Source organism: Oryctolagus cuniculus, chromosome 4, assembly GCF_051225735.1.
Source record: "Oryctolagus cuniculus isolate XC-2025 breed Fujian yellow rabbit chromosome 4, ASM5122573v1, whole genome shotgun sequence".
NCBI lineage: Eukaryota > Metazoa > Chordata > Mammalia > Lagomorpha > Leporidae > Oryctolagus > Oryctolagus cuniculus.
Genome location: NC_142870.1, coordinates 57,835,683 through 57,907,771, shown reverse-complemented (window position 1 = coordinate 57,907,771; position 72,089 = coordinate 57,835,683). Strand labels below are relative to the sequence as shown.

The following is a 72,089-nucleotide window of genomic DNA, read 5'->3' as shown; positions in this document are numbered from 1 at the left end:
TTTCAAATAAATACATACATCTTAAAAAAAAGAACAATGAAATTTCAAATCCATTGCTCAAAGTGTATTGATTCAGGTGCTATCTATAGGATCATGTCCTAGAACTTTACAGATAGGATCTGTTTTCACAAACATGCAAATTTACTATGTGATTTGAGGCACACTGGAAGAATTCCTCCCCCAAACAGAGAAGTATTATGCATCCACTGCCAAATTGTCTAAGTCTATATCCACTAATAGTATAAAAATAATTTAACCCTTTTGCTACAATAATTTATTTCAAATTCCTCTCATAAGTATTTGAGAGCAAGGTGTCAAAATAGTGAATGTTTTGATGGTAAGAAAATGCAGTCACATATTTCTATCCAAACTGTACTTATATTTTGTTTTTTATTATAATTAGCTCTGTGTACATATCTGATTTTACCTAGTGGCTCATAAATATCTGAAGACACAGACTGTTTCCTTCATCTTTCTATCCTCAGGATTCTAAGGCCTGCCTTTGTAATTGACACATAATTAAGTATTATCAGAACAATGGTAACATTATAACTGAAAGAAAGAAAAGTTTCTTATTCAGCTATTTTCTAAGTTTTTCTTCTGGGCAGTCATTTTAGGTATAATTCATCTTAATTACAAAAAAGCTTTCAGATTTGTGTGTGGGACACATCATCAGTCAGCTATTTTCATTTGGTTTTGTTGTAATCTGTTACTAAATGTCAAAAATTACTGATTTTCTCTTTGGATTAAGCTCAAATCATCTGATTTATGAGTTGGAAGAAGAGAGTAGTATTTGAATGTTATAGAAATCAAAGTTTTATAAGGCCTAGACATTCACATTCTGTTGGTAGAAACATAACTTTTGGCTGCTTTTGTTGATGTTGGAAGACCATAGTGTTACTAAAAATTTTACTCACAAGTAAGATCATTGTGGTAGGTTGAAAAATGGTATCCTCAAAAGACTTTAGTATACCCATGCCCTGATTCCTAGAACTTTTTGCATGCATTATATCTCATTGAAAAAAATACTTTGCAGATAAAATTAATTTAAAATTTTGAAATTGAGAGATCATGTTGGGCTAGTCACGTAGTATAATGCAATCACAAGAGTTCTTATAGGAGGGCAGTAAGAAAATCATGATTACAGCAGGAGACTGGATGACAGAAACAGACTTCATAATGAATCAATAGCTCACCTTGGCCCTCAAGCCACAGAATTAAAGCTGTCTCAGATGTTAAGGAAACAGATTCTTTCCTATAGAATTCAATGGGAATGTAGCATGACTGCCACTTTGATGTTAAGGCTTCTAGAACTGTAAGATCATAAATTTGTTATTTTAAACTGGTCATTTTTGGGAGCAAAAATAGTCAAAGAATACAATTATCTGACATGACCCACAATCAAAATTTCCATTGAAGATCAAAGAAGTAAATGAAGAAAGTTGGTTGTTGAGGAGCTTAGTCTATGCAGCCAGAATGCCTCCATTTCCATCTCCTTTCCCACACTTACTAGGAATGTGACTTTTACAAAGGTTTCCCTGTACAGACAGTAGGGATAGTAATACCATCTACACTAGGGGGTCTTTAAGGTAGCTAAATGAGTTGATAAACTGAAACTCTTAGAACAGTGAGTGACAAATTGTTGGTTCTCATAAAATGCAATCCTTAATCAGTCATTGTATTTTTGACACTATTTAAATACTTATCATTTGCTTATTCTTTAAATAAAATTGTCTGATTTTTTATTCTATCATTGCTGATAAACAGGTTATCAAAATGTATTTTATTGAATCTCTGACCTTCAGAAGTTTCCAATCATTAGAGAGAGATAGAGTGCATACCTCAATAACTACAGAGCATGAAAGGAAATTGTGGTTGTCATAGATGTTTTTCTCTCATCTCACCATCTGGCTGATGAGTCTGGCATGTTTGATGGATAGCATATTGTGTATCTGCCCTTGACTATGGAAATGTTCCTATTGTATACACTTTTTATTCAGTAATATAGGTAAAATTCATCTTAATTAGAAAAATAAATAAATTATCTCAGTGAAAAGAGAAGTTATTTGGCTCTGCTATGTATCAGATGTCTATCAATAAATTCTTGCCACTGGATAATAAGTTATAATCTCTAATTATCACATAGCTCATCCACTGTCAGGCAAATTATCTGATATGGAAGCCATCTCAGTTTTATTGCTTAGTAAAAAACAAAGACAAAACAAAGAACAACAGTAACAAGCAACGTTTTATATCTTGTGGTAAACCAGTTCTTCTGATAATAGCTTTCATATTGTTTAAAAAATATAAAATGACAGCTCAGGACTGGAGCTGAAGCCTCAGACATGAAACAATAAAATGGTAACAATTTCTGATTCCATGTAGCAATTATTCTCTAAAATCAAACTTCAAAATCCTATGATCGATTAAATAGATACCATTTTAAGATACCATCTATAAGTGGAGAAACCTTCACAGTTTAATGATCTGTTAGCAAAAAAATGAAATAACAAGTGTTATCACCATTGCAAAAATCATATTGGAAAGTCCTTTTCCTTTCTTATTTGATATGTTTTCTATGTAGTTACACTTTTTATGGAGGAAAAAAAACTGGTTTCAGAATTAGACACAACTTGTATACATGTGATTGAAATACTAAGCAAGATATCTTTACCTTGATAAGGTGCTGGAATTTTAGTGTCAGCCACTGTCACTCTGTCCCCTCATTGGCTATGGCTGTACCCTTTAGAAAGGCCATGTTTACAGGATACATACATAGAGTACCTGGGTGTTTGATTCTTTTGTCTGGAGGTGTTATCTGAAAAATATATAAAGTACTGCATTTCTTAAAATGTTTTATTTATTTATTTTTCACTTTATTTGAAAAAAAAAAAACAGAGAGGGACAGAGAGAGATAAATCATCCATCCACTAGTTCACTCTCTTAATGCCCACAAAACAAGGGTTAGGCCAAGCTGCAGTTAGGAGCCTGGAACTTAACATGGTTCTGTCACATGGGTAGCAGGATTCTGAGCATTTGAGTCATTTTATTCTTTTTCCTTGGGTGCACATTAGCAGGAAGCTGGGTCAGAAGTAGAGGAACTGGCAATTTAACCAGGCACTCTGATGTGAGAGGAAAGAAAGCATCCCAATTGCCATAATACCTACTCTGAAATCTGTTTTGAAGTTACAATTTTGTGTAAAATTAACAGAAGAGAATGAATGAGACTTAATGGTTAGGATACCATTTGGGGCAGTTGACATGTTTTTGAGGTGCTTGGGTTTGATACCATTTTCTTGCTGCTGACTCTGGTTTCCTGCTAGTGCAGACCCAAGAAAAGAGTGGTGATGGCTCAAGTTGTTTGGTTCCTGCCACCCAGTACGAAATCTGTGTGTAAAACCTCCACCTAAGATACCAACATCCCACATGTGCATCAGTTCAGGAACTGGCTGTTCCACTTCCAATCCAGCTCCCTACTAATGGCCTGAGAAAAGCAACAGAAGATGAAACAAGTGCTTGGGTCCCTGCACCCCCATAGGAGACCTGGTAGAAGCTCCTAGATTTGGCCTGTGTTGAAACCATCTGGATAATGAACCAGCTGATGGAAGATCTCGCCCCCATATAACTCCTAAAAAATAAATAAAACAGAAAGAGAGAGAGAGAGAGAGAGAGAGAGAAGAAGAAGAAGAAGAAGAAGAAGAAGAAGAAGAAGAAGAAGAAGAAGAAAGGGGTAGGGGGAGGAGGAGGAAGGAGGGAGGGAGGGAGGGAGGGAGGGAGGGAGGGAGGAGGAAGGAAGGAAGGAAGGAAGGAAGGAAGGAAGGAAGGAAGGGAGGAAGGGAGGAAGAGAGAAAGAAGACCTAAATTTAGTTTTTGGCTCCTAGTTGGCCCCAGCCTAGCTTCAGCCATTGCAGACATTTAGTAAATAAACCAGCAACTGGGTCCTCCACATGTATGCATATGTATGTGGTGTATGTGTGTGTGTGTATGTGAATCTGTACCTCAATTCAATTATATAATTTTAGAAAAAGAAAATAACAAAATGAGCTAAATGTTTTGATAATCATATTAATGGAAAGATCCAAGGGAAATTCAGCTTGTACCTTTGACTGTGTAATTAAGTAAAGTTGAGAGAACCATGTTCACGTACATTTTATACTACAGTTCCTAAATTTGCTTTTAATTTTTTCATGTTTTATTTCAAAATAGGTTTACATTTACAAAGCAAAGATTCTGAAGTACTATTACAAAGAGTTCCCATATACCCCTTCGGCCATTTCCCCTATTAACAACTCATAATGGTACTGGCATAGTGGTGCACAGTATATAGCCAATGCCTGCAATGCCATCATCCCATACCAGAGCACCAGTTTGAATCCTGACTGCAGTAATTCTGATACAATCCCCTGGTAATGTGTCTGCAATAACAGTAAAGATTACCCATGTACTTATGCCCTTGCTACCCACAAGGGAGACCCAGGTGGAGTTCCAGGTTCCATTCTTGGCCATTGTAGCTATTTGAGGAGTGAAACAGTGAATGGAGGATCTCTCTCTCTCTCTCTCGCTCTCGCTCTCTCTCTATCTCACTCTCTCGCTCTCTCCCACTGCCACTCTGCCTTTTAAGTAAATGAGAATTGTTGCTGAGGATTCGTTCTGAGAGGAAGAGTGCAGCAGGGGAAGAGGCACAGAGTCATGACACAGACACAGGGAGTTAGGTGAAAGCGGGCTAGAGGTGAGCAGCTCAGACTTGTTTATTTCAGTTGCTACAGTAGCTTATATAGCAGAGGCAACCAATCTGGTCAAGGGGCAGTTTATGCTCTAACCAGTCACTGCCTATTGCCAAGCAGGCTCCTTTGCCAGCTGGGATCCGAAGCCATTCCTGAGTAACTGACACTTGCTTGCCAGCAGCCATCTTAGCACAGCCTTTTCATTCTACCACAAACAATAAATTAAAAAAAAATCTCAAATTAGAGACCTTCTAGGACCAGCATTGTGGCATAGCAGGTAAAGCTGCTGCCTACAGTGCCAGCATCCCATATGGGCGGTGGTTCAATTCCTGGCTGCTCCACTTCTTATCCAGCTCTCTTCTATGGCCCAAGTTTTGGGCCCCTGCACCTGGAAGAAGCTCCTGGCTCCTGGCTTCAGATTGGTGCAGCTCTGGCCATTGCAGCCATCTGGGGAGTGAAACAACGTATGGAAAACCTCTCTCTTTCTCTCTCTCTCTCGTCCTCTGCTTTTGCTTCTCTGTAAATCTACATTTTAAATAAATAAATAAATAAATATTTTTAAAAAGAAACCTAATAATTAATTAACCATACCCTTAATTTGTTAAAGTACCTATTTCTATATTTCATTAAAATATAAAATTATGTTTCTATAATGTAATTTTCATGTGACTATTTTATCTGCATCATAGTCACTGCACACACCAAAGAAAATAAGTCAATATTACAACACAAGGCTACATTCTCAAGAGGACCTTAGTTTGTGTCTAGTTTACTTGTTTTTTTAAAGATTTATTTTCTATTTATTTGAAAGACAGTTACAAAGAGAGGAGGAGAGAAGAGAGAGAGAGAGAGACAGAGAAATCTCCCAACCACTTGTCCACTCCCCAAATGGCTGTAACAGCTGGGACTGGGCCAGATCAGACCCAGGAGTCCAAAGTTTCTTTCAGGTCTCACACATGGTTGCAGGGCCCCAAACACTTGGTCCATCCTCGGTTGCTTTCCCAGGTGCATCAGCAGGTGTGGGAACAGAAGTGGGGCATCCAGGACTCAAAGGAGCACACATATGGAATGCCAGAATCACAGGTCAGGCTAAACCTGATGTACCACAATGCCAGTCCCTCAATTTACTTATTTTAAATGATTTATTTCACTAGCACATTCACTGGGCTTTTCCATCTTGGTAATATTGTGTCAGCCTATGTTAAATTCATCCTGAAAATATATATCATGCTTCTGTTTTTTATTCAAGCAAATGCTAAAAAATAAACATGTCTGCCAAAATAATAAAATATTATTCCTGGAGAACCTATATGCGAGATCCAGGCTGAACATGGTATGGGTATGACCCAGAAAGAATAATTTTAAATATAACTGAGGCTACTTCCAGAAGTTCATGAAAAAATGTTATTAAAAAATTATTTTATGAAGCTGGCGTTGTGGCGTAGTAGGTTAAGCCTCTGCCTGTGATGCCACCGTCTCATATGGATTCCAGCTGGAGTTCTAGTATTCCACTTATGATCTAGCTCCCTACTATCCACCTGGGAAAGCAGTGGAAGATGACCAGGTGCTCCTGGCTCCTGGCCTTGGACCAGCCAAGTACTGGCTGTAGTGTCCATCTGGGGAGTGAAGCAGCAGATGGAAGATCTCTCTTTCTTTCTCTCTCTTTCTCTCCAATCTCTCTCTCTCTCTCTCTCTCTCTCCCTTTCTGCCTTGTAAATTGATAAAGCTTAAAAAAATAAAGAAACAATGGATGTAAAACTGGCTTCATTACTACAACACACTCAAAACAAAACAAGGAAGAATTTTGCAATATTAGTGTTTTTCAGGAGAAAATCACAGAAACTATGGGTTATACAGAGCAGAACCATTTAAAGATGATTTGGGAAGCATGAATATATGGGTGAAATGAAAGATCTAGAGTTGAAATTAAACAAGAAATTCTGATGGTGATGGTATTACTTTTATAGCAACAGCCTGGTACTCTGAGAGCCTCGTCCAGAGCGTGATAGAATTGTGTGAGTTTAGCTCTTCTTTGTGCATGGCATGCTCAGGTTCAGACTGAAGAACTTGTACCTTGCTTAGAACAGAAGAGGCACATTGTCAGTGGTCCAGCTATGCTGTGTGGGATCAGAAGCAGAAATGTGGAAGCAGTTAGGAAAAATGAGTAACTACTGAACAAATAAAATATGACAAATCGAACTATACATTTACTCTCAAACTTTTATAATTTTTGAAATTTTAGGGTAAATATTGGGAAACTCAAAAGTTTCAGTGTTTGGAAAAGTTTCATTTGATGTCTAATACTCTATTTTCGGGAAGTGAGCTATTTGAGGGAGACAGGGTTCAAGGAGTACTCAAACATTTTTTTTGAAAACATACAATTTTAAATACTCCTTCTCAGGATGGACTGATAATTAATTCTAAATCTTCATCAAGCTAGAAGCTCGAAATAAATCATCCTCTTATAGTATAACCCAGACACTTGCCATCTTCAGTTGTGATTGATACACAGATTAAATTGTCTGAGTTTTTATTTAAATGGAGTTTAATATAGAATTTAAACCATAAAAATAGTAAAATGATTTTAATTGCATAATGCATGATCTTAGCAAATAAATAATATATGATCACTGGACCTACAAATGCCACCGACAGAATTTTAACAAATTTATTTGTGCTACTCTTTCTCATCAGTGCTTTTTTAAACAGCTGATGTCTAACTCTTCATGAAGTAAATTGTTTTAAACTTTTCTTCTGCTGACAAACATTTTTATTCTCCATTTTCAAAATGAAATGAAATCTACTCTATTCCCAATTTTTTTCTTTTTCAAATGGATTTACTTTATTATTTTATTTTGTGTTTTGTCAAATAGCTTTGCCAAAGATGGTGAAAAAGCAGTCCCTGAAGACCAAGAACTACAGAATGTGAACACTTTACATACGGTAGCTATGTGCTTGACATTTTACATTAAGGTACTTTATATATACTTCTCTCTCTCTGTCTCCATATACATACATACATACCCACTCACACACACACACACATATATATGATTTTATATATATATATATATATATATATATATATGATTTGAAAGGCAGAGCTACATAGAAAGAGGGAGAGAGAGATCTTCCATCCCCTGGTTCACTCCCAAATGAGTGCAATGTCCAAGGCTGGGTCAGATCAAAGCCAGGAGTCAGGATTTTCTTCCAGGTCTTCCACGTGTGTACATGGGCCCAAGGACTTGGGCCATAATGCTGTGCTTTCCCAGGCACATTAATGGGGAGCTAGATCAGAAGTGAGCAGCACCCATATGGGCTGCTGACATCACAGATGCCAGCTTTACCTGTTATGGCACAATGCTGGCCCCCTCTATATAATTTTTAATTACCAAATGTAGAAAAATTTTAATCAATAAAAATTATGCCATTTTGCAGATAGGATATTGAAGAATATTTTAAATGATGGCAATAATATAGTGCTAAAAACGTAAATCATTATTCTTATTTAGTTATCAAAATATAATTTGCTAGGCCGGCACTGTGGCTCACTTAGCTAATCCTCCGCCTGCGGCGCCGGTACCCCGTATTCTAGTCCCGGTTGGGGCACCGGATTCTGTCCCGGTTGCTGTTCTTCCAGTCCAGCTCTCTGCTGTGGCTCAGAAGGCAGTGGAGAATGGCCCAAGTGCTGTGGCCCTGCACCCGCATGGGAGACCAGGAAGAAGCACCTGGCTCCTGGCTTCGGATCGGCACAGTGTGCCAGCCATAGCGGCCATTTGGGTGATGAACCAATGGAAGGAAGACCTTTCTCTCTGTCTCTCTCTCTCTGTGTGTCTAATTCTACCTTTCAAGAAAAATACAATATGCTCATCTTTGTAGTTAATATCAACAAGAAAAGCAAAAGCAGGCCGGCATTGTGCCATAGAGTGGTAAGCTGACCATTGCAATGCCCAGCATCCCAACTGAGCACTAGCTGGAGACTTAGCAGCTCCACTTCTGATGCAGCTCCCTGTTAATGCTCTTCAGAAAGCAGGGGAAGATGGCCCAAGTTCTAAGGCCCCTTCCACGCACATGAGAGATCTAAATAAAGCTGTTTGTTCTGACCGAGCCCAGAAGGAAAAGCAAAACTTTGCTGACAGATATGTTCCCATTGTGACTTAATCATCTCATTGTCCTCTCCATCCCATTATCTCCCCTGTTATCTCCCAACCAACATGTACTGTGTATACACATACCCAAAAGAAGACACAATGCATGTACACGCACACACACATACAAATGAAGTGGGGGGTTGACAAATTCACATGTCAAACTTATCTGAGTTCAGAGCCAGTTCAATCATTCATCAGTTGTGCAACTTCAAAAAAACGACATAACCTCCCTAAGCCTTTGGATCTTCATGTGAATATACGTTGGCCTCACACATATTTTCAATTTGTGCAAAGTACTCATGTTGTGATTATTGTTTATGTTGGCATAGTCCTTATGCGAGAAATAGCAGCTATGATATTAATAAGCATTTATGTATATTTGAAAACTTTATTTCAAATATTCTATATATTTGAAAATGTTTTTTTCTACTTGTACTCATATAGAAACACTTTATTAAGAGATCATTTCTGTAACAGTCACACATAATAAAGGTAATGATTAAGACTTGGATGATTATAACTGATAACTCCTCAGACAATCCTGCCATAATAGGTACAAATTTCATCCACTGATTTTTTAAAAATATTTATTTATTTACTTGAGAGTCAGAGTTACACAGAGAAGGAAGGAGAGGCATAGAGAGAGGTCTTCCATCTGTTGGTTCACTCCCCAATCAGTCACAACGGCTGAAGCTGCACTTATCTGAAGCCAAGAGTTTCTTCCGGGTCTCCCACACAGGTTCAGGGGCCCACGGACTTGGGCCATCTTCTACTGCTTTCCCAGGCCACAGCAGAGAGCGGGATCAGAAGTAGAGAAGCTGGGACTCAAACCAGTGCCCATATGGGATGCTGGCCCTGCAGGTAGCAACCCTCAGGTCATAGCACCGGCCCCCTATCCACTAATTTTTAAAAAGATTTTATTTATTTATTATCTGAAAAGTAGAGTTACATATAGTGAGAGGGTGAGACAGAAAGAAGTCTTCTATCTGTTGGTTCACTCCCAGATTGCTTCAACAGCTAGAGCTGCCCTGATACAAAGCCAGGAGCCAAGAGCTTCCTCCAGGTCTCCCACACAGGTGCAGGGGCCCAAGCACTTGGGCCATCTTCCACTGCTTTCGAAGGCCATAGCATAAAACTGGATCAGAACTAGGACTAGTTCTGATCTCACCAAAAATCTGAATACAATTGAGACACGGTAGTATCGACTTCTGATGAATGTTAATAGGCAGTGTGGTATGAATAAGAGTCCAAAACACATCCTTATATTTGCTAATACAGTATATTATTTTCATTTATTTGCATGTTATTTACCACTATAATATGGGGGTCAGGGTAGAACTTTATTAGTGTTTAAAGAAAGAAGATCTCAGAAAGATATGATGTTGTACGAATAAATCATTTAACCCTTGGAAGAGGAATTGTGACACTTTGGGTTGAGCCACCACTTGGGATACACACATCCCAAATCAGAGTGCCAATTTGATTTCCAGCTAGTCCACTTTTGATAGATCTCCCCACCCTGGAGGGAAAAGAAGATGACTTAAGTGCTTAAGATCATGCTACCCATGTGGAAGACTCTGACAGAATTCAGTATACCTGGCCTAATGGCTGTTGCAGGCATTTTGATATTGAACTATGAACTAGCAGATGAAAGATTCATTCTCTCTCTCTCACTCTTTCTCTCTCTTTCCCAAACAGATGAAAATAAACACTTAACAAAATAATTTATATAACTTTAAAATTTTTCACTCAACTTCTGTCTCTTTACAAAATGCTTCATATCTGAGATCACAAGATTCAACCTTTGAAGAACAAAAGCCAGTCCCCTCTACATCGAGATTGGAGAATATATGTGTAAAAGATGAGACATCTCAAAGTGTATTTGAACTAAAGATTTCACACTTTTTCTCTATTTCAGTCTCATTCTTCAGACCTGGGTTTCAGTCTATCTTTTTGACAAAAATGAAAAATGATCTTCAGCTACAGTAGTATACAGGAACAAACACTAAAGTGTAAATAACAAAATTTATCCTGATCCTATATCATCTTCATGTACTTGGTGACTTTGAGCAAATAAAGCTTAGCCTTTCTGTAAAACAAAAATGTTTAATTAAACTAGCACTAAGCATCATTCCAGGACTAATATTCCTTGGGATAAAAAATCCAGCATAATGTTTATTTTCATAAAATAATTAATCATACCAAATCCATAACACACTGACACCATGCACACTTCACACCTTAACATGGACACACACAGGCACTTCCTTATCCAGATGTGGAAACCCAATACTCTTATCTTTATTAAGTAAAATGATATCTGAAATCATTTGCCATTAGATAAGAATTCTATAGAAGACTTATTTCTCTTGAGAAAATACATATGCCAGTGATAAAATATGGGACGGCCTTTAAAAAATCAAACATCATAAGTATCTTGGCAGTTAAAGAAATTGGAAGGGAGAGTAATTTATGCACAGAGTGCAAAGAGCACAGTAATTCTGAAGTGAAATTTTCCTCTCTCCCCATTCAAGATATAAGTTTTCCAAATTCCACACCTACGTTTCTTACTGATTTCAATCTTTTTTGCCCTCAAGAAATTTAAAAGTGTTCAATTAAATCCTGGGGGGAAATAAAAGAATAAAAGTGCATCATCAATCTAACCTACTGTGGTGAAATATTTGACTTGATGACCTAATATGCTCTTCCTGAGTCTAATTTGTATGTATGACAGGAAAAACACCTTGTGCAAGGGTGAAAACCAAATTGAGTCCTAGAGTACAGACAGAAGCAACAGCCAAATCGAAAGGTAAATTAGACGCACTCCTGAATTTTTCAGGTTGCTTTGTTTTAACTCAATGTACAATTCCTTCCTCAAGCAAGTAAATTTCATGGTATTTCTCAAGAATCTAGATTGTACAAGTGACCTGAAATTGGCCTTTGATTGTTCTTAGTTATGGCAGTTGAGTTCATTTAACCACTGAAGTGGTTCGGAAAACAGACTGCTGATATCCTCTTTTACAGATGAGAATTTCAAAGGCAGAGAATTTCAAAAATGTTTTTGAGAGTGCTCAACTTATAAGTAGTAGAGACAATAATCAAGCCCTAGTATTCCAACACCAGAATCTGTCATTTTTAAGTATTCTGCCATTTGGCACTCACAGGTAGCACAGAATTGTCATTTCAGGATAGTTCAGCCATTCCATGTCTATTTAAATTGGAGTAGATTTTAGTATCTTCACTGAAAGTCTATTAATTATAATTTTTCAATGTTTATTATTAATGTATTTGGAAGGCATAGAAACAGAGAATGGGGGAGAGATTTAGAGATCTTCCATTCACAGATTCATTCCCCAAATGACTTCAATGGTTGTGGCTGGGCCAGGCTGAAGCCAGGAGCCTAGAACTCCATTAGGGTCTCCCTCATGGGTGGTGGTGAATCAAGCACTTCGATCATCATCCTCTACCTTAATAGGTACAACAGCAGAGAGCTGGATTCAAAGAGGAACAGTTGGAACTCAAATCCATACTTCTATAAGAGATGCATGCCTCATAAGATGAAGCTTAATTGCATGTGCCACAACGTGGGCCCAAATGATATATATTTTTTTCTTCAGATTACCAACACTATTATAACATATACTTTCCAGTTGCTATTGATATTGAAAGTGTCATCAGATTAATTAATATTTGTTGACAATAAAACCTTTGCCTTAAATTACCATCAGCTGATGCTATTAAATCAAAAAAAAAATGAATAAAAATTCTCCCAGAAAATAAGGAAAAAAATCTACTTTCCTGTAGTAGGTGAAAGTCAAGAGACATAAAGAATGAAGAAAAAACATACATGTCTCTCTATGAGATACTATTAGTTCTCAGCAATGAGTGAGATGTAAAATGAAGCTGAAGAAACACAAAAAGTTGAAGCTAGACCTGTTTTTATTTTGTCCAGAGTAAACCCTTTCTAGCATTATTATATTTGCCAGTTCAAAAAATCAATGATATCAAATTATCTTTAGTGGCTTCTGCTGTTGATACGATAATGAAGAGGTCACTCCATTAAAATATTATCCTCTAAAAAATATAAATCTTTACAAATGCTAATTTTTGACTTATTATTATCAAATTCATCATGTACAAGTTAGAGGAATATTCTTTTAATAGATCATATTGAGCTTCAGACATTATATTGTTTCACAAAATAGAAGAATCAGATATGCCCCTCAAATAATATAACAAAAAGTTGTCAAAAAGGACTATGGCAAATTACTTAGCTCCTTGTCATTCACACTGTCAGATGCACTGCTTTTCTATTGCAGCAATGCTGGCTGGAGAATTGCAAATTTGTAGAACAATTCTGGGTTGAACTAGAAAGTAAATGAATTTGAGAATATTTATTCACCTTCTACCCATTAGAAATTCAGAATTGGTATAATGTTCAATGACTACAACTCAAAAATATATAATGAAATGAAGAAAATATTATCACAATTAATATCAGCAATCAACCTTATGAATCACCTAATAATATCAGCATATGATGAACAACACTCATATTTGTTTAGTGATGATACTCACACTCAAGGTCTAATAAATTTGGAACTTTTATTGAACACAGTTTGTGTGCAGAATATGTATGCCTTAAGATTGGAAAATAATTAAATTAATATGATCTCCTTTAGAATTTGTAATAAAGCATGTCTTCATATTAAAATATTGATGGAAATATAATCAGTTTTCTAAAAACCTATTGCTTGTCAAATTTTTGAATTTAGGAGGAGTTTATTAAATATGCTACCTCTTCTGTCTAATTTAAACTAATAATCTATAATGTGTTCTTTAATTCTGAAGGTTTTCCAAGTTGAAAGAGCTTGCTTTTTCATTTGGGTGAAAAAATCTGTCTTGAAAAGGGCATGTTCTATCTCAGAATCCATTTCCTCTTTTCTCTCTTTCTTTCTCTTTCTTTGACAGGGAGATTTACCTAGGTTGAGGCTTTCTCAAGGAAAGAAGGAACTTTTAACTAAATTAGTCAGAGGCACAGTTAGAGAGTTACCAGTTACATCTGGTAGTACCAGGATGATTTACTTTCTCTTGAACTTCGTCTCTAAAGACAGTGACTCTCCATTAAGACAGAGTTTCCTTTAAGTTTAGATGCACAATGACAAGCATTTTATAAAGATTGAATAAATATCCCGAGAAATTTTCTGCCTCTTCAGCAAATGCCTAGAGAGCAGGGATCTATTTAGGTCCAAGTTCATTTTCCTCTCCAAGACCTTAAGCAGATTAAGGGAGATCTGGGTACCTTCATAGATGACACAGATCATTACATAGAGGTCTTCTACAATTTAAAACATGTGTATGATCAAACTTGGAAGGATGTAATATGGCTCCTTGACCAAATTTTGACAAATTCATAAAAGAGTGCAGCTGTAGAGGCAGCAGAGGAATTTGAGAAAGGTGTTGTATGTATTCCATGAACACGACCCTAAAATTATAGTCTATGAAGAAGAGATACCATTCCCCATTGGTCAAATGTAGTTCCTTAGAATGACCCTAACAATCCTCCAGAACATTGCGGGAGAAGGCATTGTGTTGTCTGTGTTATTGAGGGTTGAAAGATAATTAGAACCAAACTCTTTAACTACTCAATTATTTCAGATTGATCAAGGACCACAGGAAAATCACTCCACCTTCATGGAACACCAGAGAGATACTGTTAATTAATGTACTCCATTAGACCCTGGATCTATAGGACAGACAATTTTAAAACAGAGATTTCTGATCTATTCTGCCTCAGATATCAGGGGAAACTCCAAAAATTAATTATGGGCTCCAAAATCACTCTGAATATGCTCTTAAATGTGGTCACCATAGTCCTTTACAATAGAGATGAGGAGAGTATTCAACAGTAGAAGCAAAAGGAAAGGAGAAGTATGCATCCGGTGGTGGCTACTTAGCCACATTCCCATTGCTATCACTGTTGAGGTAATGGACACTTTGTTAAAGACTTTCAGAGTGGATTTCCCAGGGCTTTCTCACATTTGTAGAGGAGAGCACTGGAAATCTAACTGCCCCTAAAGGCTGAACACTCTGGTGAGAGGTATTTCCAATAGACCTCCAACATGGGAATGAAGGGGTCCAGGTTTCTTTATACTTTCCATTGATGCAAGGTATTAGCACACAGGAGCCCTAGATGGATTGTAGAAGTAAAACCTAGAGATTTCTTTGTAGACACCAGAATAACTTTTCTGCTCTCCATTCTGGCTTTGGCACCTTCTCCTCTCATACTGTAACTGTAAAAGTTATTTCAGTACCTCCAACCTAGATATTTCAACCAACCTCTGACTTGTGTATGGAATGATCTAATATTTACTAATTCCTTGTTGGCTTTACCATACATCTCAGGACCTTATGACTCAGATGGCCCAGTACCCAATCTCCCTGACTCAGATGAAGGCTATAGATCTTACAAGACTACTGAAGATATTATTCCTCACTCTGACAGTGATAGATATTATCCCTGAATTTTTTAGTGTCCAAGGAAATGTTGATCAGGCTCTAAATGATCAGTCTCTCCAAGTTCATCATAAAAGCGCATCCTCTTTTTTATTAAAGCTGAGACTTGAAAAGGGCTAAAATACATAGTAGACAATCTCAAGGCTCTGGAACATTTGAAGCCAGGCAATATTGTTTGCAATACTCCAATTCTAGTGGTTCAAAATCCAAATGTAGAATGCAGACTAATAAAAGATCTTCACCTCATTAACGAGGCTGTGGTTTCCATGCATTCTGTGATTCGTAATTGCTTTTCCTTGCTATTGCAGATCTCAGAAAAGATCACCTGGTTCATTATTTTATATTTAAAGGACACTTTGTTTTAAATTTCTCTGTAACCTGAATGCCAATTTGCAATTGGCTTTGAGGATCCCTCAATTCAATTCTAACAAATGACTTGAACTGTATTGGCTTGGGGATTTAGACATAGTCCACACTTGTTATGGAAGGTCTTGTCTAAAGACCTGTCAGAGTTTTTTCTTAGCCCAAGATAACTGTTCTATAATATATACATTACATCCAACTATGTGCTCAAACTGAGGAGAATTCCCAAGAGGGCATTAGAATTCTTATAAATTTTTTAACTGAAAGGGACTATAAATTTTCAAAGTCCAAGCCCCAACTCTGCCTATCTTCAATAAAATATCTAAGCTTGAATTTATGTGAAGGAAAATTAGTGCTATGAGAGGATATGATTAAGCCTATAACCAACTTACTACCTCCTAATATTCTTAAACAGCTCAGAGTTTTTCTGGGCATAAAAGGGTTTGTCAGTTTTGGATCCTAAAATATGGAAAAAAATCATCTCTTATATGAACTAGTTAAGTCACCAGTCAGCTAGAACTCATATTCTGGTCAGGAACACAATGGCTCAATTAATTAATCATTCAGATTAAATGAGGCCTACTTGAGGCCCTGCCCTAAGCCTCCCCACAGGTAAAATGATTGTTCTCTATGTAACTGAGAGAAAAGGGATGCCATTATGAATATTAACAGAGATGACCAACTCAGTAACATGTAGGGTATCTTTAGTAAAAGATGAAATATTTATAGGATCTGAAGAGAATCCAGAGTTGTAAGGTATCTGAGTAAGGAACTTGACTTAGTGCCCACAAGATGAGCAGCCTGCCTCTGAGCAGTGGCTGCAATCACCCTTTTTATTCCCAAAGCCACCAAATAAACATTGGGACAGAACCTAATAGTGTATATATCATGTATGTAACTGGATTGCTGGCCTCAAAAGGAAGCCTCTAGTTAACAGACAACCATCTGTTCTTAGCATTGTTACTGGAGGGTCTTCAATTTCAGATCAAGACATATTCTTGTCTTTTTCCTGCTACTTTTCTCCAAGAGCTAATGGAAAGTCTTGGACACGATTATGAACAGGAAGTCTTGCAGACATATGCAACCAGAGAAGATCTTAGGGAAATACCCTAGAAATTCCAGACTGGAACCTTTTCATAGATGGGAGTTTCTTCATGGAACATGGAACCCACTAGCTGGGTATGCTATTATTATTTGACAGGAACTATTTGAAACTCTTCTTTGTCTTCTGGTGTAAGTACTCAGCCTGCTGAATTGGTAGACTTAATCAGAATCACTGAACTAAGCACGGATAAGAGAGTCAATGTATTTATACTAATTCTAGGTATGCTTATTTGATCTTCCATGCCCATACAGCTTATTGAAAGAGACACACTTCCACTGCTAATGAGATTCCTATTAAGCACCATCAGGAGACAAATCATTTGTTGTCCTCTGTCTCTTCCTCATCCAATGGTAGTCATATACTGCAACGGACACCAGAAAGAAACAGATAAAACAGTAGAGCGAAACTGACTGGCAGACTTGACTGCCTAATCAGCAGCATGGTAAATTTCTTCCTTTGATTCCTTATGGGACCTTTTAGTCTGGGAATGGCTGCCATCAGATATTAAACCACAATATACACTTGAGGACCTAGTGACATTCTCTTGGGATTACAATCTCAAGGCAAATGGATACTCCAATCCAAGGAAGGAAAAATTCATCTTCCTGCCTCATACCTATGGAAAGCTCTTAAGTCTCTACACCAAACTTTCCAGCAAGGATGAGATAAGTCCTTACAAACGCCCCAGCAAATATTACTGCAAAAAGTCTACATATGACAGTTCAGCAAGTTGAAGATATTTTGAACTATACATCACAAACATCCCCATAAATAACTAGATCTCACTTCTCAGAATGCAAAGAAAGAGAAGCTATCCCAGGGGTAACTTATCAGTTGTCTAAGATGAGAAATACCCACTATCTTCTAGTCTAGGTATAAACCTTTACCACGTGGATAGAAGCATTTAAACACAGGACTTCAGTCTACAGGATCAAACAAAGTTCTTAACAAAAATTATCCCAACATTTGGACTCCCAAATAGCCTACAAAGTGACAACGGGCCTTCATCGAAAGCACTGGTCATACAAGAAGTCTGTAAGACTCTAAGCATTTGAAACCATATCCACTGAGCATAGAAACCCCAATCCTCAGGAAAGATAAAAAAAGACTAATTATATCCTAAAATGACATCTAAGAAAGCTTTCCCAGGATATTCATTTCTCCTGGATAAACTGCTACCATAGCATTAATATGTATTAGAAACATCCTCATTGACCAGTGCTGCAGCTCAGTAGGCTATTCCTCGGCTTGTGACACTGGGACACTGGGTTCTAGTACCCGTCGGGGTGCTGGATTCTGTCCCAGTTGCTCCTCTTCCTGCCCAGCTCTCTGTTGTGACCTGGGAGTGCAGTGAAGGATGGTCCAAGTCCTTGGGCCCTGCACCCACATGGAGACCAGGAGAAGCACCTGGCTCCTGGCTTGGATCAGTGTGGTACGCTGATTGGGGGAGTGAACCAACAGAAAAGGAAGACCTTTCTCTCTCTCTCTCTCTCTCTCTCTCACTGTCCACTCTGCCTGTCAAAGAAAGAAAGAAAGAAAGAAAGAAAGAAAGATCCTCAGAGGGGGCCCAGATGGTGATATAGCAGTGGGAAGCTCTGAGTCTTGCAGGGAAAAATGGCTAGTTAGTGAACAGAGGGGATACAAGCCTGTGGTAGAATCACCAGAGTTTGCTCAGAGGGGCCCAGGAGTCCACCAGAGACTGCTCAGGTCTGCGCTGGAGGAGCAGAGAGGAAGGAGAGGTGACAGACATGCAGCGAAGGAGCCATGGAGGGACTGAGCAAGGAAATAGGTACCACTTCCTCCAGTGACCCAGATGAGAGGCTGTGAGCCCATGGAGCTGCAGATGGTGATGGGTGGAGAAAGTTGGTGAACTGCACTTAAAGCAACAAGCAGGAAGAAAGAGAAATTTTAGGGGAATGGGCAGAGAGGTTCGGCAAGCCACGGTCCATCTGTGTCTTCCCCAACCCTAACCAGACCTACAGCTGGTGGAGAGAAGCCATATTGATTATTTACATTTTCAAGTGTAAGCAGGGGGCTGCCCCATTCTACTCCCATGCACATATCCATCAATTGTGGGGGCCACCTCACAACAAGTGCCACTGAGAAACAAGCATCACAACATTTCAGAGTTATTTTCTCACCACTACTCAAGCTGTACACCAAGGAGTAATCCTAAACAGTGAAAAAGGAAGCTCAATTCATGCACCAGTGAGAAAACAGCAGAGATCCAGTAGGCAGGGCTTATTGCACCAAAACCCTGGTACCTGCCTCCATCATGATCCAGAAGAAAACAGAGCTCCAGGAGGTATGACTGCATGCTTCCATTTGTAATGCACAGACACATAGCAACTCATAGCAGAGGGAAATCGATTTAAAAATAAAATTAACCAGAAACCAACCAGAAATGCTAAAGAACAAAGGAAAAATTATAAATAAGTGTAAGAAGGAATTTATGAACTCACCAAAGGAACAATGCTGTAGGCTGAAGAAGATGAGATCAAGGATATGCCAGAAAAGGAATTCAGAAAACTAATAGCCAGATTACTTAGAAGCAATCAGAAACAAATTTACAATCTAAATGAAAAGCACTCCCAATTAACTGAGATTTTAAAGAGAAGCCAGAATGAAATACTGGAAATGAAGTATTCAATAGGCCAAATAAAAATGCAGTAAAAAGTCTTAGCAATAAAATTGATGAAACAGAAGAAAGAATATCAGAACTAGAAGACAAACTTCTGGAAATAATGTAGTCAGACCGAATACAAGAAGAAGAAATTAGAAAATTAAAAATCATATTTGGAGATTTACAAGATTATATCAAATGATGTAATTATGGATCCTAGGAATTCTGGAAGGTGTGGAAAGGGAGAACAGATTAGAAGTTCTTCTTAGTGAAATAATAACAGAAAAATTCTAGAATCTGGAGAAAGAAAGATACATCCAAGTACAATAAATACACAAAACTCCGAATAGACACAACCAGAAAAGAACTTCAGCATGACACATTGTGGCAAACCTCACCTCAGTGAAACACAAAGAACAGACCTTAAAATGTGCACAGAAGAAACAGCAAATCACATTCAGAGAAAACCTGATTAGACTCACACTGGACTTCTTATCACAAATCCTACAGGCAAGGATGCAAGAAAAAAATTGTCAATCCAAAATATTGTATCCTGCAAAACTCTCATTTATGATTAGAGGAGAAATAAGGGTCTTCCATAACAAGAAGAAATTGGAAGAATTTGTAACTACTAGCCCAGCCCTACAAAAATGTTCAAGGTTGTGCTACACACAGATACACAAAAACAGGAACATCACTATAAAGAAGATGAATGCAGAAAATGGTACAGCAAAAGTACAAACAATATCCAAAATATATAAACAGGACTATTTAAGGAAACATATCAGGGCAAAGACAGTATTTAACAATAGTCACGATGAATGTAAATTGTCTCAACTACCCAGTTAAATGATACAGATTGGCTGAATGGATTAAAAATAAAACCCATCTTTTTTCTGCCTATAAGAAACACACCATACCAACAAAGATGCACACAGGCTATTGAAAATAATTGTTAAGGCTTTTAAAATGAGATAGAGACTCAAATATAATAGTAATTGGGGACTTCAATACCCAGCTTTCAGCAATGGACAGATTAACCAAACAGAAAATCAACAAGAAAACAAGAGATTTAATCAGAACAATAACCAAATAGACCTAGCAGGTATCTACAGAGCCTGTCACCCTCAGCCACAGAGTACACATTTTGCTTTCCAGTGCATGGAACTTGCTCTAGAATTGAGCATATGCTAGGCCATTAAGTGAGTCTCAAAAATTCAAAAAAAACTGAAATCATATAATGAATTTTCTCAGACCACAATGCAATAAAGTGTTGAATCAACAACTCAAGAATCTCTACATCATATGCAAACACATGAAAAATAAACAACATGTTTCTGAATGAAGTGGGTCATAGAAGAAATCAAAAAAGAAATCAAACAATTTCGGAAAACAAATGAAGACAACAATACAAAATACCAAAATTTGTGAGATACAGCAAAAGCAGTGTTAATAGGAAAGTTTATAGCAATTGGTGCCTAAATCAATAAACTGGAAAGGCACCAAATAAATGAACTATCTATGCACCTCAAGGATCTAGAAAAGCAACAGCAAACCAAATCCAAAACTAGTAGAAGAATGGAAATAATTAAAAATAGAGAAGAAATCAACAAAATTGAAACAATAAAATACAAAAGATCAGCAAAACGAAAAGCTGTTTTTTTGAAAAAATAAACAAAGTTGACACACCATTGGCCCAAATAACCAAAAAAAAAAGGAGAAAAAAATACCCAAATCAATAAAATTAGAAATGGAAAAAGTAAATGTAACAACAGACACCACAGAAATAAAAGAATCATCAGAAACCACTACAAAGAGCTGTATTCCAACAAACTGGGAAATCTAGAAAAGATGGAGAGATTCCTGGACACATACAGCTTCCTTAATTGAGCCATGAAGACACAGAAAATCTAAACAGACCCATAAGTAAAATTGAAATTGAATCAGTCATAAAGGCCCTGTCAACAAAGAAAAGCCCAGGTCTGGATGGATTCACTGCTGAATTCTACCAGACATTTAAAAAGAAACTAATTCCAATTCTTTTCAAATTATTCAAAACAGTTGAAAGGGAGGGAACCCTCCCAACTTCTTTCTATGAAGCCTGAATCATTGTATTTCCTAAACCTTGAAAAGATACAATAGAAAAAGAGAACTACACCAATTTCCCTGACGAACATAGATGCAAAAATCCTCAATAAAATTCTCACCAATTGAATCCAACAACTCATCAGAAGATCATCCACCCAAACCAATTGAGATTTATACTTGGTATGCAGGGATGGTTAAACATTTGTAAATGAATCAATGTGATGCATCACGTTAACAAACTGAAGAACAAAAACATAAGATTATTTCTATAGTTGCAGAGAAAACATTTGACAAAATATAAAACCCTTTCCTGATGAAAAGTCTAAGCAAATTATATTTAAAAGGAATATTTCTCAACACAATCAAGGCAATTTATGACAAATCCATGGCCAGCATCATATTGAATGGCAAAAATTAGGAAGCATTCTCAATGAAATCTGCAACCAGGCAGGGATGCCAACTCTCACCATTGCTATTCAATATAGTCCTAGATGTTTTAGGCAGAGCCATTAGGCAAGAAAAAGAAATGAAAGGACTACAAATTGGGAAGGAGGAAGCCAAACTATCTCTGTTTGCAGATGACATGATACCATATATAGGGGATCCAAAAGACTCCACTAAGAGACTACTGGAACTCATGAAAGAGTTTGGTAAAGTAGCAGGATATAAATCAATACAGAAAAACCAAAGAAACTTTGTATACACAGACAATGCCACTGCTGAGAAAGAACTTCTGAGATCAATCCTACTCACAATAGCTACAAAAATAATAAAATATCTTAGATACAATTTAATCAAGGATGTCAAAGGTCTCTATTAGGAGAATTACAGAACATTAAAGAAAGAAATAGAAAAAGATACAAAAAATGGAAAAATCTTCCATGTTCATTGATTGAAAGAATCAATATTTCAAAATTTTCATTCTTCCAAAAACAATTTACAAATTCAATGTGATACCAATAAAAATACCAAAGTCATTCTTCTCAGTTCTAGAAAAAATGATGCTGAAATTCATATGGAGGCAAAAGAGACCTCAAATAGCTAATTAAATCTTATACAACAAAAACAAAGCTAGAGGCATCACAATAACAGATTTCAAGACATACTACAAGGCAGTTATAATCTAAACAACCTATTAATGGTACTAAAATAGATGGATAGACCAATGGAACATAAAAGAAACCCCAGAAATCAATCCAAAAATCTAAAACCAGCTTATATTTTACCAAGTAGCTAAAACCAATCCCTGGAGCAAGGACAGTCTCTTCCACAAATGGTGCTGGAAAACTGGATTTTCACATGCAGGAGTGTGAAGCAAGACCTCCACTTTACACCTTACAGAAATATCCACTCAACATGGATTAAATATCCAAATCTATGACCCAAAATTATAAAATTAATTTAAAACATTGGAGAAACCCTGGAAGACATGGGCACAAGCAAAGAATTCGTGAAAAAGACCCCAGAGGCACAGGTAGTCAAAACCAAAATCAACAAATGGGATTACATCAAATTGAAAAGCTTCTCTACAGCAAAAGAAAATGTCAGGAAAGTAAAGAAGCAACCAATATAATGGAAGAAATTATTTGCAAACTATGCAACTGATAAAGGATTAATAATCTGAATTTACAAAGAGATCAAGAAACTCCATAATAACAAAACAAACAAACCAGTTAAGAGATGTGCAAAAGATTTAAACAGATATTTTTAAAAAGAGGAAAGCCAAATGGCCAATAGACACATGAAAAAAAATTCATGTTCACTAGCTGTCGGGGAAATGCAAATCAAAACAACAATGAGGTTTCACCTCGCCCCAGTTAGAATGGCTCTCATACAGAAATCAACAAAAACAAATGCTGGAGAGGATGTGGGGAAAAAGGTACCCTAATTCACTGTCGGTGGGAATGTAAACAGGTAAAGCCACATTGGAAGACAATGTGGAGATACCTCAAAAGTCGGAATATAGACCTACCATATGATCCAACCATCCCTCTCCTGTGAATTTACCCAAGGGAAATGAAATTAGTAAAAAAAAGTACTATCTGCATCTCCATGTTTATTGCAGCTCAACTCACAATAACTAATACATGGAATCAAACTAAATGCCCATCAACCAAAGATTGTATAAAGAAATTATTGGATATGTAGACTATGGAATACTACACAACAGGAAAAAAAATGAAATCTGGCCGTTTGCAACAAAATGGATCAATCTGGAAAACTAATAGTACACCAAAACAAAAATTGTAGAAGTGAAATTGACACTTTGAGAAACAATGACTTGAACAGCCCTTATCTGGATTGACATTGAACAGTTTTTTTTTTTTATTTTTCATTTTTTTCTTTTCTCTTATTCATACTATATGTTGAACTCTTTACTTAACACAGAGTTAATCATATGTATATAAAGTCAATTAAAAATAAATCCCATAGAAAATAAGAGGGGGAATAAGAGAGAGAGGAGTAAGTTTATAACTGTAAGGCTGTATAGTTTTGCATACAGTCCTATGGACTTACTTCTAAGGATACAGTTTAAAAACTTGTCATGGGACTTCAAATCCCATTAAAATTGGTAGTAAAAATGGCATCTTAGTTATAAAAGTGACCACATTAAGTGTTAAAGTGAACATATAGATAGGATTAAGTGTTAAAGAGATCATGTAAATGGCATCAAGTGCCTGGTAATAATAATCAACAGAATTAAAAAGGAAGGAATGTCCAATTTGGGAAGCAGTGCACAAAGCAGATTCATAGAATGACAATCACTTTATTAAATTTTTTAAAGATTTATATTTTTACTCATTTGAAAGACAGAGTTACAGTGAGAGGCACAGACAGAGATAGAGGTCTTCCAACAGCTGGTTCACTCCCCAGATGGCTGTAATGGCCAGAGCTGTGCCAATTCAAAGCCAGGAGCCACTAGCCTCTTCTGGGTCTCCCATGTGGGTGCTGGAGCTCAAGGACCTGGGCCATCAACCACTGCTATCCCAGGCAATAGCAGAGAGCTGGATCAGAAGAAGAGCAGCCGGGACTAAAACCATCGCCCATATGGGATGTCAGCACTTCAAGCAAGGCTTTAACCTGCTGCGCCACAGCGCCAGCCCTGACAATCACTTTAAGTAACACTTTGACCTCATAACCAACTGTTAAGGCATTCAGATGTGGCTGAAAAGCTCATGAGAGCTTTTAAGGCATGGAAAGCCAAGACACTGTGGTAAAAAAAATATCCTACATGAAGGATCTCTGTGAGACCCCAGTGGAAAAAAAAGGGGCCATCAAAGAATGATACACTTTTTCTGAAGGGAGGAGAGGACTTCTACTTTGCTTATGGCCTTGTCCAAATACTGATGGAGTTTGTGATCACAAAAGGCTTCCATAGCCTTGGCACCTCATGGCAAGAGCCTCGGGTGATCGTTGATTTAACGAATAAGAGTGTTAATTGTTAAATTAACAACAGAAGTCACTGTGCACTTACTCCCCATGTAAGACCTTGGTCCTTATTGAGTTGTACTATGAGAATCAACTGCAAAACTTGTTCTCAAGCAGTACTTTATATGTTGTGTGTGTGTGTGTGTGTGTGTGTGTGAAAATTGTTGAAATCTTTACTTAATATAGAGTTGGTCTTCTGTATATAAAGTTAAATTGAAAAGAAATCTTAATGAAGAATGAGATGGAAGAGGGCATAGGAGGTGGGACAGGAGTGGATGTGGGAGGGTGGGTATGTGGGGAATAATCTCTATATTACTAAATGTGTACCTATGAAATTTGTATTCATTAAATAAAAACTTTTAAAAAAAGATAAACATCCTTTCAGAATTAGTCCTAAGTCATTTCAAGATGTTACATGGGAGATCTTCCCTAACTAGTGATCTAGTGACAGACCAAGAAACCATTAATCTTACATCTGTAGTTGAATTCCAACAAGTTCTTCAACAGTTACCTGAAAAATTGCTTAGGGCATTGGGAGTTCTTAAATTCAATCTGGAGACTTAGTGCTAAAAAAAAATCCTTCTCCCAGTCACTCAGCATGTCTTTCTGAATCCTAAGAGGACTCTTTCACTTTTATCAATAATTTTGATAAAAGTTGTTTACCTATTCTCCACTGTAACGTCTGTTATAACAACCTGGGCACACAAAGACAGATCGGCTCATTAGTAAACTCAATACAGCAAAGGTAAGATCATTTAACATGGAGATAGGTGAGTAGAAAGAAATGGGAAAAATGGGAGATAATACTACAAAAAGCTAAAAATGAAGCAGCTATCAGACAGTACCTAAAATATTGAAAACAAAAACTAAGAAGAGATAGAAATGAAGCAGAAGGAATAGAATACAGAAAAAATATCTAAAGAGACAAGCTCCAAAACACACAACTACCATCGTCAGAAACTGGTCAAACACCAAAAAGATGAATACAGCACACACACACACAGCGTATTGTTTCAAACTTCTGAAAACCAATAATAAATAAATGAACTATACACAGGTTAGTTTTCAGGGAGAACTGTACATATTAGAAGACAATGGAAATAAATTGTATAGTACTGTAGAGAAATTATCTACTCAGGATTCTAAACCAACAGAAAATTTCTTTCTTTTTTTTAAAAAAAGGATTTATTTATTAATTTGAAAGTCAGAGTTACACAGAGAGAGGAGAGGCAGAGAGAAAGAGAGGTCTTCCATCCGATGGTTCACTCAGATGGCTGCAATGGCTGGAGCTGTGCCGATCTGAAGCCAGGAGCCAGGAGTTTCTTCCAGGTCTCCCACACTGGTGCAGGGGCCCAAGGACTTGGGCCATTTTCCACTGCTTTCCCAGGCCATAGAAGATAGCTGGATTGGAAGAGGAGCAGCCACCACTAGAACCGGCACCCATATGGGATGCTGGCACTGCAGGCCAGGGCATTAACCTGCTGCACCATAGCACCGGCCTCGAAAAAATCTTTCTAACATGAACCTAAGAGATTCCAAGGAGAGGACTTCTTAAATGGTACAGTGAAGAGTAAGTGGAATACTCTTCTTAGCAAAACAATTGGGGTGAAAATTATTTCAAAAACCAGAGTGAGAAACTAAGTCCCAGCTATTTTCTGAATACCATGTTGTAGTTTTCTACCACTGCTGCAAAATTTATCATAAACTTAGGAGCTTAAAACAAAACAAATTTGTAGTGCTATAGTTGTAGAGTTTGGAAATTCAAAATGGTTATCATTATGCTAAAATCAAGGATGGCAGATGTGTGTTCCTTCTCAGTTCTTTACTCAGAATCCACTGTTTTGCCTTTTGAAGTTTCCCACCTCCTTTGGTTCATGGTCCCTTTCTATCATCAAAACAGCAATGGATGGTAGAGTTGTGTTTGCATAGCATTGCTCAACTAATTTTCTTGCCTTTCTCTTCAGATCTAAGGACATTTGTCATTACAGTGGTCCACCAAAGTCATTCAGGATAGTTTCTTCATCTCAGTGTAAACTTTAAACTTATTAACAATTGTAGCTCCATCTGTAAACTTAATTTCCCTTTGCCATGTTACATAACTTAACATGGGTTCTAGGGACTCAAATATGAATAAAGTTGGGGTTTGTTATTTTGCTTCCCCAAGTGACCCTCTGTTGCCAAAAGAATCACATCCATCCCACTTACAAGTACCTTGTATCCTCATGTAACCAACAATGTCAACACATTGTAATATCAATTCAAATTTAAATTCATATATCACTAAGTCCCAGAGCTCATCATCTGATTAACTCTATTGGTATAGATGAATGAGTCTGTAGTTTTAATCCTTCTTGGAATAAAATTGCTCCTCACTGTAGACCTTTGAATCTAGTACACAAGCTATCTGCGCCCCCAACAAGATAGTGGCACAGGAGCAGATGAACTGTTGAGATTCCAACTTAAAGGGAAGAAAACCAAAGGGAAAAAGTAGTTACCAATATGAAGCACATTAAAAACAAGATAGGAATGCTACATCAAGCCTTCAGAGTATGAATCTGCCTTCTGGGCTCTCAACTGTGTCCTTGAAATCATTCCTTCTTTTTCATGTAGGATAGCTCGCATAATATGTTTAGTAATTTTATTACCTGCTTTCCCACCTATAGAATTTGTGGAAACTCAGAGCTTTCTTTTTCTCTTCTCTCTGTCCTAAATGTACAAGCTCAAAGTACTTTTGCTAATATAGAATTCTCAAGTATTTTGTGGGTATTCATACCACATGGATTTATTCAATTAAACCAAAATACCTCACACAGATGTTTCTTGGTTTGGCACACCTCTTTTCCTGGCTTCTGCTGAGATGGTTATAGGATCTACAGGTTAAATATGTAATCTCTCTAGTTCTTGGTGTGACCAAACACTCTGATCTTTTAATCCCTCTAAGACAGTATAAAATAATTGTTTAACCAAACCCTTGGCTTCTTTGCTTTGACATTTTTTCCCTGGTAATAAATTAATTACGGCAGCTTTGTAATCAACATAGCCTGAGAATTTCCAAGATATCAATCACATCCTATTCCTTTTTAGATTATGAAACCTGTCTCAATATATATCTTTCCTCATCAATTTTGCTACTGGTTACAAGAAGAAACTAGGCTACACTCTCAACAGTTTTCTTGGAAATCAGTGATATTGAAGCTTTAGAGACAAAATGAATTTTAAGTTCCATTTCTAACCAAATAAAACACAAAAATAAGCTACTGAGACCCAGGAATCCAGGCTTAAATATAATTTCATAGTCATTCCTGGGTGTCTGAAATTTGGGTATGTACACAAAACCAGGACTTTTCAGAAAAATCTGAGAAAAAAACTGCAAAATAACCTCTTCTGTCTGTGTGGCAACCAAACAAAACAAAATGGAACTTAAAAGAAAAATAATATTTACCCTCTCACTATGCTTTTAGAATAAGTCATGTATCTGACTTTTCTATAACCCCTGCATCCAATTGCAACTGGTCTGTAAATCAATGTAAGAGCTAGGGAATAACACTAGTGCACACAATTTAATTCAATTATCCTGCAAGGTTTTAAAATCCAGAGATAGCAAATATAATGATGGGTAATAGCTTACAGCAAATGATCAGCAAAGCAGAACTTCAGTCAGCCTTTAACATAAACTCAACCATGTCCCAACATATATTTACCTGGTGTGCCGATTCCAATATGTAAGACTCCAGTGTTACTTTAGGCCTTTGATGAAATAGGTGTCACGGATCTCAGAGCTGTGGTGTTCTTTAACTATTCAAAATAATTATCCTATCAGCCACTTTCAAGTTGCCTTTGTGGTTATATGCTTTTTCCCTAATTAGTTTTTCTTCATGTTTCATGCTCTCTTTATTCTGATAACACATTGAAAATTTTGACATATTTTGATGGCATTCATTAAAATGTAAAGGGCTTGATTTTTTCATTAGCTATCTTCCATGTTTTTCTGTTTTTACTGATTTTTGGCTGGAAACACTCTTTTCAACATCCTTTAAACAGATTTCTTATTGTGTTGACAAGAGTGCTGCCTAATAAGTGTTTTCTACTTTGTAAATAATAAGGTATTAAAATCATTAAATCATTTCTATCACACAGCTTAAATAAACAAAAACACCTTTCATTTTATCTTGGCAATGTCATGTTAATATGAAACTAGACTTAAAACTCTATGACTTGAGATATTATAAAATTTTATGAGCAACATTAAGGATAAACATAATCCTAACTACTGATACTTAACCTCAGTAATTTGGCAACAATGGTGAGCTCAGAAGGAAGAATAAATAAAAAAATAATAATGAAAAACCCCTTCAAGATTTGTTCTAGAATTTAGAAGATTGAGGGATGAGAAAGTTCAGAAAGTAGAAAGTGCTCTAAGGCGTTGCTGAAATTTCCTGGTCTGGTGAAGGTACACTTAGCTTGGCTACAATCTACCTTCATGCAGCAAATCCGCAAATCCCCAAATTTCTTGATGTATTACACGAAGGTATCAAACTGTTCTTCCTCATCCTCAAGTTATCTTTCTTAATATGGGCAAACTGTACAATTCTCCAAGCATTACCTCCACCTTCTGCTTTTCTGCATGAAACTAAATCTGTGCAGTTTCTTCTTAACACATGTTTTCCATGAACTGTTTGAAACCTTCTCTTATACATAGATTTCAAAAAATATTTGCTCTAAAAGTGAACTTATCTTTTAATTTCATTTTCCACAAACACTTTTAAAGAACACTTGTATGTGGACTTTCTTCTATGTTTGAGATATTTTAGGGTCCAATATTTCCGCTGTGATACAGAAGCAATGAAATCAGTATCAAGAATGAAATTGCGTGTAATCCAGTTATGAAAGAGAACGTTGAGCAGGTTCCCAGGCTATAAGAGCTGTCATGAAAAAACTGGCAAAGTCCCAGGCGAAGCAGAACAACCAGTCACAGTAATGCAACAACATATTAAAGATGACCTGAATACTAGGGCATATGTTGCACATCAAATCCAGCATCTAAAAATGAGCATGCATGTCAGATCAAAAAATCTTCAAGAATATCAGTTCTGACTATCTTAGGAAAATGATTAACATAAATGGATAAAGTTGCATAAAAAGACTCAAAGTGAAGTTGAACAATATTTTCATTCGATTATTGTTTATAGCCCTGGCTTATTTCCTGCTAAACTGTTTAATCTTTTCGATTCTCCATTTAGTACAACATTAAGCCTTTAACTGAAATACATAATAAAAATATGCTGCCACAAAAATAATAAATAAATAAAATATTAAGTTAGAATAAAAAATAAATAGATGTAGCCCTCGAGCTTTTCACTTAACTCTCCTTGCTTGTGTCCATTGTTAACTCTGGGATCTGGACCTTATCTCCCTTCTTCATGCGTCCCTTCTTCTTTTTCTTTTTCTTTTCTTATGCAACAGTGCTATCAATAGTTTTATTTTATTTCATACCTCTACTTAAATATTAAACAAATACTTACCAGCTACTCTTGTAACTGAAAAGGGAGCCAAGGCAGTGAGACAAAGGAAGCATGGGCAGCTGCAAGTATGGAGGGCCTCTCATTCTTCCTGTGGTCACACCATTTTCCATGTTTTGGGAAAACTGCCAGGTTTTCTTGGTGCTTCTTCTAGCGAGTCGTTAAGAAACTGAAAAGATCCCAAGCAAATTTTACTACATACAACATTTCCTGAAATTTTTAACTCTTTTTTTTTTCTTTTTAGGATATGGATCTACCTCAATATCTTTTGTTGCTTGTTCTTTGTTTTCAAATGCCAAAAATGCAAATCCTTTTGGATCTCCAGTAAACTTGTAATGTGGTATACTTACATAAACAACATTGGCACGTTTTGCAAATACTCCTTCAATCCAGCTGTTATTAACATTTTGGGGAAGTAATTCCTATGACAAATTAGAAGCAGTATTAAGCATGTAATAACTTAACTATAGCCTTTTGCAATTCCTGTATGTCAATAAATTTTAAATTTAATATTTTTTTATTTAATATTAAAAAAAGACTGCTCAAGTCCTTTATCAGAACAACTGGATATTATTTCCAGCTCTGGCTCCTAACTCCTGTTTCCTACTCATGGAATCCCTGAGAGGTAGCAGTGATGGTCAGTGACTGAGTTCCTGTCACCTATGTGGGAGCTCTGGATTGAATTCCTGGCTCCAGGCCTCAGGGTTCACCAAGCCCCTGCCATCTTGGACATGTGGGAATGAATCCGAAGTTAGGAGCTTTCCCTCTTCCTCCACCTCCTCCCTCTGTTCTTCTTCATGTTTGTCTCTCACAAACATACAAATACAAAATTTTATAATACAAATAAAATTAAACAATCTTTATAATTCCAGAGAAATCAATTTTTCTTCACCACCAAATTATAGAATTTGGTCCCAGATATCTTCAAATATCTTTCATAATTACAAAGGATGATAATGGTTCTGAGCATAGTCATTGGAGCCAGACATTTAGAGTTTGAATGTCAGCTGCCATGTGTAGGACCTGCATGGGAAGGGAAAGTTTACCATGCTGCACCACAATATCTCAAGATTTTGTCATGCCTGACTCACGGTGATGTTTCAAGAGCTTAAAGAATTTATACATGCCAAAATTTCATATAGCACTTGTTTCATAGAAACTGTAAACTAAGTATTGTTATTTATTTCACTTCTCCATCATTGTCACTCATCCTGTTCACAAAAAATACAGACTCTCTGAGTGCGAAGTGTTGTTTTAGGCATTGAAGGTAGTGGCAGGTGGGGGAGAGGCATGCCACGTATCACGAAAATCTTTACTCCTCTCTTCAAAGTGGGGAAATTTAACCAAACTTCTTCAGCCTAAAATACTCATTATTCCAAGACTAAAATAATATATTCATAAAGAATAAGCCATCATTACATGCAGTGCTAAACAGGTGAGTTTTAACTAAGAGTATGAAGGAAATATACTTTGTAAAGAGCAGCAGAAAGATAAGCCTAGATGTTTTTTGACTGTTAGTCAGCTGCTGTACGAGGATCCCGAGTGCTGTGAGCCCACGCTCAGCTTCCCCTTTCAGAACTGAAGGATGCACTCTCCCCAGGGCTCCAGTTGTCAGGCTCTTTGAAGAGCTGGCTGGGTAAAGGAAGATGCTCCTGAAATGTTATACCCCATTCCACAGACACCATTTCCCCAGTGACTGACTTATTAACCATGGTAGTAGATGGATTCACATTCATTGTCTCGATGCTGCAGAGTCATCCATCTCCTCATGGTTGGAGCACCCTTCATGGTTACTACACAGAGCCTAACGTCCACTTCTGTGCAATCTCAATTCTTTGTCCTCCAGCCCATTCTTTTCAATAGTAGGGGTTATTGTGAGTGTTAAATGAGGTGATTTCTGAAAAATGACATTTTTGTAGATGTACTGAGTACATATAAGAAATTCACATATTTATTCATATTTATTGTTGAAGGAAACCATTGATTCCACATAAGAATCTATGTAGTATTCTTTTCTGAAGGCTGAATCCTATAGCATCTGAAAAATTCTATTGTTAGGAGGCTTACTGAGTATAATAAACAGTGTTGTTGAAATCTTTAGGTACTGTTATAGGGAATGATTTCTAAGTCAAAATTTCTTTACCTGGATAAGTTGTGCTTGTTTTTCTTTCATGACGAAGTAAAACACTCATAATCATTTAACAATTTTTCAGATTTTTTTCCTTGGACAAAAACTTTTCCCATTGTCCATAAATCATTTCATGACTCTACAAAACATATGGCAGTTGTATTGTTTTTTTTTTTTTTTCTTTTGTTTGGAACTTCCAAAACCAGTATGACAGAATCTAATTCTTTCTTTTTCTGGTTAGAAGCAGACTAAAGAAATGATCACCTAAGGGAAAAAATAAAATGTTTCATTTTCTTATATCCTTGCTGTTCTCATCAATCATGTAGATGAAATTGTAGCATCAGTATTAACCCTTGTCAGAGCACAATAGAAGTGTCTTGCAGAGAGTACTGATAGAGGGTGGATCTTCTAGCAGTTCAGCCAAGATCAATTTTTACCACAGCTGGAATATTCAGAAGGTCATCATGAAGAATCTACTTGATGTGTTGGAATCAAAAATGAAAATGGAGCCAGGGCAGTGACACAAAGGAAGCATGGACAGCTGCAAGCATGGCGGGCCTCTCATTCTTCCTGGGGTCACAGCATTTTCCATGAATAATTTCTCAAGACAGTATTGATAAGGATCAGGCAGAAAGTTCTATTATACAGGATATTCTAATAAGATAGGAACATTTTTTCACTTTATGATATACTTATTACTCAAACCCTCACAAGTTTAATAAAAAATGATACATAATAAAAGTTAATACAATATTCTGTAAGCCATTCTGTGAAACACTGCCTCTAAAAGATCTTTAAACTGTAATTTAAATTAATCTTATGTAAGATTGAAGGGATAATAGTCTATACAAAAATGCTAAAGTACACAAAATCATGATTTCACTAAACAGCAGACCCAAATAACCACTGCTTCTTTGACTGAGAAAGTCTATGACAAATAATGAGATGATGATCTGCTTGTCACAGAACAGTTGATCTGGGTTATGAATATTCCATGAATTTGCTCTCATAGCGGCCAAACAGGTCTACCCTTTGGTGAGATAGTATGAAATTACTTCACAGTGTGAACAACTTACCTTAGACCAAAAGGAAGGAAAATTTAAAGCAAAAGATAATGGAGGGGCTGGCACTGTGGCTCACTTGGTTAATCCTCCACCTTCCAGCACTGGCATCCCTATGGGTGCCAGGTTCTTGTCCCAGTTGCTCCTCTCCCAGTCCAGCTCTCTGCTGTGGCCTGGAAAGGCAGTGGAGGATGGTCTAAGTCCTTGGACCCCTGCAACCGCATGGGAGACCAGGAGGAAGCTCCTGGCTCCTGGCTTCGGATCGGCGCAGCACGCCGGCTGTAGCGGCCATTTGGGGGATGAACCAACAGAAGGAAAACCTTTCTGTGTCTCTCTCTCACTGTCTATAACTCTACCTGTCAAATATATTTTTTTTAATTTAAAAAAAGATAATGGAGACAAAACAATCATCATTGTTCATTATTTTTCATTTCCTTTTTCGTAAAAAGCTGTTTATAACTGGTTCAATGAGTGTGGCAGATATTGCCTGTATTGTAGTCACACGGACTGCCATTTTGCCTTGAGTTATGAGCACAAAGTCAGAAGTACAGAAAAAGTGATATTTTATGATTCAGGAAGAAGACCAAAGATCACATCTTCATGTATTTTCCCAACTACATATCTTGTATGCATTTTTAACCCAATAAATGTTGCATTTTTTCTTTTTCATTGCTTTTATGCAGCCTATAAATCTCATGTTTACTGAACATTGCAACAGTATAGCTTGGTGTGTCTGGTACTTAGTAGTAAACACAGTTAAATGAATTCAAAAAATTATGTCCACCAGTACATGTAAACTTACATTATCATCAATCCAGTTCTTGTTCTAAACCACCATTGAAATTTGAGAACACCAAACACTATCTCTTCATTTATATTTCTAATTTTTTATGATTCTAGAACTTCTGCATGTTGTCATACATACAGGAAGTACTAATAGGAATGGTTTCTATTTAAAAGGTTGTAGGGAGCTGGCCCCCTGGCGCATTAGGTTAATCCTCCACCTGTGCCGCTGGCATCCCATGTGGGTGCCAGGTTCTAGTCCTGGTTGCTCCTCTTCCAATCCAGCTCTCTGCTGTGGCCTGGGAAAGCAATGGAGGATGGCCAAAGTTCTTGGGCCTCTGCACCATCATGGAAGACCAGGAAGAGGCACCTGACTCCTGGCTTCGGATGGGCATAGCACCGGCCATTGTGGCTATTTGGGGGGTGAACCATTGGATGGAAGACCTTTCTCTCTGACTCTCTCTCTCTCATTGTAACTCTCTCTCACTGTCTATAACTCTATCTGTCAAATAAATAAATAAATAAATCTTTTTTTAATTTTTTAACTTTTATTTAATGAATATAAATTTCCAAAGTACAGCTTATGGATTACAATGGCTTCCCCCCCATAACGTCCCTCCCACCCACAACCCTCCCCTTTCCCACTCCCTCTCCCCTTCCATTCACATCAAGATTCATTTTCGATTCTCTTTATATAAAAAATCTTAAAATAAAAAAATTAAAAGGTTGCAAAATTATGTACTTCTCTATACATTTTCCTAAATGTTGGTATAGGTATATATACATGGATATAGATATAGATATTAATACAGATATAATTTCCTATGCCTTCAAGAAAGCTTTAGATGCTTTAAGCCTATTCTGTCAGCCCAATTAAAAAATTGACATCCAAAATATATATGTCTCCTGGAGAGTTTCACAGCTGCTGAATTTTAAGTCATGAATTGTCAGCTTTATGTTTCTTTAAATCTTCTGGGAGATAAGAAAGGTCATATGCAAATCCATGAAAGACAATAAAGAATAAAGAAAGACCTATAAATAATCTTGTTGAAAAAGTGATTTAAGCAAGTATTTTTGTATAACTCCATCAAAGGCACATAACATTGCCATGATGCTCAGAATAGTCATTTGAATATTTTTTTAAATAAATGCAATTTGATTTACAAATAAAACATATACTCACACTGTCTCCCATATACAGCTTTGTGAACTAAATAGCTTGAGAATTATTTCAAATATATTCCTAAGAGTGGAATGTATTGGTCAAAGTGCTCAGTTGCAATTGGCAAAAATTTCAAGCAGTATTAACTTGAGCTGTTGTTCTTCTTTAATGACATTATTGACATACCTAAATGAGGACTCACAGCTGGATTCAGGAGCTTAAATGATGCCATCTGAAACTGACTCTGGTTCTGTCTTTGTGCTTTGTTTTCATTTTCAGACCACCTATTGCCATATGATGGACCCCTGGTGCTCCAGATCTACATAGTCACAGGATATAAGTGAAAGAGACAAAGATGTCTTTCTTCTTTAATTTCAATAGATGTATTGAACTCAGGATAGTCATCCCTGACTGGCTTGCCTGGAGTTATGTACATTAATAAACCACCACTGCAGACAGGGCCTGGGATTTGATAAACAAAAACTGAATTCATGCCCTGTTCTGGAACTACTTGTCAAATAAGCTCTAAGAGTACTGTATAAGTTATATATGTGTAAGGAGGTTTCTTGAAATAAAGTCAATCCTGTTATTAACAAAAGACAAAATGTGTATTCTGGAAAAACAGTATATTTCTTATAGGGTCTATCCTTGAAGAGTCATATAATATGATGTATGCATTTATTGTTAGTTTACTAGTAAAAAGATGCATGAATCTGCAAATGTTACATTTATTGAAATAGCACGTTTCTCTAGAAATATAACTGCCTCCACCATCATCAATATCACCTCAGTCCTGTGAACTTTAGTAATCTTCTCTCTCTTGCTTTGCAGTTGCTAGCTATCTATACAAAAAATTTCAAATCATTACCCCATGTCTAATTCCTAAGGTGAAAGATAAATATTTTGGTACTACAATTTTACATAATACCAATTTAACTCAATAAGCATTCAGTAATAGAGTTAGAATATTTCAGGTATTCATTAGTGTGCCATGCATTACATTAAATATATGCATTATTAAGTCTCAGTTTCTAACATCAATAGCTGAAGTCCCAATGTGGAAAAAAAGCAAGACTTTTGAAATTCTGAATATAAGAGAATAGTATAAAACATCTGAATTAAACTCACTTAACTTTTTTTTAATCATATATGAAGAGCCCTCAAAAAGATCATGGAAAATGTATCTAGTGGGAAAACTATGCATGTATTTCAAAATTATTTAGCACTAAATAAAATTATATTTTCCATTTGTTTTGTACAAATTCTTTAAAGTGGATTCATATAAATTCATGCATATATTATAAGCTAAATGCAATGTATAAAGATACAGATTGTATAGGAAAGGATGTGTAGAATATGCCTAAATATAATTGAGAACATAATATAGCATTAATAAATTAGGGAAACATACCAAAAGTTAAAAATGTAGTGGTGTATGAAAATGCATCACAGCATTGTAGAATGTAATATAAAGAGCCAAGTATCTAATTATAATTACAACATGTACAGTATTTTTACTGCAGAGATATCACTTCAAAATCATACACATATGATGTTAATTATTTAGAATTATTTTAATTATTATTATCAATAATTTAGAATTATTTGTAAAAGCTAAAAATTGAAAATATTTTAAAGTCAGTAGAACAAGTGAAATAAAGTATGGCTCATTTTTATAAAAACAGAATGTGACATTCTTTATTGAAATTACACAAGCAAGGCAAGATGGCAGAATAGGGAGGGAGCACACCGATGGTCCGGGAAGGGAAGGTTCAAGGAGGGGTGAGAATTTGTAGTTTCGGGGAAGGGGCAGAGAGAATATTCTGCAGAGGAAACTCTTCCAAAACTGGGGAGGCAGGGTGGACCTGCAAGGAGGACACGGACACCTGAAGTGCAGGACACCAGCAGGGGAGTCTACACACCAGTGCTGGAAGCTGAGGTGAGACAGGGTGCTTGGCACCGCTGCAGCCCCTCCCCCAACCCACTCTGGGAGGGACAGTGAGGCATGCACAACTGAGAAGAGGAGGAAATCTAAAACGGAACGGAGTGAGTAGCACCTGCGGAAAGAGAGCGCGATCCAGAGGGATGAATTGAGGGACTGAACATGCCAGGATCCCTTGGTGCCTCCACCCTCCCCCAAATCGGAGCTGTAACAGGCGGAAAGCAGCCATCTTGTTTGTTTACATTCAGGCTTAAAGGTGAACTTCCTCTGCCTCTGCACTACGAAGAAGGAGGAACCTTCGGAGGCAGAGTCCAAAGATGGAGTGGAGCAATACGACACTCCTTGTGCAGGGGCACATTGAGGGAGGGCAGCTCAAAGCCCTGACACCAGCCTACTCAAGTTACCAGAAAAAAAAATGAATAGCGCCCAAGGGAAGAGGGTACAATCCAGGGGGATGAACTGAGGAATTAAAAACGCCAGGATCCTTCAGAACCTCCACCCTCCCCACCCCACAATCAGAGCTGCAGCAGGCAGAGAGCAGCCATCCTGTTTGTTTACATTCTGGCATAAAGGAGGCTGGCCTCTGCTCCGAAGGAGGAAGCAGGAGGTGCAGAGTCCAAAGGTGGTCTGGAGCTACTCAGCACTCCTCTCACAGGAGGCACAGTGAGGGAGAGTGGCTCACCAGCGAACCCTAGGCACAGACACGTAAGGGTGAACAAGGGAACAGGGAAACCAGCCCCCAAGGGGAGGAGACTGGCACCTCAAAGCTCTGACACCAGACCACTCAAGTTACAAAATAAATAAGTAAATAAATAAATAATAAATAAATAAACAAACTAGAAGGTAGAACATCCTGATTACACTGGATATTGGTACAGACCCATAGCAGCCTATAGCAGAGGGAAATCAACCTGAAAAACAAGCCAGACGGAATGCCGAAAAACAAAGGAAAACCCCACAATAAGAATATAGAAGAACATACAAACTTGCCAATGGAGCAGGCTACACCATCCATAACAGAGGCTGAAGAAGAAGAATTTGAAACCATGCCAAAAAAAGAATTCAGAAAATTAATAATCAGATTACTTAGAAATAATGAGAAACAGTTTCGAGGGCTGAACGAATAACAAGCCCAAGGATTAGAGATCCTAAAGAGAAGCCAGAATGAAATACTGGAAATGAAAAACTCAATTGACCATATAAAAAACACCATGGAATCCCTTGGAAATCAAACAGATGAAATAGAAGAGCGAATATCAGAATTCGAGGACAAACTTCCAGAAATAATACAGTCAATTCAAATGCAGGAAGAAGAAATTAAAAAATTTAAAAAAATACAGTCAGAGACCTACAAGATTCAATCAAGCAGTGTAATGTTCAGATAATAGGAGTCCCTGAGGGGGTGGAAAGAGAGAATGGATTGGAAGGTGTTTTCAATGAAATAATATCAGAAAACTAAAAACAAAGAAAGCTGGCTAGTAACAGGCAAATTTAGCAGATAGCCAGGAGTCTGAACAGGATAGACAAGAAGAGAAATTCACTGCAACACATTGTGGCAGCACTCAGCTCAGTGACACACAAAGAACAAATCCTAAAATGTGCCAGAGAGAAACAACAAATCGCATTCAGGGGTAAGTTAATCAGACTCACCCCAGACTTCTCATTGCAAACACTACAGGCAAGGAGAAAATGGCATGATATATTTCAAGTTTTGAAAGACAAACAATGCCAACCTAGAATACTATACCCTGCAAAGCTATCAAGTATGAATGAAGGGTAAATAAAGATCTTCCAAGACAAACAGAAACTGAAAGAATTTCTATCCACGTATCCAACCCTACAACACTTGCTCAAAAATGTGCTGCACACAGGAATACAAAAACAAGAACTTCACTACAAAAAAATTGAATGTAGAGTAAGCTACAAACAAATTTAAAAATACATAAACAGCTCGTTTCAGGAAACATGACTGGGAAAAGACAGTACTTAACAGTAATCACACTGAATGTGAATGGTCTTAATTCTACTACCAAGAGACACAGACTGGCTGATTGGATCAAGAAAGAAACCATTTATATGCTGCCTTCTGGAGACAAACCTTATCAGCAAAGATGCACGCAGACTGAAAGTGAAAGGATGGAAAAAGATACTCCAAGCTAACAGAAATCAAAAAAGAGCTGGTGTGGCCATCCTGATATCAGACAAAATAGACTTTAACATAAAAACCATTAAAAGAGACAGAGAAGGGCACTATATAATGACTGAAGGATCTATCCCAACAGGAAGACATTACTATTATAAATGTGTATGCACCCAATTACAGGGTGCCTGGCTACTTGAAAGAATTACTAATGGATTTAAAAGGAGATACCGATTCAAATACAATAGTAACAGGGGACCTCAACACCCCACTCTCACCAATGAACAGATCAACCAGACAGAAATTCAACAAGGAAACAATAGTGTTAATTGATGATATAGACCAAATAGACCTAATAGATATCTTCAGAACCTTCCACCCCACAGACACAGAGTTCACGTATTTCTCCCCAACACATGGAAGATTCTCTAGGATTGATCATATGCTAGGCCATAAAGGGAGCCTCAACAAATTCAAAAAAATTGAAACTATACCATGCAGCTTCTCAGACCATAGCGCAGTGAAACTCGAAATCTGCAACCCAAGAATCTCCACACCATATGCAAACATATGGAGAATGGACAACATGATCCTGAATGACCAGTGGGTCATCGAAGAAATTAAAAGAGAAATCAAAAGATTTCTAGAAACAAATGAAAATGATAACACAACCTATCAAAACCTGTGGGACACAGCAAAAGCAGTGCTAAGAGGAAAATTTATAGCAATTGGTGCCTACATCAAGAAGCTGGAAAGGAACCAAACAAATGAACTCTCCATGCACCTCAAGAATTTAGAAAAACAAGATTACCGGAAGATGGCAGAATAGAGAGGGAGGGAGCACAGCGAAGCTCCACTAAGGGAAGGTTCAAAGAGGGATGAAAATTTGTAGTTTTTAAGCCCTTCCTCAAACTGGGGTGTTAGGGTGGACACGCATGGAGGACGCGGACGCCTGAGACTCAGGACACTAGCAGGAGCGTGTATGCAACAAGCGCTGGAAGCCGAGGTGAGACGGGGCACTAGCCTAGCACCGAGGCACAGCTGCCGCCGCCCCTCCCCCAACACACCCTGGGACGGACACTGAGACATGCACGACTGAGTGGGGGAGGAAATAGAACAACAGAACAGAGTGAGTGGCACCGGCGGACAGAGTGCACGATTCAGGGACACTAACTGAGAGACTGAGTAAGCCAGTATCTCTTGGCGCCTCCCCGGAGCTCTAGCGGGCGGGAAGCAGCCATTTTGTTTGTTTGCATTCGGGCTTAAAGGAGAACTATCTTTGCCTCCACACTACCTTTGGAGGTGGAGCCCAAAGGTGGAGCTGAGGGTGCTCGAGGGAGGGCAGCCCAAAGTCCTGAGACCCGACTACTCAAGTTACTGAATAGCGCCTCCTGGTGGGAAAAAAGCACAGGATCCAGAGCTGCAGTGGGCAGAGAGCAGCCACCCTGTCTGTTTACCTGCGGGCTGTGTAGAGCAGCCTGGTTACACTGGATATTGGTAGAGACTCACAGCAGCCTATAGTAGAGGGAAATCAACCCGAAAAATCACCCAGATGGAATGCCAAAAAACAAAGCCAAAAACCAAAAAAATATAGAAGATAATATAAATTTGCCAATGGAGCAGGCTAAACCAAGCATAACAGAGGCAGAAGAAGAAGAAGTTGAAAACATGCCAGAAAAAGAATTCAGAAAATTAATAATCAGAATACTTAGAAATAATGAGAAACAGTGTCAAGAGCTGAATGAAAAACAAGCCCAAGGATTAGAGATCTTAAAGAGAAGCCAGAATGAGATACTAGAACTGAAAAACTCAATTGACCATATAAAAAACACTGTGGAATCCCTCGGAAATCGAACAGATGAAATAGAAGACCGAATATCAGAATTCGAAGACAAACTTCCAGAAATAATACAGTCAGTTCAATCGCAGGAAGAAGAAATTAAAAAATTAAAAAACACGGTCGGAGACCTACAAGATTCAATCAAACAGTGTAATGTTCGGATAATAGGAGTCCCTGAGGGGGTGGAAAGAGAGAATGGATTAGACGGTGTCTTCAACGAAATAATATCAGAAAACTTTAAACAAAGGCAGCTGGATAACAACACACAAATACAACAGATAGCCAGGACTCCGAACAGAGTAGACCAGAAGAGAAATTCACCACGACACATTGTGGCAACACTCAGTTCAGTGACACACAAAGAACAAATCCTAAAATGTGCCAGAGAAAAGTGACAAATCACATTCAGGGGTAAGTCAATCAGACTCACCCCAGACTTCTCATCGCAAACACTACAGGCAAGGAGACAATGGCATGATATATTTCAAGTTTTAAAAGACAAACAATGCCAACCTAGAATTCTATATCCTGCAAAGCTATCATTTATGAATGAAGGGGAAATAAAGATCTTCCACGACAAACAGAAACTGAAAGAATTTGTATCCACACGTCCAACCCTACAACACTTGCTCAAAGACATGCTGCACACAGAAATACAAAAACAAGAACTTCACTGCAAAAAAAAGCGAATGTAGAATAACCCACAAACAAAGTTCAAAATACATAAACAGCTCGTTTCAGGAAACATGAAGGGAAAAAGACAGTACTTAACAGTAATCACATTGAATGTGAATGGTCTTAATTCCACGACAAAGAGGCACAGACTAGCGGATTGGATAAAACAAGAGGATCCAACTATATGCTGCCTTCAGGAGACACACCTCATCAGCAAAGATGCACGCAGACTGAAAGTGAAAGGATGGAAAAAGATACTCCAAGCTAATGGAAATCAAAAGAGAGCTGGTGTGGCCATCCTAATATCAGACAAAATAGACTTTAACATAAAAACTATTAAAAGAGACAGAGAAGGGCACTATATAATGATTAAAGGATCTATCCAACAGGAAGACATTACTATTATAAATGTATACGCACATAATTACAGGGTGCCTGGCTACCTGAAAGAATTACTAAAGGATTTAAAGGGAGATATAGACTCAAATACAATAGTAGCAGGGGACTTCAACACCCCACTCTCACCAATGAACAGATCAACCAGACAGAAATTCAACAAGGAAACAATAGTGTTAATTGATGATATAGACCAAATAGACCTAATAGATATCTTCAGAACCTTCCACCCCACAGACACAGAGTTCATGTATTTCACCCAGTACATGGAACATTCTCTAGGATTGACCATATACTAGGCCATAAAGGGAGCCTCAACAAATTCAAAAAAATTGAAACTATACCATGCAGCTTCTCAGACCATAGTGCAGTGAAACTTGAAATCAACAACCCAAGAATCTCTACACCATATGCAAACATATGGAGAATGGACAACATGATCCTGAATGACCAGTGGGTCATCGAAGAAATTAAAAGAGAAATCAAAAGATTTCTAGAAACAAATGAAAATGATAACACAACCTATCAAAACCTGTGGGACACAGCAAAAGCAGTGCTAAGAGGAAAGTTTATAGCAATTACTGCCTACATCAAGAAGCTGGAAAGGAACCAAACAAATGAACTCTCCATGCACCACAAGGAACTAGAAAAACAGCAGCAAATCAAGCCCAAATACAAAAGGAAGAAAGAAATACTAAAGATCAGAGAAGAAATAAACAGAATTGAAACAAAAAAAAACAATACAAAAGATCAACAAAACCAGGAGCTGGTTCTTTGAAAAAATAAACAAAATCGACACACCATTGGCCCAACTAACCAAAAAAAGGAGAGAGAAGACCCAAATCTGTAAAATCAAAGATAGTAATGGAAATGTAACAACTGACACAATAGAAATAAAAAGAATCATCAGAAACTACTACAAAGAGATGTATGCTAACAAATTGGGGAACCTGGAAGAAATGGATAGATTCCTGGACAAATGCAACCTTCCTAAACTGAGCCGTGAAGATATAGAAAATCTAAACAGGCCCATAACCATGGAAGAAATTGAATCAGTAATAAACGCACTACCGAAAAAGAAGAGCCCAGGACCGGATGGCTCCACTGCCGAATTTTACCAGGCATTTAGAGAACAACTAACCCCAGTTCTTCTCAAATTATTCCAAACGATTGAAAGAGAGGGAATCCTCCCAAATTCCTTCTACGAAGCCAATATCACCTTAATTCCTAAGCCCGGAAAAGACACAGCAGAGAAAGAAAACTACAGACCTATCTCCCTGATGAACATAGATGCAAAAATACTCAATAAAATTCTGGCAAACCGAATCCAACTACAATCAGAAAGATCATTCACCCGGACCAAGTGGGATTTATCCCTGGTATGCAGGGATGGTTCAATATTCGAAAGTCAATCAACGTAATCCAGCACATTAACAAATTGAGAAACAAAAATCATATGGTTATCTCAATAGATGCAGAGAAAGCATTTGACAAAATACAACACCCCTTCATGATGAAAACCCTAAGCAAATTGGGGTTAGAAGGAACATTCCTCAACACAGTTAAGGCAATCTATGATAAACCAAAGGCCAGCATCATATTGAATGGGGAAAAGTTGGAGGCATTTCCATTGAGAACTGGCACCAGACAGGGATGCCCTCTCTCACCATTGCTATTCAATATAGTCCTAGAAGTCTTAGCCAGAGCCATCAGGCAAGAAAAAGAAATCAAAGGGATACAAATTGGAAAGGAGGAAGTCAAACTATCCCTGTTTGCAGATGACATGATACTATATATAGAGGACCCAATAAACTCCTATAAGAGGCTACTGAAACTCATAGAAGCGTTTGGTAAAGTAGCAGGATACAAAGTCAACGCTCAGAAATCAACAGCCTTTGTATACACAGACAATGCCAGGGCCGAGGAAGAACTACTAAGATCAATCCCATTCACAATAGCCACAAAAACAATAAAGTACCTTGGAATAAATTTAACCAAGGAGGTCAAAGACCTCTATGATGAAAATTACAAAACACTAAAGAAAGAAATAGAAGAGGATACCAAAAAAATGGAAAAACCTGCCATGCTCATGGATTGGAAGAATCAATATCATCAAAATGTCCATTCGCCCAAAAGCAATTTACAAGTTCAATGCAATAACAATCAAAACACCAAAGTCATTCTTCAAAGACCTAGAAAAAACGATGCTGAAATTCATATGGAGAAACAGTAGACCCAGAATAGCTAAAGCAATCCTTTACAATAAAAACAAAGCCGGAGGCATCACAATTCCAGACTTCAAAGCATACTACAGGGCAGTTATAATCAAAACAGCCTGGTACTGGTACAAAAACAGATGGATAGACCAATGGAACAGAATAGAAACACCGGAGATCAATCCAAACATCTATAACCAACTCATATTCAACAAAGGACCTAAAACCAACCCCTGGAACAAGGACAGCCTCTTCCACAAATGGTGCTGGGAAAACTGGATGTCCACATGCCGCAGTATGAAGCAAGACCCCTACCTTACACCTTATACAAAAATCCACTCAACATGGATCAAAGAACTAGAGTTGCGCCACGACACCATGAAACTAATTGAGAGCATAGGGGAAACCCTCCAAGATATCGGAATAGGCAAAAAATTCCTGGAGAAGACCCCACAGGCACGGGTAATCAAAGATAAAATAAACAAATGGGATTACCTCAAATTGAAGAGTTTCTTAACAGCAAAGGAAACAGTCAGGAAAGCGAAGAGGCAACCAACAGAATGGGAGACGTTATTCGCAAACTACACAACAGATAAAGGATTAACAACTAGAATCTACACAATGATCAAAAAACACCACAGAATCCAAACAAACAACCCAATAAAAAAATGGGCCAAGGACCTTAACAGGCATTTTTCAAAAAAGGAAATCCAAATGGCCAACAGGCACATGAAAAAATGCTCAGGATCCCTAGCCATCAGGGAAATGCAGATCAAAACCACAATGAGATACCACCTCACTCCGGTTAGATTGGCTTACATACAGAAATCAACCAACAACAGATGCTGGCGAGGATGTGGAGAAAAGGGGACACTAATCCACTGTTGGTGGGAATGCAAGCTGGTAAAGCCACTATGGAAGACAGTCTGGAGAATCCTCAGAAACCTGAACATAGCACTACCACAGGACCCAGCCATCCCACTCCTTGGAATATACCCAAATGGAATTAAAGGGGTGAAAAAAGCCATTTGCACCTCAATATTTGTTGCAGCTCAATTCACAATAGCTAAGACATGGAATCAACCTAAATGTCCATCAACAGATGACTGGATAAAGAAACTATGGGATATGTACTCTATGGAACACTATACAGCAGTAAAAAACAATGAAATCCTGGCATTCACAACAAAATGGAGGAATCTGGAAAACATCATGCTGAGTGAAATAAGCCAGTCCAAAAGGGATAAATATCACATGTTCTCCCTGATCGATGGCAACCAAACGAGCACCTAAAATGATACCCATTGAAGTGAAATGGACACTATGAGAGACAATGACATGAGCAGCCCTTGTCTAGACTGTTGAGGAAAAACTTACTATTTTGTTCCTTTAGTATTTTTGTTGTTGTTGTTGTTGCTCGGTATGTTCTACACAAGACCACTGGTTGAACTCTGTAATCAATGCACAACCATTCTTAAGCGTTTAAAAATTAAAAGGAAATTGATCTTTGTGGAATATGGGAGTGGGAATAAGAGAGGGAGGAGATATATAGGACGGCACATACTCACTCAGACCTACCTCCAATGGTGGATCTGGAAATGTGCCAGGGGATTTCAACTCAATCTTACCAAGGAGGCAGGTACCAATGCCAGCACACTTGGTAAAGAGACAAATATAAATACACAACTGATCCAAAAGACAGGGTAAGTGTCGAAGAGATTACACAAATAAGACCAGTGTAAGCAAATAATGAAAGATAGAATCAAAAGGGTTGAGAATGATCCAGCGGGGGAAGCAGGTCACACAGCAGACTCATAGAATGGCAAATGCCCAAAACAGCACTCCTGTCTCAGAATCAACCCTTGGGACATTCGGATCTGACTAAAAGGTCCATGAGAGTCTCTCAGGCATGGGAAGCCATGACATGGTGGCAAAAAACAATCTAAATGAAGGATCCTGGTGAACAACACCCCAGCAGAAGGATCAGGCCATCAAGGAGAGAGGCGCCTTTCTCTGAAGGGAGGAAGGAACCTCCACTGTAATATGGCCTTGACTAAACAAATTCAGAGTTGGTGAACTCAAGGGGCTTCCATAGCCTAGACAGCTCATAGCAAGAGTCTCGGGTGATTGCTGACGTCATAAATAAGAGTGCCAATTGTTAAATCAACAACGGGAGTCACTGGGTTCATGCTCCCCTCGCAGGATCTCTGTCCTTAATATGTTTATCTATGAACTCAAATACAACACTACTAGTCGAACAATACCCTATACCTGGTTCGGTTGTGTGAGTGCAGCCTGTTGAAATCCCTGCTTAGTATATACTAAATTGATCTTCGGTATATGAAGGTAACCGAAAATGAAACGTGATGAAGGGGGGGGAGGGGAGAGGAAGTGGGTGAGGGGAGGGCCACGGGAGGGAGGGAGGTCGGGGGGAAGCCACAACAATGCAAAAGATGCATTTTATATTCTACTTAAAACTATTGGTTGAGCTCTGTAATTAATACACAATTACTCTTAGGTGTTTAATTAATGCTATAACTAGTACTCAAATAGTATTTTACACTTTATGTTTCTGTGTGGGAGCAAAATGTGGTAATCTTTACTTAACATATGCTAAATTGATCTTCTGTATATAAAGATAATTGAAAATTAATTCTGATGTGAAGGGGAAGGGGAGAGGGAGTGGGAGAGGGGAGCGTTGTGGATGGGAGGGAAGACACGGGGGGGGGTGAGGAGGAGGCTATTGTGGTCCAGAAGCTGTACTTTGGAAATTTATGCTCATTAAATAAATTAAAAAAAAAGAGCAAATGTCTTAAAAAAAAAAGAACATTCTATTTTAAAAAAAAAAAAAAGAATTTAGAAAAATAGCAGCAAACCAAGCCCAAACCCAGCAGGAGGAAAGAAATACTAAAGATAAGAGAAGAAATAAACAGAATTGAAACAAAAAAAAAAAAACAATACAAAAGATCAACAAAACCAGGAGCTGGTTCTTTGAAAAAATAAACAAAATCGACACACCATTGGCCCAACTAACCAAAAAAAGGAGAGAGAAGACCCAAATCTGTAAAATCAAAAATAGTAATTGAAATGTAACAACAGACACAACAGAAATAAAAAGAATCATCAGAAACCACTACAAAAAGGTGTATGCTAACAAATTGGGGAACCTGGAAGAAATGGATAGATTCCTGGACAAATACAACCTTCCTAAACTGAGCCCTGAAGATACAGAAAATCTAAACAGACACATAACCATGGAAGAAATTGAATCAGTAATAAACGCACTACCGATAAAGAAGAGCCCAGGAACGAATGGCTTCACCCCTGAATTTTACCAGACATTTAAAGAACAACTAACCCCAGTTCTCAAATTATTCAAAACAATTGAAAGGGAGGGAATCCTCCCAAATTCTTTCTATGAAGCCAATATCACCTTAATTCCTAAGCCTGGAAAAGACACAACAGAGAAAGAAAACTACAGACCTATCTCCCTGATGAACATAGATGCAAAAATACTCAACAAAGTTCTGGCAAGCCGAATCCAACTGCACACCAGAAAGATCATTCACCTGGACCAAGTGGGATTTATCCCTGATATGCAGGGATGGTTCAATATTCGAAAGTCAATCAATGTAATACATCACATTAACAAATTGAGAAACAAAAATGATATGATTATCTCAATAGATGCAGAGAAAGCATTTGATAAAATTCAACACCCTTTCATGATGAAAACCCTAAGCAAATTGGGGTTAGAAGGAACATTCTTCAACACAATTAAGGCAATCTATGATAAAACAATGGCTAGCATCATATTGAATGGGGAAAAGTTGGAGGCATTTCCATTGAGAACTGGCACCAGACAGGGATGCCCACTCTCACCATTGCTATTCAATATAGTCCTAGAAGTGTTATCCAGGGCCATCAGGCAAGAAAAAGAAATTAAAGGGATACAAATGGAAAAGGAGGAAGTTAAACTATCCCTATTTGCAGATGACATGATACTATAAATAGGGGACCCAATAAATTCCTATAAGAGACTATTGGAACTCTTAGAAGGGTTTGGTAAAGTAGGATACAAAGTCAACACTCAGAAATCAACAGCCTTTGTATACACAGACAATGCCAGGGCCGAGGAAGAACTACTAAGATCAATCCCATTCACAATAGCCACAAAAACAATAAAGTACCTTGGAATAAATTTAACCAAAGATGTAAAAGACCTCTATGATAAAAATTATAAAACACTAAAGAAAGAAATAGAAGACGACACAGGCTGGTGCCGTGGCTCATTAGGTTAATGCTCTGCCTTGTAGCACCAGCACACCGGGTTCTAGTCCCAGTCGGGGCGCCAGATTCTCTCCCGGTTGCCCCTCTTCCAGGCCAGCCCTCTGCTGTGGCCAGGGAGTGCAGTGGAGGATGGCCCAAGTGCTTGGGCCCTGCACCCCATGGGAGACCAGGATAAGTACTTGGCTCCTGCCATTGGATCAGTGCGGTGTGCCGGCCGCAGCGCGCTGGCCACCGTGGCCATTGGATGGTGAACCAACGACAAAGTAAGACCTTTCAAGACCTTTCTCTCTGTCTCTCTCTCACTGTCCACTCTGCCTGTCAAAAAAAAAAAAAGAAGAAGAAGAAGAAGAAGAAGAAGAAGAAGACACAAAAAAATGGAAAAACCTGCCATGCTCATGGATTGGAAGAATCAATATCATCAAAATGTCCATTCGCCCAAAAGCAATTTACAAGTTCAATGCAATAACAATCAAAATACCAAAGTCATTCTTCAAAGACATAGTAAAAACGATGCTGAAATTCATATGGAGAAACAGTAGACCCAGAATAGCTAAAGCAATCCTTTACAATAAAAACAAAGCCGGAGGCATCACAATTCCAGACTTCAAAGCATACTACAGGGCAGTTATAATCAAAACAGCCTGGTACTGGTACAAAAACAGATGGATAGACCAATGGAACAGAATAGAAACACCGGAGATCAATCCAAACATCTATAACCAACTCATATTCAACAAAGGACCTAAAACCAACCCCTGGAACAAGGACAGCCTCTTCCACAAATGGTGCTGGGAAAACTGGATGTCCACATGTTGAAGTATGAAGCAAGACCTCTACCTTACACCTTATACAAAAATCCACTCAACATGGATCAAAGAACTAGAGATATGCCACGACACCATGAAACTAATTGAGAGCATAGGGGAAACCCTTCAAGACATTGGAGCAGGCAAAAAATTCCTGGAGAAGACCCCACAGGCACGGGTAATCAAAGATGAAATAAACAAACGGGATTACCTCAGATCGAAAAATTTCTTTACAGAAAAGGAAACAGTCAGGAAAGTGAAGGGGCAACCAACAGAATGGGAGACGTTATTCACAAACTACACAATAGATAAAGGATTAACAACTAGAATCTATAAAATGATCAAGAAACACCACAGAAACAAAACAATAAACTCAATAAAAAGATGGACCAAGGACCTTAACAGACTTTTTTTTTGGGGGGGGGGGTGCAGAAGACTTTATTGATGGTTTCATGACAAGGTAGGGCTCCCTAAGCCCCTCCCCTCCTCCAGGGGGTCTGGGATGGAAACCGTGAAGAGGGGCAGATTCTCAGTTTGGTGGGGACTGAGTGAGGGCAGGGACTCCCCAGCGGCTGAGGGCCTCTCGTCCTCCTCTGGTGCTCTCGCTGGGGCCGGTGGTTTGAGGGCTCTTACTCCTATTGCTGTAGCCAAATTCGTTATCGTACCAGGAAATGAGCTTCACAAAGTGGTCATTGAGGGCAATGCCAGCCCCAGCATCGAAGGTGGAGGAGTGGGTATCACTGTTGAAGTCACAGGAGACGACCTGGTCCTCGGTGTAGCCCAGGATGCCCTTCAGGGGGCCCTCGGACGCCTGCTTCACCACCTTCTTGATGTCGTCATACTTAGCAGCTTTCTCCAGGCGGCAGGTTAGGTCCACGACCGACACGTTGGGGGTGGGCACACGGAAGGCCATGCCAGTGAGTTTCCCGTTCAGCTCGGGGATGACCTTGCCCACGGCCTTGGCAGCGCCAGTGGAGGCAGGGATGATGTTCTGGGCGGCCCCGCGGCCGTCACGCCACAGCTTCCCAGAGGGCCCGTCCACGGTCTTCTGGGTGGCGGTGATGGCGTGCACCGTGGTCATGAGCCCCTCCACGATGCCGAAGTGGTCGTGGATGACCTTGGCCAGGGGGGGTCTAAGCAGTTGGTGGTGCAGGACGCGTTGCTGACAATCTTGAGAGAGTTGTCATACTTCTCGTGGTTCACGCCCATCACAAACATGGGGGCATCGGCGGAGGGGGCGGAGATGATGACCCTTTTGGCTCCGCCCTTCAAATGAGCACCGGCCTTCTCCATGGTGGTGAAGACGCCAGTGGATTCCACCACGTATCCACCCCACTTGATGTTGGCGGGATCTCACTCCTGGAAGATGGTGATGGCCTTCCCGTTGATGACCAGCTTCCTGTTCTCAGCCTTGACTGTGCCGTGGAACTTGCCGTGGGTGGAATCATACTGGAACATGTAGACCATGTAGTGGAGGTCAATGAATGGATCATTGATGGCGACAACATCCACTTTGCCAAAGTTAAAAGCAGCCCTGTTGACCAGGCGCCCAATGCAGCCAAATCCGTTCACTCCGACCTTCACCATCGTGTCTCGGGGACTCGCTTGCACTGCACAAGAAGAAGCGGCTGCCTGTCGAACTGGGTGGAGCAGAGAGCACAGACATTTTTCAAAAGAGGAAATCCAAATGGCCAACAAACACATGAAAAAATTCTCAGGATCCCTAGCCATCAGGGAAATGCAGATCAAAACCACAATGAGGTTTCACCTCACTCTGGTTAGATTGGCTTACATACAGAAATCAACCAACAACAGATACTGGCAAGGATGTGGGGGAAAAGAGACACTAACCCACTGTTGGTGGGAATGCAAACTGGTAAACCACTATGGAAGACAGTTTGGAGAGTCCTCAGACACCTGAATATAGCCCTACCACAGGACCCAGCCATCCCACTCTTTGGAATTTACCCAAATGGAATTAAACGGGAGAAAAAAAAGAGCCATTTGTACCTCAATATTTGTTGCAGCTCAATTCACAATAGCTAAGACGTGGAATCAACCTAAATGTCCATCAACGGATGACTGGATAAAGAAATTATGGGATATGTACTCTACGGAACACTATACAGCAGTAAAAAAAAAGAAATCCGGTCATTTACAATAAAATGGAGGAATCTAGAAAATATCATGTTCAGTGAAATAAGCCAGTTCAAAATGGACAAATATTATATGTTCTCCCTGATTGATGGCAACTAAACGACATCTAAAATGATACCCATTGAAGTGAAATGGACACTATGAGAGACAATGACATGATCAGCCCCCTTGTCTAGACTGTTGAAGAACAACTTACTATTTTATTCCTGTTAGTATTTGTTGTTGTTGTTGTTGCTCTGTTTGTTCTACTTAATACCACTGATTGAACTCTGTAATCAATACACAATCATTCTTAGGTGTTTAAAATTAACAGAAAAGTGATCTCTGTTAAATATAGGAGTGGGAATAATAGAGGGAGGAGATATATAGGTCGGCACATGCTCACTTGGACTTACCTCCAATGGTGGAGCTAGAAATGTGCCAGGGGATTTCAACTCAGTCTTATCAAGGAGGCAGGCACCAATGCCAGTGCACTTGGTAAAGTGATAAGTATAAGTACATGACCGATCAAAACGATAGGGTAAGTGTCGAAGAGATTTCACAAATAAGACCAGTGTAAGCAAACAATGAAGGATAAAATTAAAAGGGAGAGAATGATCCTGTGAGGGAAGCAGGACAGACAGCAGACTCATAGAATGGCAAATGCCCCAAACAGCACTCCAGCCTCAGAATCAACCCTTGGGACATTCGGATCTGGCTAAAAGGCCCATGAGAGTCTCACAGGCATGGAAAGCCATGACACGGTGGCAAAAACAACCTAAATGAAAGATCCTGGTGAACAAGACCCCAGCAGAAAGAACAGGCCATCAAGGAGTGAGGCGCCTTTCTCCAAAGGGAGGAAGGAACCTCCACTGTGATATGTCCTTGACTAAACTAAACAAGTTCAGAGTTGACGAACTCAAGGGGCTTCCATAGCCTAGACAGCTCATGGAAAGAGCCTCAGGGGATTGCTGACGTCATAAAATAAGAGTGCCAATTGTTAAATCAACAACGGGAGTCACTGGGTATATGCTTCCCATTGTTGGATCTCTGTCCTTAATGTGTTTTACTATGAAACTTATAGACAACACTACCTTGAGTAGTTGTGTGAGTGCAGCCTGTTGAAATCCTTGCTTAGTGTATACTAAATTGATCTGTATATGAAGGTAATTGAAAATGAAACTCGATGAAGGGCGGGATGGGAGAAGGAGGCGTAGAGGGGAGGGCTGCATGAGGGAGGGAGGTTGGGGGGGGGAAGCCACAACAATACAAAAGTTGCACTTTGTAAATTCACATTTATTAAATAAAAAAAGGAAATAAAGGCATTATTTACTTGTTACATATGGAAAATAAAGGAAAACAATGATTTAACTAAATATCAAAAAAAAAAAAGAAATTATACAAGCACAATGAACATAAAAGAATTGGTATACTTGTATTCAAAATGCAACTCATTTTGCTTTCTACTGGGTCTTTAAAATGCATTCATTTATTCCATTTTTACCTGCTTGAAATTTAGATGGGTACATTAATTTTCTAATCAGGCATAGATTGCAAACATTTCTATGGTAACTTAGAGAAGAAAATCACACTTAAACTTTGATGTTTTAGATATTTAGTCTCCAGTTATAACCATCAATTTTTATTTCATGCAGAGTTGTTTTAATTTCTAGGAAATGCTGTCAGTGGACTGATCCCCAGTAAGGGATTCTGGCTGGCTCCTCTCTTCTTTGCCTTACCTTTTGCAACATTCTGAAGTCCTGGGCTTCAGTGTTAAGAAGAGAGATAGGCTGGCAGAAACACTCTACACAATTATCGAAGATCATCAATTGCTCATTTTATAGTATGTCATTTAAATTAATGTAAATGAGAAATTGAATGTAAATTAAAACAGTAAAGTCTGACTGTATTACCACCAATATCAGCCATACTAAAAGGGATAGAAAATAAGAAAATTCATCTGGGTAATTTAGAAAACAATGTTTTACCATAAAGTTAAAGATCAAAAATGTCTATGCACAGACTATACTCTAATTAGTAATTTCATTCTCCCAGTGGAATGAGTCAGCAATTCTGAAGTACTTTATGTATATGCTATGGTTGAACAAATAAGTAAATACTTTACAATAATGAGTCAGTTGTCTCCCTACTCTGATGGTGCAGAATTGGAATCTCAGTTGTAATTTTTAAACATCCATATTTAAATACATAAATAGATACATACACTTAAGTACAATACATGGGTATGTTCATAAGTCAGTAACATACATGTATTTCCTAGCTTTGACCACCAAGAAGGCGGGGAGCCATGATACTTCAGTGACAAGGAGCATTCGTCAGAATCAGGTCTTGGTCTTTAAATAAAAATATTTTATAAAATGAACTATAAATTCTTGAAGAAATGATAAAATCCAGAGATCAGCAGAACACAAGATGAACCTGAAATATCTGAGGATTCAGAAAATAAGGAAATGCTCAAAAAAGAACTGTGGTGATTTATGATGATATTTAAAAATAAACAAATTTATATTGATAGCAGAATATAGAATTTTAAAAAGCATCATTCTGTATGCTATAAATAACTAGAGAAACATGGTTACTACATAGAATGTGATATCTGGGACTAAATCCTGTAAGAGAAAACAGGCATTAATCAAATAAAAAACCTCATTAAAAAAACCTACAAACTAAAAATATTCTGTAGTTTAGTTAATGGTACTATATCAATTTAATATCTTTGTTTTGATAATTCTACCATGCATATGCAAAAATGTGAACATCAGCAGAAGAGGGGTATATAATATATGGAAAATGTATCATTTTTTAGCTTTTTGAAACTCAAATGATTGCATATTAAAATGCTTAAAAACATGGTTCAAAAGGTGTGATAGTATGCTAATATTGTTTTGAGTATACAAAATATAATTTTTAAAAATATAATAATAGACATAACTAAAATATGATTACTAGGTTTTGAAGAAATGTACTCCCTAAGAGTTACCAGAGTACAAAGACTTATATCTCACAATTAACTGGGATCATAATTGTTGTTATCATGGCAAAAAAATAAGTGCTTAATCAAAACAGAATACAATTCTGAGACCAAAGAAAGGAGGGCATGATAGATAAAAATAGTAACCACAATAACTTAAAGTAAAAAGAGGTTTTACTTAAATTATAAATCAACTAAAATTATTAGATCAGAACAAATAAAAGTACAGATGAAAGATTCTGTATCAGAAAATCAAGCAAAATATATAATTATATTCAGAAATGCATAGTCTATAACTTCTAGAGAAAATTGGATGCTTTTAGATGTGATTTCTGATTTTTCGTAGTAAAAAAAATATGTTGGCCGGTACCGTGGCTCACTAGGCTAATCCTCCGCCTTGCGGGCGTCAGCACACCCAGGTCTAGTCCCGGTCAGGGCGCCGGATTCTGTCCCGGTTGCCCCTCTTCCAGGCCAGCTCTCTGCTGTGGCCAGGGAGTGCAGTGGAGGATGGCCCAAGTGCTTGGGCCCTGCACCCCATGGGAGACCAGGATAAATACCTGGCTCCTGCCATCGGATCAGTGCGGTGCACTGGCCGCAGTGCGCTGGCCGAAGAGGCCATTGGAGGGTGAACCAATGGCAAAAGGAAGACCTTTCTCTCTGTCTCTCTCTCTCACTGTCCACTCTGCCTGTAAAAAAAATAAAGAAAGAAAATATGTGAACAAGAGGCAGCATTCATATTTGAGTTTTTAAAAATATATTTAAAAATTCTTTATTGAATTAATCAATGTTTTCCAGTTCCAGTAATTTTTTGTTTCATGGATTTTTTTTTTCCTGAAGCACCTTAATTCAATTCTAGCAAAAATATTTTGAAATAGATATTTTCTCCCTTTTATCGTTAAGGCTGAGAAGTTTTAATGCCTCTTTTGCTATCTTGCAGCTTCCTGGCAAATGCAATGGGAAAAAATCACACTTATCCTGTTCCTTATTGTACATTCTTATTGATAAGTTATCTGTCTACTTTTTATATTACTATATTATCACCTAGTAACAGCTCACATATTTAGAACATAAGAGTGGAGAATACCATTGTATAATCATAGAACTCAAAAGCTGAAATGGTCCCCAGAGCTGTTAGTGTACTTCCAAGGTAGCATAGTTCAGAGATTAAGAATCAACCTTAAAGAATGCAGTTACTAACAGGGTTGGTGACTAGGCACAAGTTTCTTAGCTTCTGACTCATTCTGTTATGTCAAATGATTTATATTTATGAAAGCAAACATAAAAGAAAACTTCAGACAACAAGGACATTTCAGTAATGAGACTATTGAGAAGAGTCTAATTTACAAAAATAAAAATAGAATCACTATAAAATTGCAGACACAATTTTCCCAGAGAAAACTATCCAAATTAAATTATTGCAAGCATTGTCATTATCTAATATTATGTCAGCTCTTATGACCACATTGCAATAATTAATTTCTATCAATCTATAGATATTAGAAACATATATCAAATATTTTAACTTGAAAATGAAGGTTGAAGAAAAGTGGGCCTCTATGGAAGCATTAAGTGACAATAGTTGATATAACAACAGTCTTTCTTGCATCATTCAATCAAGGAGAATATTTTAATTAGTCCTCTTGGTTAATCATTGTAATCTGATTCTGAACTAACTCTGGCATAGTACAGTTTCAAACTGTCCACCGAGTCCAGGATCAGTGAAGTATACGAGAGTGAAAAATACGATTTGGCAGAGTGACTTGTTCTGTGTTTGAAGGGCAGAGCTGCACTCTTGCTGCTGAACAGGGCAGACACAGAACACTGGAGGACATCCCTGTAAACACTGGTGTGGGATGTGGGCCAGTTTCCCAGCCTTTTACCCTTCATCTCTTTTCCTTTATTGTTTCCTTTATTGCTGTCACTCTTGTCAAAAATCCCCAGTCTTGCATCATTTCTACAAGCTGAGGTTAGCATAATACTAAGTAAGAATATCACTGATCCATCAAGTACTCCTTCCCACGCCTCAGTAGCCACTTGTTAAGATGGTTGGAAAGAACCTCAGGAACTCTGATGAGAAAAGCAGTTCTTTAAATAAAAAAACACTGTAAACTCTTGCATTATCAGTCTTAGGGAAATATAATTAGCCTTTGAAGGATGACATTCTCCCTGTGGATAAAATTCAGACTAAATAAGGAAAGTAAAGCAAACTTAGAAAGTTGTGCAGATCTTCCTTTCAAACCTTTTATTTTCCTAACACAGTCTTCAAGATGTGTTAAAATCAAATATAAAATTTCACTTTCTTCCAATTGTCAATCTGGTTCTAAATTAATTCATGGAAATAGTCAGTATTGTCAAGCCAGTATTAATCAAATAGCATTTACCACAGAATAATACTAAAAGTTGCTTTTTAGGCAAGAAAGTAGAATAAGTTCTTTTTACTGTTTATTTTTGTAAAATCTGATATCTAAGGAAGATCCAAATGCCTTAAGGACTGATTCAGAGGCCAGAGTGCTCTTTAGGACATCTGCCATTCTATGAGTCTGCTGTGAATCCCGCTTCCCATTTTGGATAGTTCTCTCCTTTTCAATTCTATCAGTTAGTATTAGCAAACTAGTCTTGTTTATGTGATCCCTTTGACTCTTAATACTATCATTATGATCAATTATGAATTGAAACCGATCACTTTGACTAGTGAAACTCCACAACAACAACAAAAAACAATGCACTTAAGAGATGGGCCAAGGACGAAATAGACATTTTTCAAAAGAGGAAATCCAAATGGCCAACAGACTCATGAAAAAATGTTCAGGATCAATAGCGATCAGAGAACTGCAAATGAAAACCACATTGAGGTTTCACCTCACCCCGGTTAGAATGGCTCACATTCAGAAATCTACCAACTGGCGAGGATGTGGGGAAAAAGGGACACTAACCCACTGTTGGTAGGAATGCAAACTGGTCAAGCCACTATGGAAGTCAGTCTGGAGATTCCTCAGAAACCTGAATATAACCCTACCATACAACCCAGTCATCCCACTCTTTGGAAGTTACCCAAAGGAAATTAAATTGGCAAACAAAAAGCTGTATGCACCTCAATGTTTATTGCAGCTCAATTCACAATAGCTAAGACATGGAATCAACCCAAATGCCCATCAACAGCAGACTGGATAAAGAAATTATGGGATATGTACTCTATAGAATATTACACAGCAGTAAAAACAAACAAACAAAAACAAAACAAAAAAAAAACCAATGAAATCCGGTCATTTGCAACAAAATGGAGGAATCTGCAAAACATCATTCTGACTGAAATGAGCCAGTCCCAAAGGGACAAATATCATATGTTCTCCCTGATTGGTGACAACTAACCGAGCACCAAAAAGAAAACCTGTTGAAGTGAAATCAACACTATGAGAAACAATGACTTGATCAGCCCTTGTCTTGACTGTTGATGAACAACTTAATACTTTATCCCTTTCAGTATTTTTTGTACTACTTAATACTATGGGTTGAACTCTTTAATTAACACACAATTATTATTAGGTGTGAAAATTTAACTGAAAAGTGATCTCTGTTTTATATAAGAGTGGGAATAAGAGAGGGAGGAGATCTACAATTTGGGACATGCTCAATCGGACTTCCCCCAAATGGTAGAGTTAGAAACGTGCCTGGGGATTCCAATTCAATCCCATCAAGGTGGCATGTAACAATGCCATCTCACTAGTCCAAGTGATCAATTTCAGTTCACAACTGATAATACTGGTAGGTCTAAGAGTCAAAGGGATCACATAGACAAAAGTAGTGTCTGCTAATACTAACTGATAGAATAAAAAAGAGAGAGAACGATCCAACATAGGAAGTGGGATACACAGCAGACTCATAGAATGGCAGATGTCCTAAACAGCACTCTGGCCTCAGAATCAGCCCTTAGGGCATTCATATCTGGCTGAAGAGCCCATGAGAGTATTATAAGCCTGGAAAGCCGAGGCACTCTGGCAAAAAAAAAAAAAAAAAAAAAAAAAAAAACAAACCTAAATGAAAGTTCTCTGTGAATGAGATCCCATCCCAGCAGGAAAGAACGGGTCATCAAAGAAGGAGATACCTTTCTCTGAAGGAGGAGAGAACTTCCACTCTTACTATGACCTTGTCTAAATAAGATCGGAGTTGGTGAACTCAAGAGGCTTCCATAGCCTCAGGTGATTACTGACATCATAAACAAGAATGTCAATTGTTAAATCAACAACAGGAGTCACTGTGCACTTACTCCTCATGTAGGATCTCTGTCCTTAATGTGCTGTTCATTGTGAATTAATGCTAGAACTAGTACTGAAACAGTATTTTAAACTTTATGTTCTGTGTGGGTGCAAACTGTTGAAATCTTTACTTAATATATACTAAATTGATCTTCTGTATATAAAGAGAATTGGAAATGAATCTTGATGTGAATGGAATGGGAGAGGGAGCAGGAGTTGGGAGGGTTGTGGGTCGGAGGGAAGTTATGGGAGGGGAAAAAGCCATTGTAATCCATAAGCTATACTTTGGAAATTTATACTTATTAAATTAAAATGAAAATAAATAAATAAATAAATGTTACAAAATGTTCTCAATTGCTGTTTAGATATAACTCTACAGGCACCATCCAGGAATCAAATAGTGTTTTCATATTCAGGAAACATCTGTTTTAAAAATATTTTACCCCATATTATTCTTGTCACTGCAATGAGTTGTCAAATATCTTTTTCAGTGATGGTCAGTTTGATAATTACTTCTTAGAGTATATTTTAAGGAAATATATTAAAATAAAAATGTTCTATAGCTGCTGCCATCTCTATAGATAATTCAGTCTTTTAAGTAATATTTATTTAGCACCTCTACCATGCCAGGATCTATGTGAGATAAAATGGATGAAATTACATGGACAAGCAGATGTGATACCTGTGTCCTGTGATTGTTAGTATAGTGAGGGAAAATATAAGCAGAAGGTAATGCATTATAAAAAAATGCTGCAATATAGAACATATCTGATCATAGGGAAATCAATAAAGCATGTTAATTTTGTTGGATTATTTCATTCAGATAAATTAAAGAATTATCAGTTTTATTATGAGTTTCTCTGCTAGTGTTTACATTATGGTGTTCTGAAAGACACTACCAGGAAAGAGCTCTGAACTTAACTAAATGGAAGGCAAGTTTATTTGAAATTTAATTTGTAGTTCCCAATTTTTCCATGAAATACATGTGATAACCTGTGGTAATATCTAAAATTGAATTCATCATTGAATGGAAAATATGACATTATTTTTTCAAGAACAGTCACAATCTCAAAAAGTAATCAAGCAAAAGAAAGCTTTTAGATGTTTAAAATTAAGTAGCTTTATCAGAAATGTAATCACATATATCACTCTAACATTTATTTTTGTTTTCAATAACTTATAAGTTGTGTGATAAGCCTGTCTAGTTGAAGAAATGCAAAGTATAAATGGATTTTCTTTCCAGGCTAGAAAACAGAAATTTTTCTTTTATTTTCTGAAGTATTATATGACAAGGATTAATACCAGTGCAAAAATTACATCATGGATTTCTACTTAACCAGTTTGTTAAAATGAGTTTTTTACTCATTGAAATATAAGAACCTATCTCTGGCATCTTCAAACATTTCCAAACACAGGGAAGTTTCTCTTTGGATCCCTGTTTCAGGCTCAAAGCAGAAGATGGATACTTTTCATGGTGCACGGTTTCTTTTAAGTGGCAGAAGGACACTAGGTGAAGAAGTAAGTAAATTTCAGATAATGATAAGTGCTATAAAGAAAATGAAGCAGGATACAGGGATAAAGGAAACATATGATACAGAAGCTGAGAACCCATTTCAGATATATCAATCAGATAAGACGTCTCAGAGATGAAATCTGAGCGGCATTTGAGCAGAGACCTGATATTTAAAACCAAGTCTCTAGAAGAAGACACTTCCAAGTTTAGAAAATGAATTATATAAAATATTTGGTAAAGCATGCACCTAACCCCTATAGTTAACAGAAAGAAAGGTAATTCAGTTCAAATGTAGAAAATGAGAGAATGATAATATAAGAAGCTGCAGAAATTATCAAGAGATCATCATGTGATAAGTTGAGCATCCTAAAGAGTTTGTCTATCATTCTAATTTCTGCAGAAAACAAGATGTTTTCAATAATTTTATGAGAGTAATAAGATGCTCTGAGTTATAATTCAATCACCTTACTTTCAACAAACTTGTACTTATAGCCCGAAATATATTTATAGCTAAAAACCTTATTTTAAGAAGATATATTTATTTCAAAGGTAGATTTACACACACACACACACACAAAGAGAGAGAGAGAGAGAGAGAGAGAGAGAGAGAGAGAGAGATTGTCCAACAATTGTTTCTCCCACCAAATGGTCACAAGCGACCGTTGTGGGTCTGGGCCAAGCCAAAGCCAAGAGCCTGGGACTGGATCTCCCACATGGATGCAAGTAGCCCAGGTACTTGGGTCATCATCTCCTTTTTCCCAACTGCATTAATGTGTAGTTGCATTAGAAGCAGAGCAGCCAGGGCTCTAACCATTTCTCTGATATGGGATGCCAGTATCCCAAGTGACACTTTGACCCCATGTACCAAAATGGCAGTCCCAAGGCCTGTTTCTTTAAGTAGTTGAGTCCACTGTTTGGTTTTAATTTCCGTTCAAGTTCCTGAGGAATCTGAGAACCATACTGGGTACACATTGTTATCCTACATTCTTCAGGCAAAGTCTTAGACTCATGATCCTTAATGATTATGTATTTAAAGCTGCTCAACAGCAATAATTTTCATTTCTACTCTTTCTATTATCAAATAAAACTCACAAGACAGTTGATAAAATAGAAAATTATCTCACTACAAATTTAGAGAGTATTCTATTCTAATTTACACTATAAATTTGGTAGATATTATCACTGATTATTGAATAGAATAGATTGTAATTCCTAATGTTTTCTGGCTTAAAAATAACCAAATTCCTTAACAAATCAGTAGTATTTTCTAACGTGCAGGATAATTTTACAGTATGAAAATTATAATGCTTCAACTTAAAGGTTATGAAAAGTTTGCCTTCCTTCTCTGTTTTAGCTTAAAATATTTATAAATGACTAGCATCTTACATTAGAGTCTCAGCAATGAAATAGAAATAAGATAAATCCTATATTAGGGTGATTTTCTTTTTATTTTTTGGTCCTTAGACTTTTTTATGGAGAAATGTTTCACCACAAGAAATTAAAATCTCTTGTAAAGTACAAATATACTTCAGAAAATGAAAAAGAAGAGGAAAATCCTAAGGATAATAACTGGGTTTTTTTTTCCAGATGTCATGGAGTAACTGATACAGTAGGATGAATATATGATATTCATAATTTTCTTCCATTTGTAGTTTTACATTTGGCATTATGTGTATTCAACCTCAAAAGACAGCAGATATGAGATTTACCAAAGTTACATGATAAATATGATAAATGAAATTTTCATTTCTACCTCATCTTCACATATCACTACAAGGCTGCATTATAATTTAGTACATGACAATAACTCTTTGGAAAAATATTTTTTGTAAGGGTTAACAAAAATGTGATAAACATACCATATAAGGGCTCTTTGAAAAATTCATGTAAAATGTATGTTATCTTTTAATTCTGTTTTTCTGTGAACCTTTTGAATTCATCTCATATACTCAAAACTATTATACTAAGTTGAGAAAGTCCCAAATCTAGTTACATCTATTATTCAAATTTAGTTTGCTAAATTTGACTGTAATTTTAAATAAAAATGGTTAAATATGGTAGTGGTTAGAAAAATCTATCTCTCAAACTTCCAGCTATAGATAGCCATATTGGCCAAGGGGTCCAGCTATGAGCTCTGAAAACCATCACTACATTTGGGCTGTCTATAGCTAAAGACTGAAAGGAATACTAAGACAAACCCCTTTGTGATAATCACCATAGTTCTCTGAAAGCCAATACAAAGTCTGCTTTACGAAGCCTTGTGCTCACTCATTCCTTCTTCCATCCACTTCTTCACTTCTGTTTTCCCACAAAGTCACATTTCACTGTTGTCTGATGAGAATCTCGATTTTCTACAATTCCTTCTTCTTGTACTCTCTTGGGCATTTTTCCTAATATATTCCTTACATGTTTCATTCTATTTTAATGTTTACCGAAAAAGGACACTTAGGATAAAGTAAGTTAACATTTCAACATAATTTGATTTTAAAAGTTCTATATGCCATCTTGATGGGATTGAATTGGAATCCCCAAGCACGTTTCTAACTCTGCCATTAGGGGTAAGTCTGATTGAGCATGTGCTGAACTGTAGATCTCCTCCCTCTATTATTCCACTCTTATATTTAACAGGGATCAATTTTCAGTTAAATTTAAACACCTAAGAATAATAGTGTGTTAATTAAAGAGTTCAACCATTAGTATTAAGTAGTACAAAAAAACACTAAAAGGAATAAAATAGTAAGTTATCCCTCGACAGTCTGGACAAGAACTGATCAAGTCATTGTTTCTCACGGTGTCGATTTCACTTCAACAGGTTTCCTTTTAGGTGCTCAATTAGTTGTCACCGAACAGGGAGAACATATGATTTTCGTCCTTTTGGGACTGGCTCATTTCACACAGCATGAGGTTTTCCAGATTCCTCCATTTTGTTGCAAATGACCAGATTTTATTTTTTATTGCTGTATAGTATTCTATAGAGTACATATCCCATAATTTCTTTATCCAGTCTGCTGTTGATTCTATGTCTTAGCTATTGTGAATTGAGGAATCTCCAAACTGACTTCAATAGTGGCTTTACCAGTTTGTATTCCTACCAACAGTGGGTTAGTGTCCCTTTTTCCCCACATCCTCGCCAGCATCTGTTGTTGGTAGATTTCTGTATGTGAGCCATTCTAACTGGGGTGAGGTAAAACTTCACTCAATTTCGATTTTCCACAAGAGTAACAGGGACCCAAATAATTGAGCTCTTGCATGTTGCCCTTAGGATGGACATTCACAGAAAGCTGCAGTCAGAAGCAGAGCTACGTATTGACCTGCAATACTGCAATGTGGGGCGCTGGTGTTTTAACCTATAGACTATATGTCTGACCTTCATGTGATATACTTTTTATCTCATATATTTTTATTTTCTTCCATGTAGACTTGATTTGGTTCTTTTAAAGTGTTTCATGCTTCTACTTACCTTTCTGAACTTCCGGAGCTTAGTTACAGTAACTGTTTTGATTTTTTTGTCTGCTAGTTCTCACAACTTGGTCCCTTATGGATCTGTTTCAATTGCTTGCTTCTTCTCATGTCTAGGAATTATTAACTGGATAGCATATATTATGAATCTTCCTTTTTAAGATGGTATAAATTTTCTATTCTTGTAAGTAATTTAAGTATATTTCTGGGATGAATTTGAGTTTCCCGAAATAATCTGAAATTTTCATGCTACTTTTTAAGATGTATTAGGTAGCACTTGAGCGGTGCCAGATTGGGGCTAATTATTCCTTTCTAGTGAGGCATTACCAACTTCTGTTTACTCAATTTTCCTTGAATTATGAAGCTGTCCAGTATTCCTGCTGGGAACAATCACAGTTTCGGATCCAGAGAGCAGCAGGGATTGTTATTACCACTCCCTTAGGGGTTTCTTTCCCCAGACTGAGACAGTTCTCTCATACAATGTGTAATCACTACATGGCTGGATGCTTTAGGAAAAGCTGCAATAGATCTCCCAACTCTCTTCATACAGATCTTTCCTGTACTGTATTCTATTTTTCAAATTTGAGCTTTCTTGGTCTCCCTAAACTTTCAAATCCAGCTCCCTGAGAATCTTTTGGGCTCCTCTAAAATACATCTCTCTGTAACATGGCCCCCAAATATTCCCAGAGGCATACAATTTGAACAGCGCTGACACTCTCCCATTTTTTGTTACCCAAGGATCAATTTTCTTCACTCATTGATGTTTAAAACAAAATGATATTACACATTTTATCTGTTTTCAACTCTTTCAGATGGAAGAGTGAATCTTATCTCTAACTCCATCTTTGTTGGGAAGTTAATACTGTGTTTTTAAAGATGAGGAAAATACATTCGTGTTTCTTATATCATTCCTTTATCTTTTCTGCAATTTTAATGAGTTAAATGTTATTTTTGAATGTTATTAAAATAATAAATCAGCTTTAGTTAGAAGATGGAACTTCGATGCTCAAATCCACATTAGAGCAGTTGGTTAGGAATAATAAAACAGGAATCATCAAAACAACATCATGTTGTCATTGCTTAGTAACTGATGGGACCATGACAGCATCTCAGGCTACAGAAAACATGAATATTCATTCATATCACACCGTGACATCAGAACGAAGCTTCAAGGGTATGCCCTTTCCAGTCTTTTGACTTCAGGAAAGACAGTAGTGTCAAAACATTACCATATTGTGATAGGAGGCTCATCTGCTTCTTTCTCTCTTTGAAATTATTATCAAGTTTTGAAATGGGCTGTAGTCATAATACTGGATGTTGAGCTTGTGCACTGCATACTAGCAAACAAGCTAAGAAATCAATACACATTCAGCAAGTTCAGAAGTTACTATTTTGAAGTACTTTAAGGTCAACTACTCTTTCATTAATAAAATTTTTCACTATAGCATTAAAGATGTTCAAAGTTCTCTTTTCTGGGTGCACCACGCTGATCCGATGGCAGGAGCCAGGTATTTATCCTGGTCTCCCATAGGGTGCAGGGCCCAAGTACTTGGGCCATCCTCCACTGCACTCCCTGGCCACAGCAGAGAGCTGGCCTGGAAGAGGGGCAACCGGGACAGAATCCGGCGCCCCGACCGGGACTAGAACCTGGTGTGCCGGCACCGCAAGGCGGAGGATTAGCCTAGTGAGCCACGGCGCCGGCTCAAGCTTATGTATTACCACAAAAGTTATATAAGCACAGTGCTATCTCAGAAATTCTCAAAATGTGTTCTACAGAACATTTTTATAGAAATCTCCACATGTATCTGTTAAGGATATATAAGCATATTCCTGGGTCAACTTACTGAAACAACATATTTTGGAATGGTATAGAGGAGCTGGTAGCTTAAAATATATTCTCAGGTAATTGTAAAACACTCACCCTTCCAGTTGTTAGATTACTCTCCTGTTCTGACTTAAATGTGGTTCATTGGGAAGCATATCCTGAACAAATAGATTTGCCTTGAAAGATAGCTTAGTAAAAGGAATTAGTAGTTCCTAGCTCTGTCAAAACAAACACAAGTCTTCACACTTAAAGAGAATTCTTTCAAGTTTCTATGTAGTCTATGATAATGCTGTCATCACTTTATATTTTTAGGTTTGCATGTTCAGCTCTTAAAAGGCTGCTTTTAGTTTTTAAGTTTAATTTTTATAAACCATTGCTTACTCCATCTGTATTGGGCAGTTTTCTACAATATCAGCGCTGCTGACTTATCCATTTGACTTTAGAGACCTAAATATAGCATTTCAGCAAGTAATTATATTTAAGTAAGGGACATAAATATTCTTTTTAAGCCAATTACTGAATTAACATTTTTATTTGCTAATGAAATTAAAACTTCTGAGTTAATGAAACAGAGTAAAATGATGTGGATCAGAATTAAATTTTGGCTCCTTCTCTTTTTGGTTTTCAATGTGTAAAAAAATGACCTTATTTAGACAAGGCCATAATCAAAGAATACATTTGGAATTATATAAAATAAAATAATTAAATTGTTGAACCAATATAACCCACCTGTTACACAACCATCGCTAAGTACTAGTTTCTTATTTTAATGGATTGTATTGTAAATTTCATAAATATTAAGCAAGATGACATTAAAATATTAAATCATCATATAATGTATATCTAAGAACATTTAAAGAAAAAGGTATCTAAATACATTTATACAATTATATGCCTTCTTCCTGAATAATTGCTATTTGGTAAATGTAAAACACTTTTTCTCTCCCTCTCTCTCTTTCTCTCTCTCTCTCTCTTTCTCTCCCACAAACACACACACACACACACACACACACACACATATATATATATACATGCATTCAAGAATCAAAGATATTTTTAGATATACAATTAAGGTTAAAATTATAGACCTCTCTAAGGCCAATTTCAAAATTAAAATTCCTCAACAATGTTTAAATGGGATAGAAAGCTGTTGTTGTGGATTCGTTCTGAGATGCGGAGCGCAGTGGGGTGGAGTCTTGTGGCTGCCCTGAGAGCCCGGGGTGCCTGTGGACTGCCACAAATGTGGGGATCCTCATTGGGTGCGGATGGGATGACTTCACATGGGTTATTGTCTTGAGGTCATCTAAGTTCATCCCACGGGTATTTGGGGGGTGGCTGACTAGGCATTGAGGCATAGTCTGTCATGTCATTTTCACTGTCGGAGCTCTCTCTCTGCAAGTCATCAACTATTGCTTGTGAGGCAGAGGCCTGGAGTGACAGGCTCTTATCATTCACAGATTCATTATGTTTGCTAATCTGTGTGGGTTTCTGAGAGGGGGTATTTTTCCCATGTTTGAGCACTTACGAGTGGCATGCCATGCCAATTCTAGCCAAAGGAAATACATGCACAGCACTGCTGCCATAACAAAACACATTCCTAGCACTCAGCGGATGATTGCATTATGCAGGGAGTTCCCTATGTTAGACAAACACACAGCACTCTATCAGATTGTGAGTATGTCCTGTGCTTAGTGGGAGACTTCCTTGATTCGTTAGGTCAAGGCCATATGCCCACATGGTGTCTCCGGAGCATCACCTCTCTCGAGTGAGGGAAGATGACTTGGTTCCGAATTCTGGGATGATCAGTCTTTATGGTCCAGGGGACATCGAGGACCAGCATGGCTGACTTAACCACCTTTATCACATTACTAGCCTTTTCTCTGGATTGGGCTGATGCAAACGCAGCCTTTGAATAAGTATCTACCACTACATGGACAAACTTAAGTTTACCAAAGGAGTTAATGTGGGTGATGTCCACTTGCCAGAGCTGATTAGGAGCAAGGCCTCGTGGGTTCACTCCTGCTTGTTGTAGTAGCCTAATGGGGAGAGGGGGGCAAAATTCTTGTAAGAGTGCACTAGGTGTTTGCATTGTCTCATTGTTAGCTTAGGGAAAAGCAATTTTATGTTGCTTGTTGACATATGAAATTTTTGGTGTAGAATACAGGCTTGATCTAGGTGTCCGATGGAAGCTGTGTTGCAGAAGATAAGATGATCAACCTTTTTGTTGCCTTGGAAAATAAAGCCAGGTAACCCAGTATGTGATCTTATGTGTGAGATATACCATGGGTGTTTTCTATTCTCAGTTAGATCTTTAAGTGTTGTGAACATCTGGTCAATTGGCTTATCGGTCGGGTTAAAAACTACAAAAGGGATCATCATTGCTAACTGTACTGAGTATTTGCTGTCCAAAAATGTATTTATTGGCCCATCCTGGCTAAAGAGTAGTACTTTGACTATTGCCTTTTTTCTCCCAACTGTACTGATCCCCCTTGGGGTTCTATATGGATCTTATCTTTTTTCTGTTGAGGATTTGATCACTACTCCAAACAGTGAACTGTTGGCATCCATAAATGCACACGGTGCCACGGGTATAGATTGATAGCAGGGAAAGCATGTTTTGGATAGTCTATTTCTAAGGTTTATAACGTCTGGAGTAGCCTGTCCATTGGCAGGTGATTGTCAATCTGTCCTGGGAAATTTATCATTGAAGTTTGAAAGAGCATGCTATTCTGCATCAATGTGGATGGTTTTAATTGAGATGGGGTAGGACCACTATGTCTGGCTCTGTGTTAAATATCTTATTGGCATAATATCTTAAGTCCCATCATAAGGATGTCATCTACTTTATTAACTATTTTTAGGCTGTGCCAAGATGGCCACTGGCAAGCCAGAATCAGTTACTCAGGAATGGCTTCAAAACCCACCTGGCAACTGATCCTGCCTGGCAACAGGCTGTGATTGGTTAGGACATAAACTGCCCCTTGACTGGATTAGATGCCTTGGCTATATAAGCTGCTGTACCAATGGAAATAAACGAGTCTACAGGCTGCTCACCTCTGGACCGCTTTCACTCAACTCACAGGGTTTGTGTGGTGACTCCGCACCTCTTGCCCCCACCACACTCCTCCTCTCAGAACAAATCCACATCAACAGAAAGCTTCAGTGAATTTGTTAATAATGGTCTCACTCCCCAACATAGCTTTAATTCAACATCATTGCATGTAAATTCTGAAATGGGTGTTCTCATGCTGCCTTGAAATTCCTTACTCTGACTTGAATATAGTGCCTACATTTTTCTTTAGTTTTTGGGTTATTATTTGTAAATATCTGTATCTATAAATATCAAACTGAAAAGTCTTGAGGAGGAGTATGCTTAAATAATCCATTTCTAAATCATTTGAAGATCTTAAAAGAATAAATTAGGTATAATAAATTCTTTTCAAGTTTATGAACATTTTAATTTAATAAAATGTTTGCCTGCCTATGCCTTTGAATTTCTCAAATAGGTTACTAAAATTACTATTATTAGACAACAAAGTAGAGTGTAGCAAATTTAAATTCAAACCATACATTAGAGAATTAGGGGAACTATGCAAATTATTTCACATTTTAAAAATCTGTCTCAGAAACCAGGAGCCATGTGTACTGTGCATCACAGATATAAGAATACAGATACTATATTGGAATTAGGTTTGGCAACACACAAAATAAATAAACTTCAAGTTATGCACTTAAGAAGATTCAGTTTACTTACTGTCTCAAATTAAAGAGGCCTCAATATCTCGGCTTATCATTCATGTGAGATGTTTTGACCTAGTCTCATCTCATTTCACCCTGTGTCAGCCATCTCACATTGCAAAGACCCTTGAATATACCAAATACAGTAATTCTCCTTTAATCTTGAAGAATATGCTCCAAGACCATCAGTGGGTGCCTAAAACTGCAGATAGTACCTAAAAAGCAGACATATGAATCATGAAACAGAATGCAGAGCCCAGAAATCAATCCACATACATACAGCCAATTGATTTTTAATAAAGTTATCAAGAACACACATTAGAGAAACTAAAGTATCTAAAGTAAATTGTAGTGGCAGAACTGAATATGCATATATATAAGAATGGAATAAAGTCCCTTTCTCTCACCATGTACAAAAATTAAATTAAAATGAATCAAAGACCTAAAATGGAAGACTTGGAGTTGGCATTGTAGCACAACATGCTAAGTCCCTGACCTGTGACACCAGAATTCCATAAGAGTGCTCATTTGAATCCCTGTTGTTCCAGCTCTGATCCAGCTCCCTGCTAATGTGCTCCATTTCAGATCCAACTCACTACTAATATGTCTGGGAAAGCAGCAGAGGATGGCCCAAATGCTTGGGACCCTGCCACCCGCAAGGGAGACATGGAAGGAATTTCCAGCTTCATGGTTTTAACACAACCCAAGCTTTTGCAGCCATTTGGGGACTGAACCAGCAAATGAAAGATATGTCTCTCTCTCTCTCTCTCTCTCCCGCTCTCGCTATCACTCTCTCTTACTTTCTCTCTCTTCCCCTCTGGTTAATTCTTTCAAATAAAGAAAATAAATTTGTAGATAAATAAAATGGAAGATTCAAAGCTATGAAACTTCCTATTGAAAACATACAAAAAAACTCAAATATTAGAGGATCCAAACAATTTTAACATAAGACTCTAAAAGAATAAGCAGGAAAAGCAAAACAAGGCAAATGGAACTATCAAAGTAAAAATTTTCTACATGGCAAAGGAAACAATCAGTATGAAAATATAACCAACAGAATGAGATAAAATATACTCAATTTATTTATCTGACAAAGGATTGATATCCAAAATATATAAGAAACTCAAAAATTTAACAACAAAATAACAGCTGATCTGATTTAAAAACTGGCAAGATTTCTGAGTAGATATTGTTCAAAAGAAGTATAAAAGGCCATCACTATTATGACAAAATGCTCAATATCAGTAGCTATCAGGGTTATACAAATGGAAAACACAATGAGATTTCATCTTACTCTAGTTAGACTAGCTATCATCAAAAAGACAGAAAGTAAGAATGCTGGGAAGATATAGAGAAAGGGAGATTCTTATACCCTGCTGATGGGAAAGTAAGTTAGTGAAGTTTCTATGGAAAAAAATGTGGAGATTCCTTTGAAAACTAGAAATAAACAATCACATGATCCAATAACCCCACTACTGTATATACCCAAAATAAAGGAAATTTTTATATCAAGGAGATATCTGCACTCCAATTTTTATCCTAACACTGCTCACAAAATACAGGATATGAAATCAGCCATGGTGTCTATCAAAATATTAATGAATAAAAAAGTGGTATGTATACAAAATGAAATATTATTCAGTTATAAAAAGAATGAAAATTTGTTATTACAACAAAATGGATGAAACTAGAGACATAAAATTAAGTGAAGCAAGCCAGAAACAGAAAACAAATCCTTCATACTCTCCTTCAGATGAGAAAACTAAGAATATCAATTTAAAAATTGAAAGGAACTACTAAACGCTGCAAGGAGTAGTATGAGACAGATAGAGGATGAATAATTTGTATCAAATCACAGTTAAATAAATGGAAGTTACCAGTGTAATACAGCATAGTGAGATAACTATAGTTCACAACAGACTCCTGAAAATTTTCTGAGCAATAGAAGTAAGAAGATCCAAAGTGTCAAACATAAAGTAATGACAAAGAAAAGAAATGTTAATTACCTGATTTGATAAATATACACTATATACACATATAGAAATGTCACATTTCCCAGTGGGAAGAATGGGATATCAAAGAAGGAGGTACCTTTCTCTGAAGGGAGGAAAAAACTTCCACTTTCATGATGGCCTTGTCTAAATAAGGTTGGAAGTTTGTAAACTCAAGAGGCTTCCATAGCCTTGGTAGCTCATGACAAGAGCCTCAGGTGATTA

The 72,089-nt window shown here is 37.6% G+C and overlaps 2 pseudogenes; both read right to left on the bottom strand.

Annotated features, from left to right (window-relative positions):
• Nucleotides 1-50,486: 50,486 nt before the first annotated feature.
• Nucleotides 50,487-51,253, bottom strand: LOC100348760 (glyceraldehyde-3-phosphate dehydrogenase pseudogene; annotated as a pseudogene).
• A 38-nt stretch (nucleotides 51,254-51,291) lies between these two features.
• Nucleotides 51,292-51,592, bottom strand: LOC149126979 (glyceraldehyde-3-phosphate dehydrogenase pseudogene; annotated as a pseudogene).
• Between the last annotated feature and the right edge of the window lie 20,497 nt (nucleotides 51,593-72,089).